The sequence below is a fragment of the Phoca vitulina genome, unplaced genomic scaffold (genome assembly GCF_004348235.1).
Source record: "Phoca vitulina isolate PV1807 unplaced genomic scaffold, GSC_HSeal_1.0 scaffold16, whole genome shotgun sequence".
NCBI classification, from domain to species: domain Eukaryota; kingdom Metazoa; phylum Chordata; class Mammalia; order Carnivora; family Phocidae; genus Phoca; species Phoca vitulina.
The window spans coordinates 23333390-23395183 of NW_022589719.1; the positions used below are offsets into that span (position 1 = coordinate 23333390).

At 53.4% G+C, this 61794-nt stretch overlaps 1 protein-coding gene and 1 long non-coding RNA gene across 2 annotated transcripts in view; both read left to right on the forward strand.

The window, feature by feature from the left end:
• Positions 1 to 8086, forward strand: part of LOC116638758 — a 15962-nt gene extending 7876 nt beyond the window's left edge. The window contains exon 3 of the long non-coding RNA XR_004300716.1: positions 7660 to 8086. This is a non-coding gene — a long non-coding RNA (uncharacterized LOC116638758). The remainder of the gene's footprint in view (positions 1 to 7659) is intronic.
• Positions 8087 to 24245: 16159 nt separating this feature from the next.
• On the forward strand, positions 24246 to 59256 carry CREB3L1 (cAMP responsive element binding protein 3 like 1). Its single transcript, XM_032414390.1, is given in 13 exon segments — positions 24246 to 24419; positions 42987 to 43215; positions 45587 to 45771; positions 49148 to 49226; positions 50926 to 51083; positions 51759 to 51908; positions 52035 to 52093; positions 52296 to 52364; positions 54222 to 54321; positions 55467 to 55593; positions 58104 to 58210; positions 58212 to 58372; positions 58557 to 59256. Coding segments are annotated over 13 exon segments (1563 nt in total). The 5' UTR covers positions 24246 to 24317; the 3' UTR covers positions 58594 to 59256.
• The last annotated feature ends 2538 nt before the right edge of the window (positions 59257 to 61794 follow it).

The window sequence follows — 61794 nt, forward strand, 5'->3', positions numbered from 1 at the left end:
TAAACTTAGGATCATGTTTAGCCATACTTAACCCCCTCCTTGTTCCCGCTCAACCCCCTCAACCACCCAGCTACCAAGTTCTGTTAGTCCTACCCCCAGGCTCCCTGTCATCCCAGCTCCTTGTCTCCTTTCCCAGCACCACAACCCCGATGCAGGCTCTCTTCATTACTCAGCCGAATTTGTGAAATAGCTTCCTAACGAGTCATCCTCCAGTCTCTACCTCAGAGAAAGACAGAGACAAAGCCCACATCTCTGCTGGGTTAAGAAACCCTGCATGGCTTCCAGAGGCCTGTCAGACAGGCTGTTTCCTCCCGTGACTTTCGTGACTTTCGGGCGCTCTTCGTTCCCTGCTCCCAGCATAGCTCCCTCCCACTCTCCAGCCACACCAGGCCACTAGCCACACCCCGTGCGCCCCCACAGCTCTGCGAGTTGGCTGTTCTCTTTGTCAGAATTGTCCTTCCCCAACCAAAATCATTTGGGGAATTCCCACCTATCCTTTGAGACCCAGACAAAATGAACTCATTATACTCTCCTATCCCTTCTTAGCAGCCTTCTCTTAATTCTTCCCTCTGTTTTCATTGGGATTTATATATAGCTGCTAGTTTACCATTTGTCACGTTGACCCATAGTTATCTGTTTAAAGACGTCCCTTCCCTGACCCAGAGTCAGAGGGCCTCCAAGGCAGGTCATGTAGTGTTCCCTGCTGGTTGACTACCCAACACCCATTCTCTCCCTTCCTAAAAGAAGCCAAAGAAATGCAAGGCACGGTGTATTATTTAGCGTACAAGCTAAGCCGCTGAACAAACAGACCCAGAGTCCAAAGGCTCACGCAAGCCCATGTGCCTCAGTGGAAGCTGACCCCATGCCCGGCTCCAGGGGTTGGCCCACTTGCCCTTTCCAAGAATTGGTTCAAGCACTTGGGCCTAAACTAATCAGTGTGCAGTAGAGGCTTTTCTGGTTTCCCAATATCAACAGTCACCTTCTTTAATAATAGAACTCCTGATTTTTGGCCAAGCAGATGGCTGCCTCGTAAAAGCTACATTTCCCAGCCTCCCTTGTAGCTTGATGTGGCCTTGAGTTTAAGGTCTCACCACAGACTGTGGGCAGAATGATTGTACCACTTCTAAGCTGTGCCCTCAGAAGGATTGTGCATGTGCTTCCCCCTGCCTAGAAGATGATAGAAATGAAAGCAGTCTCCCTGGACCCAGGGAGGGACGCCACATGTGGAGGATGGCGGAGCCCTTCTCTCGGTCTTGGATGACTTTTCTCTGAACTCTTATAGGATAGAAAGTGACATAAATTTCTATTTTGCTTACTCTTCTGTATTTGAAGCCCTGCCTCTGCGCCTCCGGTTAGGCGAGCCGACAAATGTCCGTTTTTCTAAGCCAGCTTGGGTTGGTTTTCTGTCACATCTCACCTTACGGGGTCTCACTCCTCTTCCCATCCCTGCTGGGCCTCACACAGGAGTCAATAAACACTTGTGGAATGAATGCTCCATTGTTATTTTTCTTCTCTTACCTGTAATGACTACCCCCATAGAAGCTGTAAGCAATCTTCTTTCTCTCTGCCCCAACCTAAACCCCTAAAGTACTCACATGGACCTCCTGTCTAGCAAATTCTTCTCGGAACCTCCCCCCCCAACTAGCTACTTATACAGGGAGCTGAGGATTCCGCTATAAAGTGAGAGAGTTGAATCAGCTACATTTAGCACATTGTCCCATTCTCATGTCCCATGGCTCTGCCTGAGGCTCATTCTGAAGGAGTCATTCTGTGCTCGGACTGAAGACCCATCTAGCACTAGCCATGTATAGTCTACTGAAGATCCCCCTGGGCTCCTGCCCCAATTCCCTGTGGTCCCACAGGAGGCCCCTTCCAGCACTAACAAGTCTAGGGTTCTGTTCGACGTCTTTTCAAGCTCTGAAGGCCCATGATACTCTAATACTATACTAAGCCTAAAAGATTTTTGATTGGCTACTAGACCTCCGGCCCCAAGCACAAAAGATAAAGGCCTAGGGAGGGCCTGGACCGTCACAGCGTTGTCCTTCCAGATGAGACCAGAAACACTGGCAGGCAGCGGGGAGGGGGCCTTGCAATGCTCAGACATTCAGTAAGTCCTGCGGCAAGGACACTCAGCTTCCTGTGCCCATTGCCCAACCCTCCCACTGCCATTAGTGCTGCTCAGAATGGGAGTGCAAGCCAGTTCCAGGCAAAACATGCAGGCCTCCTTCTAGTCTTGAGAACTTCATGAGACCGGAGAAAGAGCTGTCCCGTTACTCATCCCCCTGGAATGTGGGAGACTTAGATCTCAAGGAAAATGACCAGTAATGGACCCTGGCAGCCAGGACCTTGAGGGTCCAGAGGTGCTTCCTCCCGAGTCTGTGGTGACTCCCAACTGTTCCTTCCCATGCTTTTTGAAGTTGCCATTTATAGGACACTCACTAAGAGCTGAGCCCTGTGCTCAGCACTCTACTTGGATTAGCTTATTTTATCTTCACAGCAGTTCTGCAGGGAGGTATTGTTGCTAGTCCCATTTCGCAGATAAGCAGACTGAGGCTGAGAGGGCGACATTGCGTGCTTGGAGTCAGAAAGCCACAGAGCTGGATCTGACCTCAGGTTCTTAACCAGAGTGTTTGGTGGGAGACTCTTGGCAGCATCTTCTCTGGTCTTCTAAGTTGGGCTGGCAAGGGGGGAAGGGCACGGTAAGACCCCAGCCCTGTGAGGGCAGTGCTGATGGGGAAGAAGTTAGGACCAGAGAGAAAGGCAGTCACTGAAGTGAAGGACAAGGCAAACGAAGACCACTAGGCAGTCCCAGTCAGATATAAGGAGGGTGGCCAGCTCCACTGGACCCAACCAGTAGCGAGCAGAAGTCCTCTTCGTAAGGGGGAGTACGGTCATCAGCATCAGGAGCTTGCCCACCCGCTACCCAGCAGGAGCCCTGGAGCAGCTTGGGGTTGGCCACGGGAGCAGGACATCACCTTGGAAAGGTCTGTGTCCTGCTCGCTTGCTTATCGTTTGCTATCACATCTGTTCCTTACTTTCTCTGTTCTGTTCAACATCTCAGAGGGCAAATGTCATATGACAGACTCCCCTGCTAACTGGCTTCTGACTAGGTTCACCCAGCGAAAGGTGCCGGAGGAAGGGGGGGGCAGGAAGAGGAGAGAAGTCTGGGTGTTTCTCCGGACCCCCAGCTTCAGGCAGCAACTCTGGCCACGGCCTCCTCCTTGGCCCCAGCTCCCAATGGGCAGCTCCAGCCCTGAGCTCTCTACCAACCCCTCCTCCCTGTGAGTTTCCAGCCTCAGAGGTTGTAGCAGTTCTCCACTGCCGCTAACTCACTTGCCTCCCCACTCCCACACCCCCTTTCCGCACTGCCAGCCATTCCTGCTCCTGAGTGGACCTCACCCAGACCGGGTCCTCACCTCCTACCCCAGCCGGGCTGAGCAGCAGTGCCTTGGTCTGCTGGGGCCGCTATGACACAAGACCACAGACTGGGTGGCTCATAAACAAATTTATTTCTCACCGTTCCAGAGGCTCGACTCCCAAAATCAGGGTGCCTATATGGGTTGGGTTCTGGTGAAAGCCCTCTTTCGAGTCACACCTTGCCAACTTCTTGTTGTGTCCACACGTGGTAGGAGGGCAAAACAGCTCCACGGGGTCTCTTGTCTAGGGGCACGAATCCCATTCAAAGGGTTCCACCCTCTTGACCTGAGCATCTCCCAAAGGCCCAACTTCTAACCTCATCACATTGAGCATCAGGATTTCAACATATGAATTTGAGGGGGGACACAAACATTCAGACCATAGCAAGCAGGCAACTCCTGAGCATGAGGGAGAGTCGAAGCCTATCCTATCCTATCCCCTTGAGCACCAGGTTAGCTGACTATGAGCAGAACTGAGCAGCCCCCAGCAGGACCCCATGGATCCCAAACCAGGAGCAACCAATGGGGTCTGAGTGTGCAGAATGTCTTCCTACCCAGCAGGGTCCATTCTGCCACTCACGTCTTCCCAGCCTCAATACAGTCTCAGGTGGGTCACTTTCTCCGTGATGACCGAGTCGCTTGACCCCTTTGGATTTCAGTGTCCTCGTCTGCGCTGTGGGGACACTGAGGTAAGTAACTGGGAGCTACGTTCATCATTGTTGTGAAGAACAGCCTGGGCAGGACTAGAAGAAAGAATCCACGACCTGTGAGGATCTTTGGAGAGCAGGGGCAGAAGAGATACGGTCACAGCCAGTGTGGGGCTGTCAAACGGGGAAGCAGCAGGATTTGGGGTGATGCATCAAGGGGCCACCTGCTGGTCTCCCTGCCCAAAGGACTGGCACCCATTGCTCTGGTACCTCAGACTCAACCACAGTTCTCCCTCCTGCTGGTCCTCAGACGTGGTAGGCAACACGGTCCTGAACAAAGGAATACTCCATGCCTAAGAAGGGGATGGAAGAGGTTTGGGACCTCCCCTGCTACTCCAGACTGAAGACTGGAGCACTAAATGGGGCTGGGGGTGGGAGAGGCCAAGGGCCACGCAAGCATGAGGCGCTGCCACTGGGCGTTTGCTGTACGCCAGGCTCTACGCACAGCACCCCAACACCACCCGTGCGCTCTCGGGCTTACTCCTCACTCCCCCTCCAGCCACTGGAAGAGGAGGTGGTGTCTGTTATCACCACCAACCAACACATCCCCATTCGATAAAGGCATTGAACCTCTCAGAAAGGTTAAGAAAGCCGCCCAGGGTCGGATAGCCAGAATGTGGCAGAGCCAGAATTTCAACCAACTTCATCTGATAGAAGCCTCCAGCCTCCCCAGGATGATTTAATGTGTCTCACTGCCCATGGCTCTGGCATCGAGAGGGCACTGGCCCTGGCATTTGAGTCAAGGAAGTAGGGAAACAGATTGCTTGCCGAGCCCGCCCATGACCCAGCGTGGGCCTCCGGGCCTGTTCCGCCTTCGGGCTGTGTGCCAGATGTTAGAGACAAGGGCAAGGCTGAAAAGGATGGTCCACTAGGAGGCTGCCTCTGCTGATGTTTGTATGGACTCGTGCACACGTGTGTGTGTGTGTGTGTGTACATGCACGTGGACACACCAGTCTAACCTCCACCTTGGCCCAGGAGAGAATCAGGGAGGACTGTGCATTCGGTAAGTGAGGTGTGAACGGCTGGGTGGCTCCACTTTCTTCCCCACCTCAGTTCCCAGGGGGAGACTCTTAATATTTTCCTGGAAAGCTGGCCACGGGCCTGGAGGCCTCGGGTCTCCACAAAGTCAAGAAGAAAGGACACTGGCAAACTCCTCTCCAAAATCAGTTCAGACCTTATCGGCCTCTCTGAGCCCCCCCAAGCCAGAGGGGGCGACTCACGCCAAGTGAGGACAGGCTGTCTCAGAGCACTTCATCCCCAGATCCCACTGCCTCCTGAAAATCAACCTCCACATCCCCCCACGCCTTGCCCCAGACTCTGAGCGACACAGAATGGCTCTCTCATAATTGCCCCATGGGACACAGCCCGGTGTGGTGTGAGGAGCATGAACCTTGGGCTCACCTGAATTTCCGCCTGGACCTCAGTCCAGGAGCCATGAGGCCTGGGGCTGGTGTGACCCAATCCTTCTGAGCCTCTTTCAGAGCTCTTCTGGAAAACGAAGATAATAACTACCCGTGCAGTCAGTGTGAATGCTCCTGCCCCGTCCGTTTTCCCCTGCTTCCTTCTGGATCTCCTTAACCTCCACTGACCACTTTACCACCTAGCTTCAGGCCCCTCATTTCCCAGCATCCTCCCAGCTGCGGCCCGGCTTCTGAGCTTTGCAGGAGACAGTGGTTTTGCCACTCTTTGCTTGTGGCCTGCCATGAGCCAGCTCCCCGGAGAGCAAAGGCCTCAGAGCCCTGCGCCTGGGGCCCCACCCTCTTTGTAAACACCAGTTGGGCACCGACTGACCTCCGGAGGGAAGCGCTTCACCGGAACCCTCCTCTTCCAGCCCTGCCTGCTGCTGAATGTTCCAGAGGAAGTGCCAGGCAAATCTGACACCCTCGCACCCAGGCCACCTCCGTCCTGGAAATAGGCACTTAGAGCCAAACCCTTGGCTGAAGGTGGAAGGAAGTCAAAGTCCCTGAGTGCTGCTTCTCTCCTGCCCTCCCACAGCCCCCCCTCCCCCCCGCCCCAGCCATCCCACCCAGGGCAAGTGCTCTCACATTTAAATGTTTTTTCAGGATCCTGATAGACGTCCGTAAGGAGGGTTTTCCTGTTATTCCTTGTTTCTTAAAAACAAAGACAGAAATTAAGTATAACCAAATATTAATCATTTTTATTGTTCTTTGCAACATCTTTTTCTGTATTGTTAAAATTGCTCTCAATAAAAACATTTTTTTTAAGATTTTATTTTTTTTTTTTTTAAAGATTTTATTTATTCATTTGAGACACAGAGATATAGAGAGAGAGAGAGCATGAGCAGTGGGAGAGGCAGAGGGAGAGGGAGAAGCAGACTCCCGGCTGAGCCAGGAGCCCAATGTGGGGCTCGATCCCAGGACCCTGGGATCATGACCTGAGCTGAAGGCAGACGCTTAACCATCTGAGCCACCCAGGCGCCCCTAAGATTTTATTTTTAAGTAATCTCTACACCCACCGTGGGGCTCGAACTCATAACCCCAAGATTGAGAGTCGCACGCTTTGCTGACTGAGCCAGCCAGGCACCTGTAAATAAAAATACTTTTAAGTCAATAAGATTCATACAGCTTTATTGGGGAGAAATTCAGGAAATGCCAAAAGGTAGAAAGAGAAAAATAAGAATCACCAGAATCTCTCCTCTGGAACCAGACCATTTATCTACTGGCTTATCTCCTTCTGGTCCTTTTTCTAGCATGTATTCATGTCCTTTTATTCTTTTTTTTTTTTTTTAAGATTTTATGTATCTATTTGAGAGAGAGAGAGAGAGCACAAACAGCGGGGTAGGGGCAGAGGGAGAGGGAGAAGTAGATTCCCCGCTGAGCAGCAATCCCAACACGGGGCTCGGCCAAAGGCAGACGCTTAACCGACTGAGCCACCCAGGTGCCCTATTCTTTCTTTTTTTAATTAAAATATAATTGACATATAACATTGTATTTATTTTAGGTTCATTTTATTCTTTTTACCCCCAAAAATGGAATTATACTGTTTAATAACCTTTTTTCCCTTCATAATATATTTTGAACAGTTTCCCATGTCCTTGGATCTTAATCTTTACTTTAGTGCACTTCTTTTCGTTTCAGTTATTTTCCCATGTAATCATGAGTAAGGTATATTTCTTATGATTAGGATCCACATTGATCCCATTAGGATCATACCATTTACACCACTTATTTATTTTTTCTTACCTGAAAAGTAGTACGCTTTCGTTGTGGAAAAGTTAGAAAATACAGACAAGCAAACAAATGAACACATAATATCCTTGCAGCCTCACCCCGCTGAAATAACCCTTGCTAACATTTTCGTGTTTAATCGTGCTGTCCACATTTTTAGGTATGCAGGTAAATATATAGAAACATACATTTTACAATAAAATCAGAATCCTATGATTCATATTATTTTTAACTTACATTTTGTTGTTTACTTAACAATACATCTGACATTGATTAGGATTGTTTCAGCTACAAATGACAGAAAACCCAAAGGAACAGTGGCTTAAACATGTTCATTTCTCTCTCTAGGAACTGATGTCCAGAAGTAAGCAGCCCAGGCTGGTACAGTAGCCCCGGGACCATCAGGGACCCAGGCCCTTTCTACCTGGGGCTCTCCATCATCAGCGCGTGCCTTCCACTAGTGACCCAAGACAGCCAATGGAGGAAGAAGCAGCAAAGAAGAGAGAGCCCTGTCTCCTCGAAGGATGCTTCCTAGAATTCACATGCATCACGCCTGCTTGTACCACACTAGCCAGAACTAAGTCCCATCCCCCCCACCCCAGGAAATAGGATTTATCTGAATAGAGCTTTTATTACTATAGAAAAAGGGAAGAACAGATTTTGGGGGGCTAACTGGCATCTCTGCCACATTTTACAAACATCTTTCCAGGGCACCTAGTTGTATATCCCATTTTTTTCTCTTATTTTTTGGTGAATGTTTGACCACATCATTAAATATCCTTCCATTTTTAATGGCTGCTTCATATTCCATAATACGCAGGTAACATTACTTATAGATCCAATGCCTTCTTACTTGATATTTGGGTGTTTTGCTCTGACAAATAAGGCTCTTCTATGGTTAAAACTTGTCAGAGGAAAAGATCCCAACCTTTCCTCTATACCCTGGGGTTGCCCACCAATGACATTTGACTGAGGAGTCAGGGTAGTATCTGCCTTGAAAGCTGGCTTACGGGTCTGAGTTTATTTCTGCAAAAAAAATGAAGCTTTTTGGCAACAGGTATACCCCTCAGTTCCCCTTGCAGAGGAAGTCCGGGGGAGGGGGGCGGCTGGGGCGGCGGGCAGAACCTGCTGGACAGTTCTGCCCTGGGCAGGAGGAAGATGGGTTGGGGGACGTGGGGGGCTGCGGGCTGGGCGTAGGGAGTGAGTGGGAGGAGACTGGGGACTCTCAGGAGCCAGGGGTGGACCTGGTCCTGGAGAGGCAATGGGGACTTGATGGGCCCAATTCATTTTTTTTTTTAAGATTTTATTTATTTATTTGAGAGAGAGAGATCAGGGGGAGGGGCAGAGAGAGCGGGAAAAGCAGCAGGGAGCCCGATGCAGGGCTTGATCCCAGGATCCTGGGATCATGACCTGAGCCGAAGGCGCCCGCCAATTCATTCTTTATTCAAGTTCAACCAGTGCTTTTTGTGTCCCTACTCAGGGCCATGCCCTGTGCCAGTCCCTGGGGATATCTCAGAGAAGACATGGTCCCTACTCTCCAGGAAGTCTAAATTCTCAGATATTAGAGTTCAGCCTGCAGCGTTGCCTCAAATACAGAATCCTCAGGCCCACACCCAAATACCTGATGCAATTCATGTTGGTGGGCCTAGAATCTGCATTTCTTTCAGTCTCCCCAGGTGACTGATGAGTATGATCAGGAACTTTTTTTTTTTTTTTTTAAGATTTTATTTATTTATTTGACAGAGAGAGACACAGCGAGAGAGGGAATGCAGGCAGGAGGAGTGGGAGAGGGAGAAGCAGGCTTCCTGCTGAGCAGGGAGCCCGATGCGGGGCTCCATCCCAGGACCCTGGGATCATGACCTGAGCTGAAGGCAGACGCTTAACGACTGAGCCACCCAGGCGCCCTGATCAGAAACCATTTTGGTGGAGGACTATCAGTCAAGGCGTTTGGAGGAAGTCTCAAACCAGGCAAACCTGGAGCCTCCATCTGCTCAGTATGTGGCTTAAGGCTTGATTGAGCGTTAAGCTGTAACAAAATAATGAAGACACCTGTCAGACACACCTGAACCCAAATAACAGTTCCATCCTTCCCTAGCTGAGTGACCTCAGGCAAAGTATTTAACCTCCCTAAGACTCGATTTTCCCATTTGTAAAATGGGAAGAATCGTAGTGCTTCCCACGTGGGAAAAAACATCAGTGCTTAGCAGTGTGTCTCTGCACTCAGTAAATAACTAGATATTATTAAATTAATTACAACTGCCTCTAGGTAGGTAATTCCAGCGAAGGACTGGAGACAAGGTATAGAAAGCATCTTATATGCTGCCTGGCCCAGGTGGTAGGCATTCAATACATGGCTATTATTATTGCTATCATCCTTACGTTCATCTCAATTCTAGGCTTATCCTCTCTGCAAGCTGCACCTGCCACACAATCTTATCGTCCCAATAGAAATCATGGATGAAGCTACGGACTCATGGCTCCAAACTGTGGGCTTCCTGTCATACCCCTAGCGCCTGCCCCAGCATGAAAGAGGTTTTCTCAGGGCCTCCCAGAAGGATGTGCAAGCAACAGGCAGGTCAGCAGGAGTGGGGACCTCAACTCCCTGCTTTTCTGGGGAGCCAGGCATAGCCCCGGGCCATTCGCCCAGCACCGAGGATCCGAGAACTGTGCAGCCCAGGGCTGCTAGGAGGCCAGAAGGAAGAGGCAGTGTCGCTGTTGATAACTACATTTTCAAGTGTTTCGTGGATGGAGCGGTTACCATGGTGATGCTCATGGCTCTGAGCAGAGCTGCAGCCTCTCTTGAGTTGTGAGTCAGGTTCAGCTTTATTTATTTAAAAAGAAAACCAACGCCCTGACCTGTGAAGGACAAAGCAACACGCAGGTAGAGGCTGGGGCGTCCACTGAGGGCGGGGGTGATTCAGCACGCTCGCCGGCCGGCCGTGTCCTGACGTCAGTCAGCCCAGCTGGCTACCGGGCCTGGGAAAGTCCACAGAGGTAAGTGGGGGAGGCCGGCATTTCAAACTGGCCCAGGAGAGGAAGCACAAAGGGAAGCCACATGGCCAGGCCAGTCGGAAACCTCTGAATAGGAAGCAGATCCCATTTGCTCAGCTCGGACCCGAGGGCCAGACCCCTTCAGGGGACGCTTCCCCACCCTGGTATGGCAGGCCTCAGGGCCCAAGGAGAGAGGCAAGTGAGGGCCAGGATCTGGCCCCGAGATGACCGTGCTAGCTGACCCACCTCCCCTACCCCCCATGTGTATAGACCAGCAGTGCCCTGGGACAGGGGGTTCTCCCTGGGGCGATGGAGCCCCTTTAACCAGAACCCCTGCAGGGGAGGAGGTAATCATAATAGCACCTACTCACAGGGTGGCTCCGAGGATGAAATGGCGATAATATTTGCAAATGTTTAACGTAGAGCCGGGCTGGCATATAGTCAGCCCTGGATAACTGGGCTATTGTTAACTTTGGTTCAGGCCCTTATATTCCCCCTCCTGGATAGAACCGCAAAAGCCTCCTAACTCCACTGGCTGGTTCTAGTCTTACTCACCTCCGATCTATTGTCCACACCACAGCAGAGCGGTTTATTGAAAATGCATCCCAATCATGCTATTTTTCTCCCCCCAAAATCTGTCAGTGTTTCCATTTACCTTCAGGGTAACTCTTAGAATTCCTTGGAGGGGCCTAGGCCTTGAATGATCTAGCCCTTGGCTGCCCTCTCTAGCCCTGTCGCTCACCACGCCCCGCCAGCCTTGATAAGTTTTGGCCAGTACCCCAGTGTCAGCACTCTCCTAGGGTGCCAGGCTCTGTCGTACCTCCAGGATCTTTGGCATGCTATCCCCTTTGCCCAGAGAGGGCAAACACCTGCTTACCCTCCCAAGACCCACATCAAGGACCCCATGTACCAGGAAATCTCCCTGTCCTCCCCTCGGATGCAGAGCTGGCCACTCCCTCCTCTGAGTAACTTGACGTCGCAATTCTTGCGACCCACGGCTGTGACACTTTTCAGCTTCTTGAGGGCAGCACTGATTCTCAATAATGTCTGTATGCCCAGAACATACGACAGTACCCTAACATTCACAAGGGAGGACTGTGAATGAATGAAGGAATGAATGAAGACAGAAATCTCATTTCTAGAAAAGGAAACTGAGGCCCAGATAGGAGGAGTGACTTGGTTCAAATAGAGTCCCGAAGCCCCCTAGCTCCAGGCCCTTCTGATTCCAGAGACCCGGGACCATCCATCTGTTCATCCATCCATTGCTTACTAAGCACCAATCATCCAGCAGATACCGTGTTGCTCCCTGGAGTAGCCCTGGCCCCCAGGGGCCCACAGACAGGTGGGATAGAATGACAGGTATTCGGACAATTCCCTCACTTTTCACGATGAGCCGGGACAGAGGGTGCAGGAGCTATGGGAATTCCAGGGACCACGATATGGACGGAGGTAGAGGGAGGCCCTCTGTGTCTGTGTCTTCTACTCCCTCTGCCCCAGCTCCGGAGCCCAAGCTCCCACAGACAGCCAGACCAAGGCAGCTGCCCTCCAGGTGCTGTCAACACAGGTAAACAGACGTATATACGTAGGCTCACACATACCTATGTCGGGTGACATGGACATACATGCCTGGCCCCGTGGGCAGGACACACAGTCACAAGGACACATGTGCACCCCTCAGCGATCATGTCAAGAGCCATCAGGGAGCAAGGACTGATGAAATCAGACCGCAGAGCATTTTCGGACACTTCACACCACCCCTCGCCCTTCTGCACACCAGGTCTCCTGGATTCCCCACCCCATGTGGTCCTCTGGGCAGGACAGATATATTGTTCTCTCCCCCATTTCCAGATGGACAAACTGAGACTCAGAGAGATTTAACTGACTTACCCAACCACCACCACCACCACCTACCTGGTCAGTGGAAGTTCTGGAACTGACCCGTCATTCCCCAGGCATTTGCTAGCATTTAGTCTGTGCCAGGCCTTCTGCGGGGCACAGGGGATGCCGAGGGGAATGAGCCACAGCCCCAGCCTCTTGTGGGAGATGATAGCCTTGTCTATCCCCAAGGTTTGAACCTCAGTGTGACCGACTAGCCAGGTGAGCCTGAGCTAGGTGTTAGCCTCCGCGACTCAGTCTGAGTCTCTGATTCAAAATCTAGGGGCGCCTGGGGGGCTCAGTCGGTTAAGCGTCTGCGTTCGGCTTGGGTCATGATCCCAGGGTCCTGGGATCAAGTCCCACATAGGGCTCCCTGCTTAGGGGGAAGTCTGCTTCTCCCTCTCCCTCTGCCTGCCACTTCGCCTGCTTCTGCACTCTCTCTCTCTCTGTCAAATAAATAAATAAAATCGTAAAAAAACAACAACACAAATTAGATCAAACCCTCCCATCACACTCAGCAGTGCCCCGCATGACCCAGCTCCCGCTCCCTTACCCAGCTCTCTTCCTATCACGGTCCACCTCCCGTCCCACTGGCCTCCTGGCTGTGCCCACAGCAAAACAAGGACCTCCGATCTCCAACCTCCAACCTTCGCACCTTCTCTTCCCTCTCCCGGACACGGTTTCCCCCAGATAGTCACAGAGCAAACTCCCTCCTGCCGCCCACGTCTCTGTGTCTTCACACGGGAGGACGCCACTGAGTCCAAAATGATGGCCCTATACTTTTCTTGAAAGTACTGTCTTCATATTATATGACATGATACTATGTGTATTTGACCGTTTGTTTACGACCTACTGGTACAGAGGGGGAGGAATGTGCGCACTGTGTTTACTACTACACCCTCAGGGCCTAGAACAGTGCCTGGCGCATAGTAGGAACTCAGTAAATTTTTATGAACAGGAATGTATCAATCATCCTGTTTCCTCCCCTTTAAAATGATACCTATAGCACATAGCTATAAGGATTAATTATGCTATAAATGGAAGATGCTTAACCTGGTACCTGGCACTTCATTGGCACACCGTAATGCTGTTATTTTTTTGCTATTGCTGTTATCATTGGGGAGTCGATGGGGGAGCAGTGGGGGAGACAGGTGTAAGAATAAATTACACAGTGTGGTAACAACGCTCTTGCTTCTGAGTCCAGTCCTCCAGTTTGGGGCCCAGGTAGCAGCCCCTTCATGTGCCTGAAGATCAAGAACCAAAACTCTTGCCCTCTTGTCTGCAGGGATCACCCTCAGGGTCTCGTGCCGATGGCCAGGAGAGCTCTGGGCCCCGCCTGGGCTGGGGGCAGTGGGCAGAGTCCAGCTCAGGCCTCAGAAACCCTTGATTCCCACCCCCCCTCCCACCCGGAGCAGGCCCCACATCAAAGCCAATCTCAGAGGGGCGAGGCCTCAAGATAAATGGAAGATTAAAGAAGGCAGGCGAGGTCTCCACAGGCCACAGGGAGAGGCAGCAGGCAGGCGACCACAGAGGGGGGGGCCCTGACACAGCCCTGGCAGCAGCCATCTTGGGGGGCAAGAGGCGGGAGGGGGGCCCAAGCCTAGGCAGTGGAGGGGGCGGGGGGGGGGGGGGGGGGGGGGGGTAGCCGGGGCCGGGCCTGGCATTACACTTTGGCCTGTCCCTGCGTGCCTACTTCTTAACCCTTTCCCAGCCAGGCAGCAGCAGGGAGGCGCATCAGAGGAACCCCCGGGCCTCTCTTCAAGAGAGTTTTTTTGGTCATTGGGTTCGGTCATTGGGGTTTGCTCCCTCCAGCAAAGGAGCCTGTAATGAAGACCTCCTGGCCCCAGTCTTCCTCCCCAGGAAGGTCTGTAATTAGTGCAGGAGGCGAGGCTGGGGAAGCTCAGACAATGTCATTTGAACCAGGATGAGACAGGGCTCAATTGCTAGTCTGCACATTTTTTTTTCCTGGTGCCATTTCATATACAAAACTCCAGCAAGCTTAACCCTTTTCTGGCTGGGCCCTGATGCTGGGGTTTCAGCTTGGCATATCACCCATCCCTGTGCCCAAGTGTTCCCATCTCACCTGCCCCCCATGCACACCCCAATGCAGGGGAGCCGTGATTTCCAGCTTCCCTAACAGCCAACACGCCATCTGACAATCCATCATCCAACAAGCCTTTGGAGAGGGGACCCAGAGGAAAGTCTACCATCTTGCCATCGAGGAGATTACAATCCTCTGGGCAGTGGAGGAATGCAAACCAGCAACAGGTGGTAAGTGCTGCAAGACAGGATAGAATGAGATGGTGAGGACCAGCAAGGGGCAGGGAAGGAAGTCGCATGCAGGAAGCATTCTGTAAATATGTACTGAGAGAGCCATCTTCCTGGAGCAGAGCATTTCGGCAATCAGGGTGTGAGGGCCGAACCCACAAGGAGAAGGGAGGCAGGCAAAGCCTTGGCAGCTCTGAGCCAGCCCCAGATGGAGACAAATGTCAGAGTCTACTGGGAGGCAGAGGCTTTTGCTTCCTCTCTCCTTGCCCTGAAGCACTCATTCTGAATCCCTGAACTACAGTTCATCTCACACTGCCGTACAACCTGTCTGATCGCAGATCCGAGACCCCACTGGACTTTGAGCAACCTAAGGGCTTTGTCTCTTCCTCTGGTCTCTGATGCCTAAGCACAGAGCCTAGCACTCAAGAGGTACTCAATAAATGCTCATTGAATAAATGACTGAGTTTGGATGGGAGGGTGGAGGTGTGGGGAAGAATCTACCTCTACAGCCTTTCCCAGAGGGGATGCCAATTGTGGCCTCACTGCCCCTATAAATCATAGCACAATCTCCCTAACATGTAAAGAGCTTCTAAAAATCAATAAGACAAGACCGACCACTAATTTTTAAAAGGTCAAAGAATATGAACAGAGTCTACAGAAAAGGAAACATAAAGTGTTCTAGGGCATCTAAAATGACTCTCAGCCTCACTAAAAGAAGAGAAATGCAAGCTGGAAACCATTCAAAAGTTTACTAATATCCTCTATTTGAAAGACTGTAGAGAAATCAGCACTGTTGTATATTGCTGCTTGGGGTGTAAATTGATATGAACTAGTTGACAATATCTATTGACATTACAAATGCATATTCTCTTTGACCCAGCAATCCCATGCCTGAGAATTTACCCTACAGATATACAGTGCTTGAACAAGGCTATCATTACTGCATTGTTTGTGATAGTACAAACTTGGCAACAACCCAAATGTCCATCATTTGGGTTCAGGTAAATAAATTAAGGTACAGTCATACAATGGGTAGCTATGCAGCTATTAAAAAAAAAAAAGAATGAGGAAGTTCTCTATGTCCTAATATAGGCAGATCTCCAAAACAGATAAAATAGGGGGAAAAAGATATAGAACAATGTATATAATAATCCTCTTTTCAGTTAAAAAAGAGAAAGAGATGGGGCACCTGGGGGCTCTGTTGGTTAAGTGTCCGACTCTTGATTTCAGCTCAGGTTATGATGTCAGGGTCGTGAGATCGAGCCCCACGTCGGGCTCCACACTGAGCATGGAGCGTGCCTAGGATTCTCTGTCTCCCTCTGCCCCTCCCCACCACTCTCTCTCTCTCACTCTCTCTAAAAAATATATAGATACATATGCATACACACACATACACACCCCAAAGAAGATGCCCAAGGAAGTAATCGAATTGATTATATGTTGGTTAAAGAGTGGGAACATAGTGGTGAGGATGGAGGGTATAGGGATGGGAGGATTAACTCTCATTGTATTCCTTTTTTTATGTTTTGAGTCACATGACATATTATCTATTCAACAAATTCAAAAAGACAAAAAAAAAAAACCCCTCAAAAGCCATCTGCCTGAATATTGGGGGTTCTAGGCTTTTTCCCAAGTTGCTAGGTAGAAAGGATCTCACCTCAGCTGGTACCCCCTCCTTCACTTTCCCTCCCCAGGCCCTGCCATATTTTCCTGAGGCCTTGGGTCCCAGTCTGGGGTGGTTGTCATCCCAAGCGGTACTTCTGTAAGCACAGACTATGACATGGGACCAAGTCACTGTGTGAGCCTCAGGAAAACAGGATAATCCTGGTATCTGCCTCCAAGGGGTGTGATAAACGAGGCTTAAATAAGAAAAGGCATAGGAAATGCTTAGCATAGATCCAGAAACGTGATAAATGTTATTGTATAAATGTACCAGACCCACTGTTCATATTTTTTTGCCAATATATTTATCGGATTTTTGGTCTTTATCTTATTGATTTATAGGGGCAATGTATGGATTCAGAAGATTGAGATCCTCATGGCAAATTGGCAGAGCATTGAAGGGCCATGGGACCATAAAGATGGCAGTGTGTGAGAATCATTATTTCTGTGATGATTTCTCCCCTGGGCCATGCATGCGAGTGTCTGCAGGCATCCCACATTAGAGGTCCCAGGGCTCATCTGGACAGGCCCGAGGGACGGAGTCTTTATTCATTGGCTCTATGTCACTGTGTGGCTCTGCCAGCGTCCCCTGGGTTGCCAGAGACTGTCATTCTCCACTTCAGCTCTCAGAACAACATCCCCTTCCACTCTTGATTAGACTTATTCTTTGTGCCTTCCCAGAGGTCCCCAGGTTTGTGGAACACATGTGTGGTGCCCGCTCATGTAAGGACTGAATTCACTAATGGATAAGTTAAGGCCGACCCTGGGAATCCCTAAATCTTCATGCAGGGGCTCCCTAGGGGAGACAGACTCCAGATGGACAGGCCTGAAGGGGTACAGCAAGGGATCAGGGCCCAGAACACACACCATTGGAGCCCCTCACCCTGATCCTTGGATCCTTGGTGCTTGCTTGCCATAGAGCTGAGAAAAAATATGGCTCCCCTGGGTCCACATCCATTCATTTTCTCCAGGGAATTAGTCCGCCCTTCAATTCTGGAGGCTCCAGAAATGTTCCTCAGAGCATCTGGAATATATATTTGCTCTCACTGGTGATTGCCAAGGCCAGCTCTGCTGGTTTTCTGTTTGTTCTGCTCAGCCATGGGAGCTGGGGTTGGTCCGTGAGGATGGGGGATGCCCATGGCCCCCAAAGTCCTCTCTCTCTCTGCATGACATGGGATGGGAGCCCTGATGTGGACCTGCTCTTCAAGCAGAGGAGCCTGGATGAGGGCCACCGAGAGTTAAAGGTTTGAGTCTGCAAAGCCCCCAGGCTCCTTCCAATGCCCCAGAAAGCCCCCAATTACTGGGCAACTTGTCCAGTCCTAGAGTCTGGTACAGTGGAAAGATTAAGTCAAACAGACCCAAGATCAAATTCCCACTCTCTTGCTTAATAGCTCTGTGACCCTGGACAAATAACATAACCTCTCTGAGCCTCACCTTCTTCATCTAAAAAAGTAAAAATATTTTTGTATTTATACCTTATCTCACTTCAGGGTACATTAAAGATATTTGGGAAACCCTGCAGACAATGGAATTAGACAGCTTTTAATAGAGGAAAAAGGATACAGAGAAAGGGGGATAAAGACCTAAGATGAAGCCAGGGCCACAGTCAGTTTGTGAGATGCACCACCCGTGAGATCCTCTTGCAAGAGGTGTGCCCCAGCAAAATCACCTCTGAGCTTCCTGACAGCCCAAATAAAGGAAATTCAATGAGACACAAAATCCAAAGTGGCCATGAGATTCAAAATAGACCCACCGCTCAGAAGCAACCAGCTTTTCTGTGTCCTGAAGTCAACGAAGCTCTCTCCCCTGGACCTTCCAAAGGGGGCAAGTCAGGGAGGAGGAGTGTGTGCACAGTGAAGATGAAGCTATCTTCTAGAGCTTTTGTGTGTTTGAAATAGAATAAAATGCCTGACGGCAACCCTTAGAGTGGCCAGCACATAGTAGGTGCTTAATATGTCCTTCCTTCCTTCCTTCCTGCCTTCCTGCCTTCCTGCCTTCCTTCCTTCCTTCCCCTCCCTTCCCTTCCTTCCTTCCTTCCCCTCCCTTCCCTTCCTTCCTTCCTTCCTTCCTCCTCAGTCCTCTGTCTCCTCCCAGGTAAGGAGTATCTGTGAGATCTTTCGTGCACACAGCCGTCAGCTCTTCAATCCTTCGGCACACGCTAATTAAATACTTACTATGTACCAGGCTCTGGGGAAGGCCAATGCGGGAACTGCCCTAAACCTCACTAGATTCTTTCCTGCTGTTCTCAGATCCTTGGTCTCAGAAGTTCTCTCCCTCCCCCCACCACCCACCCTTTTGGGTCTCAGGGCTCTGCCTCCCCTGGAACAGGCCTATAAACCCCAGGGAACCCCACTCTTGTGGCTTGCCCCTCATTCCCCACATAGCTTCAGGCTGCTCCCTCCTACCACCACATTCATGGAGCTCAGCCATGTACAAAAGCACAATTAATATTCCACTCAGTCTCCCCCAGCCCTGCTGCCTATTGGAAGAAGATGGAAACCAGATTGGCGGCCGCACGCGCTGGCATGGATGTGCACGGAGGGGTGGGCCCACCCCTAGGTGTGAGCTGGCGCTTTCTCCCCTGAGGCTCGAACGTGGGCACGAATGGCAGAAGCCCCCCCCCCCCCACCAGGTCGGTCCGCACCTCCAGACACAGGATCAGCCGCCCGAGCGGCGTGAGCAGGCATGGTCACACGGCCGCGGACTGCACACTCAGCTCCTGGCCAATCGATGCCCAGAGAACACAGGGGCACCTCACATACAAAGCCCACATTTGCTTTCTGGACAGAGGGAGACAGAGTCATAGCAACTCAGGGCTGGTAGGATGGAATCTGAGCGATCATCCCGTCCCAGACCCTCATTTTACAGAAAAGAATCTGAAGGCCTGGCTTAACCTGGAGTGTTACCAGTCCCCGCTAGCCTGAACACTGCCTGGGTGCATTTTAGCAAAGCTTTGGATTTAAATGCCCGATGCTGCCTCTGTGCTTTCCTGCTGATGGGCCACTTCGGCCTCGCCAGCCTTGGAGGTTGGGAAAACTGAGGCATAGGGGCAGGCTGGGGGTGAACTTGGCAAGTGCGGCAGATAATGGGCAGGGTCCAGCCTCTGAACTTTCCTCCCTCTCAGGCCCCTATTTCCAGCTCTGCCAGGCCTAGGTGGGGCAGGATTTGCAGGAGAGTGTCCCCGACAACATGAGGGCTCACGGAGGCAAGAGGAAAGCCTGGCGTGGTTGATTTTTCTCCCCTGACTTCTGACTTAGAAAGCAAAGGGGCTGGAGGCTGGATACCTGAGAGTACGTATGTCTCTGGGGTTGGAGCCGGTGGCCTGAGTTACAGAGGCGTCTAGAAGCAGAGTTGTTACAGGTGATTCGAGGTAGAGGAAAGAAGGGTGAGTTCAGAGCAGGACTGAGCAAAGCAGGAAGCGGGTGGAGCTGTTCCCCAGGCGGCAGGCAGACCGAGGGCCAAGGGGCGGGCCTGCCTCCAGTCCAAAGATGGGACAGTAGAACAGAAATTCAGGGAAAGTGAAGCTAAGATAATTACCAGGAAAAGTCGCTGGAAGAGAGGCAAGTGTTTTCTTAGTCCTTAAGGAACTTCAGTCTTCAGAGAATTTGGAGAGGGAAAAAAATCTATCTTCAAGGTCCTTTTCCAAGGAAGGGTGGCTGGTGATTCACTAGCTGCTGAGGAAGGCCCTGGAAGGCCCTCCCCTCAGCTCCTGCCTCTCCCTAGTGAGCAAACCCAGTTCATCTGGGGTGAGTGGAAAGGGCCCTGGGTAAGAAGCCTGGAGGCCCAGATTTCAGCCCTATCTCTGCCTCATTGAAGCTGGTGACCTAAGGCAAGCCTCCTATGCCCTAGGCCTTGATTTCCTGCAAAATAAAGGAGTGGTAAGTCATGAACTCTCTGAGCCTCGGTTTTCTCATCTGAGGATTGGGGATGATAATAAATCATGTTTCATCAAATCTAAGAATCGATATCATCAATTATATGATGCACCACTATATTATGTACATTAACAAGGAAAAAACTACCTAACTACCACATACCATCGATTATAAGACACATTCTGATTTCAGCGATGCTAAAATGTGCATCCCAGAATCAGTGAATATGATACTCATTTCACAAGCTTCTTCCAAGAATTAAACGCAATAATATAAGTATTTAGTGCCTGGCACAACGCAAGTACTCAATAGATTTCAGGTATTTTTATGGTTCAGGGTGGAGCAGGGAAGGAACCACAGGCCAAGGGGATGGGGAAGAGTGAGAGCCTGGGTCTGAAGCCCACCCCCACCCACCTGACAGGGGGCTACCCCAGGGACTCCACATCTAGCCCCAGCAGGGGACACAGGGAGAAGAGCTGTGCAGCCCATTTTAGGGAGCCACAAGAGAACAAAGGGCCCCATCTGTGCCCCGGAAGTCAGCCTAATCTCCAGGATGAATATGTTTTCATTTCTCAGAAGTTCCTGTTAGAGTATGCCAAAGTGTTTTTCCCTTTACAATCCAGGCAAACAAGGCAGGTTTACTTTGGGTGACCTTCTCACCACCACCCAGGGCCTGCCTGCCAAGTGTAAATACCCAGCCTTGCACCCTTTTGGAGGCTCCGGGCGGGAGCCTGGAACATAGGAGTGCCAGGCTTCCTGAGGAGGCAGGCCCTTCACCCCTTCCCACCTGCACTCTCCAACAAGACCTGTCCTGGTGTAGGCACATTTAGAAGGTCCTTGGAGAGGATGGGACCCTATGCGTCATTAACACGTCTCCCATTGTATAGATGTGAAAACTGAGACCCCAGAGAAGGACAGTGACTCTCCAGGGGTATCAAAGTGTGGCAGTCCCCATCCAAGCTCCCCCACCCTCAGATACACACACACCATCCCTACTCACAGCTCAGCCAGACAAGGAGCCCCTCTCTCCACCTGACCTTTAGGGTCCGGGACAGGCAGGAAGCTTATCTCTGTCCTTTCTCTCCTGTGGGTCACTGCCGGGTTGGGATGCCTTTATGCCTTTCACTTCACATCTGAAGCAGCAGCAGGAAAGCAACAACCAGATCTTGCTAAGCCCATAATAGAAGGGGCTACAATCTGTGCTTTTCTTGACCTGGATTGTGGGTGTTTGCAGAGCCAATTTTGGTCTCCTTCCCCTGACCCTTCAGATGTAGAGAAGGGGCCTGAGAGGGGCTGGGTTGTGGAACCAGGTCCAGGGACTGGTGGGGAGGGAGCAGACCCTCCCTGTTAGGAGAGAACCCAAACTTCAGACCCAGGGAGCTGTCTAACTTCCTCTCCCTGAAAATCGAAAATCGGTAAGAGAAGATACAGAAGGGATGCACTGCTCCAGAAGGCTTCAGGTGGGCCCTCTAATCTGAACTAGCTCCACTCTTTTCAGTACTTGAATAGATCAGAGCCTCGAGCCTCTGTATGATCCTAAGTATCAGGTTGGTAGAGGGCACCAGAGTTTCCCATTCATCCTCTAGCTCCCACATCAATGCCTGCCCCTCCCACTCTTTCTCTCCTACTTACTGTTCCCTCTGTCTGGAATGCTTTTCCCTCCATTTTGCTCCCTTTTGCCATTCAGTTCAAGCTTCCGTTCTCAGCTCACACATCCCCTCTTCAGAGAGGGCTTCATTCCCCCATTCAGTTGTATCATACTACTTTATTTCCTTCGTGGTCTTCCCACTATCTGAAATCATCTTCTTAAATTTTTTCTACCCATTCTTCCCTCCTTGACTATGGAAACATTCTTAATCACCACTGTATCCCCAGTGCCTGGTCTAGGGACTGTTCATCATGCTCAATAAAACTTGCAGAATGTGTGACTAAATCCCCTGCCATTCTCATCTTTGCTGGACTTCGTCATCCCCTTCATCCCAGAAAAAAAATGATCATGCTCCTACTACGTGCCAGGCTCTGCACGGCCCATTCTCTCTTCTCTCCTCCTCCCCACTCCCCCCACCCCCAGGATTTTTCCTGGGAGATCCTGCCTCTCAGATTCCACAGGAGGTGCCGGAACCAGAATGTCTCCCCAGGATTATTTTCAATGGTTTCCTGGGGTGTTCACCTGGGTAAGAATCAGGAAAGAGAGGACACTCTAATCCTATTTATCTAAAACTATATAATCTTCCCCAATCACTTAAATGGTGCCTCTGTCTCTAATTACAGAGCCGGCTGGGAGGAACACAGGCACAATTTCCAGCCAACCTCAGGCAGAGGGACACTTTTGTTCCTCCTGGGGGCCTACAAGGACTCCAGCTTGGGGAGCTGGACCCCAGACACCTGCTACCTCGAGCTCACCCATCCCAGACTGGTGTGTTGGCCCAGCCGGACACTGCACCCCCCACACCTTCCTGGAAAAGGATCAGCCACATTCTCGGTGTTGGAAGGTTCCGCAGTTGGCCAGATGTGAGGCATGTGGGAACACGCCCATGGTCTCAGCACCCTAATTCTACCTGTCACTGTTTTGAGAGTCAACTGATTGCTTTTTGGCCCACCCTAAGGGCTCAGAGTTGCACTGCTGGGTGAACCCTAGAGCACAGGCTATATTCTCAGCTTCTCAGAAACAAACTCTCCAGGAGGCCTGGAAGCTAATAGTCATGTGACAGCCTGGGGGTCAGAACCTTATTCTCCAGAACTCTGTCAACCGGGTCACGAGATGGAGGGAAAGCACGTGCCTGCCTCCCTGCCCCAGGCAAGCAAACAGCTTCTATCTCTGCCTCACGATGTGTGCCCACCTTGGCACTGAGAGCAATTTCGGTGACATTCTGGCTTAACTGCAATGACATCTGTGCTTCTTAAAGCCTTTTTGGTTCCCGAGCTAATTAAAAGCCCCAGACCTAAAGGACACACTTAATCCTATTAATGACTTCCGGGCAGGAACCCGGTGTGCTCAGCCCTCTGAGGGAGTGCCTTTCTCACTCCCTCCATTTGTTCAGGTGCCTGGTGATTGTTTATCAGCCCTTTCAAGAGATTAAGCTGAACTCCTGAGCAGGCCACTTAGGTAAGGGATCCTGGGGAACTGGGAGTGTTCGGTGACCCTGGGTGTGCAGCCAGCCACACCTAGCAAGCTCCATGGCCACTGTTCTTCAATGTCTTGCTCTTCTGAGCCATTACAGGGACTGGACAACTGATGAGAAGAGGGGTCCTCGCCTCATTTCTGCTGTTCACTGGGCCCTTTCAACACACAAGAAAGCTGGATACACTCCTTGCCCTGAAGGATCTCAGAGTCCAGTGGGGTCAAAGACACGTGAGCAAACAATGACAATAACACATTAGACAGGCCACAATGGAGGTAAGAGCACCGTGTCTCTCGAGTGTCTAGGATGCTCACTGCTCCAGCCTGCAAACCAAGGAAGTCTCCCTGGAGAAGGAGACATGTGAAAAATCTCCCCACTGAGAGATCTGTTGAGGGGCCCATGAGATGGAATTGCCCCACTTTGGATTTGGTTCAGGCTCTAGCATAAGGCTGGAAGAATGGAAATAACTCAGCTCCCACCTGAACTTATGGGAGAGTGGTTGGCAAAGCCTCAACAAGATGCTGAGGTTCCAGGAACACAGTTATTGGCTCCAGGATAATTTTGCTTCAAGCCCCTACGTTGATCTTCCAGAGAACAGAGACTTTGGCAAGGAAGATTAGCTTGCAGATGTCTCTTTAAAAGAGGAGGGCCCATTCCTCAGGCCACTCCCTCTTCTCATTAATATGAAATTTATCGTGAATATTGACGTGGGGGCGTGGCGCCTCGGCCAGCTGGGCTAACCAGCCAGGGGTTCCCGGTTTCACAGAGAGGAAAGTGACAGAAGCCGTGCAGAGGGAGACGCAGAGAGAGCAGAGCCCCGGGCAGCCACCCAGTCTCGGGGGAGCGCTTAGCTCCCCCACCCCCGGCTCCCACCCTGTCCGGGGGGCTCCTGAAGCCCTCAGCCCCACTCCCAGGCTCCCCATGGAAGCCAGCTGTGCCCCGGGAGGAGCCGGAGGAGGAGGAGTCGGCTAAATGCTCGCGGTGCGCCCGGGGCCCCTGAGCCCAGCCAGCTCCGCGCCGCTGCCCTAAGGCCCCCGCGCCCCCGGCGCCCCCTACCCGGGGCCGCGCCGCCTCCGCCCGCCCCTCCCCGGGGCTTTGCCCCGGACCTGCCCCCGCCCGCTAGCCGGCGCTCAGGCAGGAGCTCTGGGCCGGGCGCGCCGCCGCCCTGGAGTGAGGGAATCCCAAGCGAGGGGGGTCTCCGGAGCCGGCCGCGATGGACGCGGTCTTGGAGCCCTTCCCGGCCGACAGGCTGTTCCCCGGATCCAGCTTCCTGGACTTGGGGGACCTGAACGAGTCGGATTTCCTCAACAATGCGGTAAGACGAAGGATCTACGTCCCCCTTCCACCACTCCGCACCCCTCTTCGCGGCGCGCCTGCCTCACCCCCCCCCCCCGAAGGACCGGGTAGAAGCGGGGGAGGGGGGCTCGGTGCAGGGTCCCCGAGAGACACGTGTTGAGAGCTCTGAGATTCGGAGACTAGATCCCTCGACACCCCCCTAGACCTCGAACCCGGACCGGAGCCTCTGAGCTTGCCCTAGTGCGCACCCCTCCTGGGGGCTCCGTCCGCGGATACATTGACCTCGGCTTTCTAGGGGAAGGGGACGTCGAGGCGTCGGGGCCAGCCGATCCCTCGATATGAGCCCGAGAGACACCAATCCTGCCCCTTCCCACGTCTTCTAGCCGTCGTCCACCCACCCCCGGGGTTCCCAGACCAGATTGGGCGCAAAGTGGCGGCGCCCCTTCCTGCGCCCCCTTTAGGACCTCCGTGGCTCCGCGACTGGTTCTCCGCTGGGGGGCGCACAGGGAAGTGTTCCGAAGGCCAGGGACCCGACGCCCCTTGGGGGGCCAGAGCAGTACCCGGGTTCTGAGCCAGTCCTGGAAACTTAGGGGTGCTGCCGCGGCCGCTCCGTGAGCTCCCCAAAGACGGACCTGACGCTCACGCTCAGATGGTCAGGGCAGCACAGGGTGATCGTTCAGGAGGGGGGAGATCTATCGCCCCATCTCTGTGTCTCTAGGTGTGTTCCTCTGTCCCTCATGTCTCCCTGACCTTGTCTCTCTCCCTGTGTCTTCGTGACTGTCTCTGAGCTTGTCCTTCTCTTTCTCTCTCTTCCCCTCCCTCCCTAAGGAAACGTGGCTTCTCTCTCTTCTTCCCTCCCTTCCTCCCTCTCTCAGGCTCAGCCCTAAAGCCCTGCTGGGGGGAGGGGCATGGGCTCCGAAACGCAAGAAAATATTTGGGTTCAGAAGGGCCTGCAGGGTTGAAATGTGGACAGTTTGGGGAATCTGGTGGGATTCCCCACACACACACCCCGTGCAGTAAACTGCCCATCTCTCTCTCTCTCTCTCTCTCCACACACACACACACACACACACACACACACACACACACACACACACCACCTAACGGGTCTCTGCTGGCTGGCCTCTGGCTCCTGGGACCACGATAAACTTGGCCAGATAAGAGCCAAATGCACAGAGACTTTCAAGGATTGGGCATCTTGGACTTCCACTTCAGTTGTCCCAGGCTTCTAGACTGATGGTGGGGAAACAAGCCAAGGGACAGGAACCTGACCGGGAGGCATGGCGTGTGAGGTCTCCCAGCCCTCCATTAGGGAGATCTGGGTCACCCTGCTTTCTGAGGATGGCCCCTGGTCCCAGTCAAAGGGAGCACACTTCTGCACACAGGCCAAGTGGAGGAGGCGAGAGGACTTGGGCTGGTAGTGGGGAGAGCAGGGTTCTAGTCCTGCCTCTGCTTGGGCATCCCACTGTGAGCCTGGGCCTCTGCTTCTTCGTCTATAAAGTGGGGAGAGGTTGGGTCAAGTCTTTCTAAGGATGGTCTGGCACAGATCCTAGGAATAAAGTGGCAGGGATTGGGTCCGTACACCCCTCCTGGAGTTGGTAACAGATACTGGTCAGAGGGAGAGGTGTTTGTTGGAGCGTGTAGCCTTGCAGCCAAGGTGGGTGGTAGAGCCCTCCCCACCACCACAGTGAGGTGCCCTCAGCAGCTGAGTGGGGCTTTCTTCTGAATGAACTCTGCCGCCTACAGCCTCTTCCTGCTCCTCCATTCAGCCTTGTGTCCCCAGCTGCTCAGCTGGGCCTTGGTCCAGCACAGGAAAGGAGGCAGGATTGGACAGTGGTATCCAGCACTGGGACTGGGGAGGGAAAGCCCTGCTGGGGGCTGACCTTGAACTAGGCAGGGCCAGGCCAGGCAGGTAGAGAGGAAAGGATTTCTAAGAGGAGAGACCAAGAACTCCCAGGAGATTTGGTTCTTGGCTGTTCTGCTACCAGCCAGCTGGGCAGTTCAGACAGGTGACTTTTCTTCCTCTGGGCCTTGGTTCCCTCATTTGAAAAATGGAGGTATAGATCCTTCCCCATAGTGGTGAGAAAATTAATTAAAAATTAATGGAGGAAAATGCCTGGCAGGTAAGTTTCTATAGTTAACTTGTTCCAGAAACTAGATGGGGTGGTGGTAAGAACTATGCAGCAACAAGTTGCTGTGTGACCTTGAGCAAGTCACTTTCCTTCTCTGGTGCCTCCACTTAGATGTCTAAGATCCCTTACAGCTGGGACCACATAACCAACCCTACCCCCAGCTCCCTCTTCATTCTGCATGAGGGTAGGGAAATGTTTCCAAGGTAAGGATGGGAAGGGATAGGGTCTGTGTGTTTCTCAGTCTAGAAGATGGAGAACAGGGTATTCACTATCCTGCTTAAAAATCCAGATAAAGACCATAACGTCATGTGGAAAATGTGTGTGGTCTGTTGCTCCATGCAAAAAGCAAGAACCCCAAATTCTGATGCTCACCCTGGACACAGCTCTGTAAGAAACACCCATTCGCTTGGGCAGAGACAGAATGAGTATGCAATTCAAGTCAAGTGTGCTTGGAGGGGTCAGGGATGCTTTCCTTTTACCTTCTATGAAGATACCTTCATGCTGTTCCCAGCTTATCCGTGTGATTCTCGGAGACACCCCTCAGAAGGGGCTGTGCTTCCTGCCAGATGTGCGGGACTTCTACTCCCTCTCCCTCCCCCACCCTCCCACAGTTCCTGATGTGACCACAGGAGAGCCCTTGTCCCCTGTATCCTGTGATCCTTCAGCCCCTGGGCAGGTATGAGAGAGGGTCTGGTGCTCAGGAAACTGGGATAAAGGACCAGAGGGAGAACAGGTTGTGTCTCCAGATAGAGATATTGGGTCTATGTGCCTCTTGCCTTCTTCTGGCTAAGGAGAGGGGATGACTCTAGTTTCTCTAGAGAGAAATGGCTTTGGATCCCAGAGACGCCCCAGCTGGGAGGGTGTGGGGAGGAGGAGGAGGAGGAAGGGGGGTGCTGTTTTCTCAGATGGGAGCAGCAGGAAGCTGCAAGGATGTTTGCCCAGTATATTCATTTACCTCCCAGCAGTTGGGGAGGCCAGGTGTGGGAATGACTAGGACCCAGGGACCAGCCCAGGGGAAGGGAGGTGTGGGGGCTAAACCAGGCCCATAGCCCAGCTTCTCCGGAGCTAAATAGGGAAACAGAGAACCACCACCACCACCACCACCACCACCCCAGCCTTGGGGGATTAGGGAGATTAGAGAAGTATGTGCATTTGGGTGTTCCTATGTCTGTGTGTGGGCCTTTAACAGCCCCTAAAAGGGGAGGGGTGTGTGTGTGTGTGTGTGTGTGTGTGTGTGTGTGTGTCTTTAAATTCTCACCAACAGGGAAGAGGACCTAAGGGCCAAGGCACTCTGGTCTCAGAGTAGAATCCCCTAGAAAAGGATCAGTGGGGAAGCCAAAATCTCAGGGCTCCAACTCAGGAAGGGAGATCTCCCCAGACACCTAGTCCTCCTCCAAAACATTGAGTTTGTTTGGGGCAGGGGTATTTTGTTTTGTTTTTGCCTCCCCCACTGGGATACAAGCTCCTTGAGACAGGGGTTTATCTGTCTTGTTCGCCGCGATATCCCCAGGGCCCAACACAGTGCTTGACACAGAGTGGGTTTCAACCAAGGATGGCTAAATGGGCCCAGCCCAGACCACATATTTTTAGGGAGGAGGAAAAAGGGTGCTTTAGCCCCCAGCCATCAGGATCCTGCAACCCATACTGTCTCTGAGATTCAGGAAGGGATCGCCATGATTTCCAGTGAGTTGTCATTGCCTTGAGCCATCCGCCTCCTATGCACAGAACCCCGGGGCCCCTGCACGAGGATAATGTATAATTAGTTGACCCACAGCAGATCTGAATTTGTGGCTTAGGCCTCATCTTTGAACATTGGCTCTAGGGCTTCCATCTTCCCCAGTCTTCTCTTGTTCAGGTTGCTCTGGGACTCCTGGATCCACACTCACCCAGCTTCAAACGAAGTCTCTTCTAGTCCTGCCTCAGGGCCTTTGCATGTACTGTTCCTGACATCTAGAATGCTTTCCCTCCAGTTCTCTCCATCCCATTCTCTTTAGTCCAAATGCCACCTCTTGAGAGCAGGCTCCTGACCACCTCAAGTGGGGCCCCCTCTCATTTTCTGTTTCAGCCCTCTGATGTCTTCATAGCGCTCATTCCAGTGTAGAGCTCTGTTATTGGCTTATTGTCCATCTCCTCCACTGAGAAAGCAAGTTCCATGAGAACAGAGGCCCTGTCGGTTCTGTTCATTGCCATAAACCTAGCCCAGTGCTGTGGTACAAAATAGGTGCTTAATATAGTAAAACTCCGTCATAAGAGACAAGAAGCCACGTCCAAAATTTTCAGTCCCGTAAAATGTGGAGTTATGTTATTTCAGGAGCAATGAAAAGCAGCGTTTTTCTGTTGGTCCATACTATCGCAAAAAGCCCCAAAGTAGAGCTCGTGGGACCTTACCACATGCAGCAGACCAACTTGAGAAAGCTCCAGAGAAGCACAACTGCATCACTTCTTTACCAACTGTCCCGCCCCGAGATAGGAGTTTTGCCCACCTTTATTTGAGGTGGGCCCCAGGCAGAGGACAGAGCCAAGTTTGGGTTGCCTTGTAGTGGACTTTGCTCCATTTCAAGGATTTACTGTATTTGTCGAGAAAATTACTTCAGACTAGAGTAGTCCCTGGAAGGGAAGGGGAGAATGTTTTTTAAAAGACAGGCCTGAGCGTTCGAGAAGTGTATTGCTCATTCCAGAAGGGGCCCCGGGGTTCTCAGGGTCCTGGCCTGGCCAGCCCTGAGGGTGATGGGGATGCTGGATCCCACAAAAATGCTGTCTGTACCCCAAACTACGATGGGGTCCCTCCGGCTTCCCTGGACCAGCTGGGGCTTCGCTTGGTCGTTCTTCAGTACATGCATCCAGGCCTTTGACAAATGGGCACGGAAGGAGCCCCTTGCTGGTCACTATGCATAGCGACCTCAGCCACTGCCATGAGAGAGAGTCGAAGGTGCAGCACCACGGGGCAACGGATGGAGCAGAGCAGGGCGGGCGCCCGAGGAGGAGCGTCCAGCCAAGATGGAGGTCACGGAGGGTTTCTTAGAGGAGGTGACCTGGCACACGCCCTCCCTCATGGCCCCATCCCTATTGGCAAAGGAGTTGCTGGAAGGCACTGTCTCTTTTGAGCATATAGAGGTATCAGTGTCCCCTGTGCAGATAAGAAAGCAGAGTTTGGAATGGAGGCAGGGGTCCCATGGAGAGAGTCTAGTTGGGGAGATAACCATCTTCTCTCTCTCTCTCTCTTGTTCTGGTTTGCACTTTGCTCTCTAGGGCGAGGAAAGTTTGGGCTCTCTGATATCAGAGGGGCCCCGCCTTCACTCTCACCCACTGCCACCGTCAGGTACCATGGATGCCCGGAGCATTAGAAGCAGAGCCAGTGGGTTGCGTGGCCTGTGAGAGCTGAGCAGAGGCCCCCCCCCCGCCCATCCCGTGCCCTGTCCTCAGACTCACTTTGGGATGCTGCTCCCCAGCCCACCTGGGAACTTGGACCTCCGCTCTCTGTAGCTCCCAGGACTCCCCAGGAGAGTCTATATATGCCTGGCCTGGCTACTGTGGCAGGAGAGGAGAGGACCAAGGACACCCCCACCTTGTGTCTTCCCCTCCCCATACCATGTGCCTCCTGCAAATCCCAGTACAGAGGCCCTCCCGGAGCATCCCTCTCTGGGACCTAGCTTGCCCCCGAACCTCCCTCAAGAAATCAGCTCCAGATGCTGGAGAACAAGCTGTTCTTCTGGAAGTCTCTGCGCTCCAGGGGGCAGGATAGAGGAGGAAGATTTGGGTGGAGTTAAGTCAAGACCATGAGCATTGCTTTGGCTGGGACTCTGTGTAACCCCCTCAAGCAGACGAGGGGAAGTCAGAATAAGTGGCAGGACCCTTGACCAGGATGGGGGAGAAGGTAAGGGTGGGGGCGTCTGGTTCAGGAGAGGCTGGGAGGTGCAAGAGATGGTCCAGAACTCTGACTGTCACAGAAAATAGGTCAAAGGGATCGATTTCCTTGGAATGTCAAAGTCTGATCTCCATGACCTAGACATACCATATCACCAACAAGGTCAACTTGAGCACTGGGGCAATAATGGGCTTCCCTGCTGCCAGCTTTGCTGTGCGTCCTCTCCCAACTCTCCCGGGACTGAGCCCTCACTGCAGCTTCCTTGGCCCTTGGTTCTTGGCCCAGGCGCCATTTCACCCATCCCAGAGAGGCTGACACATCTGGGCTGTGGACAGCAGCAGCTGTCCCCCTTTTCCCCTTCCAAAAGGAAAACAAAAATGAAAGCAGCAGAGGAGTAAGGCAGGCTCTTCAGGCCCTCACGGAGAGCCAGGAGGCAGTTTTAAAGCAGCCACTGAGGGGACCTGCTTCAGAGGCAGGCAGGCCCGAGCCTTTGCCCACTGTGTGCCCCTCTGCCTGGACCGTGCTCACCTCTCCTCACCCCATTTCCCCAAACTCACTGTGTGACCTCGGACAAATCACTTCCCCTCTCTGGGCCTTGGCTTCCTCACTGCTGAACTAGACAGAGAATTCTTTGAGAGCAGGAACGTCAGACAATTACTTTTATCTGTTGTCTAGTTATAGCTATAGGGACTGAGTGCTGAGGAAATGCTTATTTATTGGATGGATGGGTGGACGGACGGATGGATGGATGGACGGACGGATGGACGGACGGGATGGGATGGATGGACGGACAGATGGATGGATGGACGGATGGATGGATGGGTGGATGGACGGACAGGATGGGATGGATGGACGGATAGACGGATGGATGGATGGATGGACGGATGGATGGATAGAAGGAAAGGAAAACAAGGAAGGAATGGGGAGGGGTGATGGATGGATAGACGGGTAGATGAACAGATAGTGGAAGAAAGGACACTTCCACACTTCCAACTTTAATGATACTTTTTTTTAAAGTGGATTTTATTTTTTATTGAAATAGTGAATTTTAACCTAAATTCCACATCTACCTTTCAAATTACCATACTAGCCTTTTGTATCGTAAAAGAATATATATGGTGCATGCATATGAATTATAAAGGATAATAAAATAGATACATGTGTACTCACTAGCACCATTGAAGATCTAGGCCCAGCTCTGAATATCTGGGTCTCTCAAAGCCGCATGAGTACGGGGGAGAGGTGTGCTAGGGACCCTGAATCCACTCCACTCTGGGCAGATTCTGAACAGGAATGTCCTGAGACCTGGTGCCTACTCCCAGACCCAACCTGACCAGACAGCGAGTCCACAGGTCAGATAGCTAATACCTCAAAAACATACCAGAGGTGGGGTGTGGTGGCCATTAGTGGTCTCCTTTAACGGCTCAGACCTGGGAGCAAATCTTGGCTCTCACCATTTGTCATCTGTGTGAACTTGGACAGGTGCCTGAACCTCTCGCAGCTGATTTTCCTCATCCATAAAGTATGACCATAGAACATAGGGTTCTTATGAGGATTCAGTTAGATAAGGCCTAGCACAGTGCCTGTCACCTAGTGAGGCCTCCATAAATCATAGTTGTTGCCACTAGTTTTATTCTGATTATTGTTGTCATGGCCTGAAAGGAAGGTCCCCAGCATTGGCCAGTCCTTGGAGGAAGATCCCACCTTCTCCATCCCTTTCATGAGCCCTGGTTGTAGAGATTTTATTTCCCTGTCTGTCTGACCTCTTGGGAGCTGGAAGGCTCTTTTGAGTAAAGACAAAAGATGCCAGACCCCCTTCTTAAGGCTCTTTCTGGGCTTCAGGAAGGGGATGGCCAGGGATGAGCTACATTGGGGCCCCAAGTGGGGACCCATTTGCATGGAATTTGAAGCCATAGTTTGTACCTGGCTCTGTACTGGGTGTTGAGAATGGGGCAGCAGAAAATCAACCATTCCTTCAACAACCAGTTTGCTTAAGAGCATGAGCTCTGCATTCAGAGCTTGGGTTCAAATCCTGATTCAACCTCTTGCTAAATGAATGAACCTGGGGAAGCTGCTTAACTTCTCTGTGCCTCAGTTTCCTCAACTTTAAATGAGGGTACTACCTTATCTTCTGAAAGTTAAATGAGATACTACATGGAAGGAGCTACAACAGTGCCTGGGACATAAACATTAGCTGTTATTATTATTATTTTCATTATTAGGCATACTATATGCTAGGCCCTGTGTAAGGCCCAGCAGAGGGTTCAAGGATGAACTCCAGCCTGCATCCTACCCTCAAGGAGATAAAAGTTCAGAAGGAGAGATGGGTCCCACTGTGCCTACTTAGAGTTCAAGGCGTGCTACTGACCAGTAACCCAACAATCTATAAGTGCTATAGCAGTTCAAGAGGGACATCAGGTGGTATAGGTGGGCAACCAAGGAAGGCTTCCTGGTGGAAGTGGCATTTTAATTGGGCCTTAAGGGATGATAGGAGTTGGAATGAAGAGATAAAGGGCAAAGGCATTCCAGACACAAGGAATGGTATAAGCAAAGGCCCTGGCGCAATGGAGCTCACAGCAGTTTTGAGGAGCTGGGAGTGGTCATCCAACTAGGATGGAGGGAAGAGAAAGATGAGGGTCTCCAACTACAGTGGTAAGTTGAGATGCATGTACAACAGATCTTGAATGTCATGCTTAGGAGCTGGGAGTTTTTTCATCAGGCAGGAGGGAGCCAGTGATAGTTCTGAGCTGGACAAAGTTGTGGTCCCCACAACTCTGAACTGTCTCAGTGCTAGGAGGTCTAGGGTTCATTAGGAATCTGCTGTCAGCCTGCCTGGATGCTGAGGGACCCTGCCCAAAGGGAGAGAGGACTGTGGGCCCTCCCTGAGTCCGGAGCAGCCTGAGGCAGTAGCTAAGCCCAGGTCCCTTCTCTTCTCTGACTTCCACCCTGTGCCCTGATGTGACTCTCACACTGGGCCAGGAGTACCAGTTCCCATCAGGCTCTTTCATCCCCAGCCCTCGGGCCAGGCTGACCTGGAGAGGCCCAAGGCACTCCACCCTCGCAAAGGAACAGGCTTCCCTCTTCAGGGCTGAGAGCTCCAGCCTGAACTGAGTCCTTCCTCCTGGCCCAACCCCAGGGCCCTAATGGGGTTCCCCCACCCCTCCTGCAGCTCCGGACCCTCCACTCTCAGGCAAGGTATGTCCCTGTAGGGCCCAGGGCCCTCTAGAAGGATCTGAGCCCTCCTTCTGAGGCCAGCCCAGCCTGGCACCCTCACCTCCCTGGCCCTCACACCCAGCTAGCTGGGACGAGATGCCCAGAGCCCCTTTCATCATCCTCCCGGAGAAAAGGCCCAGCCCTGCCCTCCGCTGCCCCAAGGCCTTCACCCCTTCCTCTCCCAGAGCTGCAAATCAGTTCCACATTTGGGATCTGGCATGTACTGTCTGCTCAGAACTTTCCCCTCCCAGTTAGCTCAGGCTCCCATCTCCCCCCACCCCACATGGTCAGCCCATGGGGTCTGCAGAAGGGGAAGGGCTCCTGCCTTCAATGACCTCTGAAGAGGTCTGAGAGGGAGCCAGACTGCGGCCAGGTACCAGAGGGACCATGGACAGGAGGCCCTCCCGGGGAGAGATGAAAGAGGAAGGGTAGAGGGGGTGGGGCGAAGGCAGAGCTTGAGCAAGCATATGAGGGGATGAGGGGTTGGGGGTGGTGAGGGAAGGAGCGAGGTAGTTCCCAGCTCAGCACATTCCTGAGACATCTGGACGTGCTGGAAGGGCCCCAGCTGGCCTGCACAGCTGCAGCTCCAGCTTCTCTACTCTGTGATGTCAGGACCCAGCACTCCCCCTCCTCGCAGAGTCCCGCTGGCCTGAGGTCCACCTTGGGGCTGAGTGCGGGGGTCTCCTCCCCAGACCCTTCATCCCCAGTGAGCAGGAACGAGGCCGCTGAGGCCCTGGAGGAAACGCCTGCCCTGGAGGAGGGCCTGGGCATGGCGGTAGGAGGCCCACACCAAAGACCCAGGGGTTTGTCCATGCGGCTGACTCAAGGAGATTCCTCTTTGAGGCTGATGCCAGTCCCTCCCTTCTCCTTGGAAGGGAGATCGAGACAGAGGAAAGACTCTGGAAATGGCCGCTTCCCTCAAGCTGTGTGATCCTGAGCAAGTCCCCTCCCTTCCCTGGCTCTCCGTTTTCCTCTCTGTAATAAAAATAATAGTAATAATACCAGCTCCAGGTCAGTGAGACCCTTCCACGCGTCCTGCGTTGTGTCAGGCACTTTACAAATGTCATCCTTTATTGAAACCTCACAGCCAAGCTAGTAGGTAGAGATCAGTACCCCTATTTTAGAGCTGAGACTGGGGCTCAGAGAGGTTAAGAGTGTTGCCCAAGGCTACACAGTAGGTGGCCCAGCCAGGATTAGAACTGGATCATCAGTCTGCCTCCCTCGCTCTTAACCATTGAAGTACATTGCCTCTGTCGACAAAAGGGGACGGACCCAGTGATGCCAGAATTCTTTTCAGCTCGAAAATGGTGATGATTTTTTTGGCTGTCGTGGGGCTCTTCAAGAAGGGCAGGGGCAGGCATTAGTCACACACTGGGTGGGGGGAGGAGAACAGAGGCAGCTGGCTTTGAAGCATCTGATGGGTCAGGAGTCTTTGGAGGTCCCCTCCCTTGGAGTCCCAGTGAGGTCCAAACCCCTGAGGCTGGAGCCACAGCCTGATCCCCAGCCGAACCCAGGGGTCCCACACCTTCCCTGAAGGAAAGGAGTAAATAAGGAGAGAGAATGCAGCTTCTTCCAAAAATAAAACCTGAGGACAACTCAGACAGGCCGGGACAGCTGAGGAAGCCAGAGGCCGAACGCTGAGTGCACTGGAGAGAGGGAAGAGGCCAAGGGAATTCCAGCCAGAGCCGGGTGGCAGGCTCCAGCTGAGGAGGGCCTTCCAGCTGGCCAGGGTCCGGGAGCGCGGCTTGGCTGGGTGGCCACGGGGCTCTGCTGCTACTCTTGGGCCTAGTCAAAGCCTGGGGGCAGCTGCTACGGCACTGAGGGGGGTGGGGGGACTGTGGTCCCCAGGAACTGGTCTGTCTGGGGCTTAAGAACAAAAAAGCCTTGGGAAACAACAACCTGGATACAATAGGCCCCACTAGGGAGGAGCTGAGGGAAGGAGGCCAGGAGCTTGCAAGCTGGCATGGAAGCAGAATTCAGGGCCGTCATTCCTGGAGGCTCAGCTGCAGAAGAAAGGCCTCAGTCCATTAGCTCACTGGCACATTCCTTCATTTACCCACTCATTCAGTCCATCAGGCAGTCACTCGGCAAACACCTGAGCACCTACCACGTGCTGGGACCAATGCTAGGCTTTGGAGATACACCTGAGAACTGGACACAGCAAGACATAGAGGCAGTATGGCTGGAGCATCTCAAGCTATACTAAGGGACCTGGAAACTATCCTAAGGGCAGTAGGGAGTCATCGATAGATACTGAGGAGGAGAGTCACATAGTCATATTGTGCTAGAAGATTCCTCTTAACGGAAGGTGGAGAATGCTCCGGAGACCGATCAGAGTTCACGCCTTAGACTTACCTTCACCAATGGGGTATTTCACACCGCTAGTCAGAAAGCCTTTTGTGAGCAGGAATTGGGCTTTGTTCATCTCTATATCCACAGGCCTGGGCACGTAGTAGGTGCTTAGTAAATACTGAACGAATACATAAGTGATGAATAAATGGCTGTGATTAGATGCCCTTATTCTCCAGAGGTCCCCAGTGCCAGCCCTGGCACTTAGTCTTCAGTGTCCTGAGCTGTCCCACAGGGATCCTCTGGCCACCGTGTACGGACCGACATCTCTAGCAGCCAGACTGTGGGCTGCTGGGCCCTCAGTGGTGCCAGTCACAGCTAATCCCAGCCCTGGGCGACGGCATTCACTGCCACCGCTCCCTCCTGCCCAGACAGTACCTGGCACTAACCCCAGGGTTGGGCCACAGTACATGGGCCGCCTGGTTGGAAGATGCCAGGGGCTGGCCAGGAACCTGCAGGCCAGCTCTCCACTTTCCTGAGGGATCTGCGGCCTGGCTAGGGAAGGGTTACCAGTGTCAGGAGAGGGAAGTGGAGAGCCAGACCAACAGGGCTGGGGGCTATGGAGAACGTGCGTGCCCTCCCCAGGCCCTGCAGCGCACACGGAAGCAGCCTGTGGTGGGTGCCAGCCTGCGTGTTCCGCTCTCCCTTCCTTTCTCCAGCACACGCATGGAAAAGCTCAGTCCCCGTGTCATCCCCTCCTCCAGTCCCAGCCCTCACTGTCCCAGCCCCCGGCGAGCCTGGGACTCCCAAAGCTCCCTCGCTGGGGGTCATATGACTCAGGCATGTGGGTTGGCGCAGTCAGCACTTAGTTCTGTGGTGGTGTGACATGTTGTGTGTGTTCAAGTGAGAGGGTGCAGGGCCGTGTCTACCCATCTCTGGGGTGGCTGCACGTTTGTGTGTGTGTGTCCAGGAGAATGTGTGTCCATCTGATCACACCTGAGGAGGGTGTCCTTGTTGGGGCTGTGTTTAGTGCCTACCGGTGTCAGCCTAGGGGAGCCCGAGTGGGTGTGTGCCAGGCTGTATGTGGAATGTGTCCGTGGATGTGGATCTCACGTTGTGTGGTATCAGAAAAGTGGTGTTTCCCCATGTAAGAAGGAACCTCACAGCCCATGTCTGTGTAGCGCACGCACACGTATGCACACACATACACACAGAGAGAAGCATTTCTGCTTATTTGGACTTGGGCTCTGTGGTGAATAGTTCGGTACAGGGAAAATATGAAACCTCAGCAGCCGCCTTCCGTGGGCCTGTGGGGAATGGGGGATGAGAGTGAGGTTGGAGGTTGGAACAATGTGCCCCCCTTAACCCCCATGCCCTTGCCAGGAAGGCTCAGGGACTGGCTCCAGGGACCGGAGAACTGGCTCCATCCCTTCCCAGTCCCCAGGGAGGCCAGGACAGAGGAAAAGAGCCCACTCTCTGAAGACTAGTTCACTTCACCCTGTCCCTGCCTGCCACCCCTGCCTCAGGAACATGGTCTATAACAGATGGGGTAACTGAGACCTGGCCAGGAGACACCACCTGCCCCTGCCCAGGTCTGCCCCAGAGCACAGCTGGATCTTGAACTGGGGCCTCCAGAGTCTGAGTCCAGGGCCTTTTTCCCTTCACAGGACAACCTCTGATTCTGGCTCTAGGAAGGGGGCCCCCAAATGCCTGGATGGTGATGCTTAAGAACAGGGAGGGCCTGACAACTGGATACCCAGGGGCCCACCTCCCCTCCCCTAAGTCCCTCCTTGTCTCCCTTGAGCCTACCCCTCCCCCCCCCCCACACACACATATCCACACACTCAGGGCACAGCACTGACTCAGACTCGTGGCCCTTCAGCTTGAAATGGGGTCGATTTTCTAGTGACCACGAGGCAAGTAACCGTCCCGGAATGTATGGGTCAGTATGGGGGGGAAGGGGGCATGTGGCCCAGTCTGTGGGGGAGGGAAGGAAATGTGAGAGGACTCTCCTCCCATCTCTCCCCAGAGCTCACTCTCGGAAGGAATGTCCGGGCTCAGGATTCCCCCCTCCCACTCCTTATCCCACAGCTCAGCCTGGACCCACTCTGGTCTCCTCCCTCCTTTCCCCAAGCACAGACTGAATCAGCGCGGGCGAGGGGAGAGGCAGAAGTCAGGGCCCGGGGTGCACGCGCCGTGGGGCTAGGGGCGGAGGGAAGGGGGCGCTCTGAGGCTGCCCCAGGTCTGGGGAGAACTTTCTCCCGCACACCCTCTCAGACAGCTGCACTCCCAGAGCTTTTCCCTCTCTCTGCATTGATCCCAGTGGAGAAATTACGGGAGGGGAACTGAGAGGAGCTTCAGATGGTCCTGTTACCGCCCCAGGAGCGTTCCCACTCCCCGCACGACCAAGGACCCGCTGCCCCGTCACTGCGCCCTGTGGTAGGACTGTTCGCAGAGGGACGGAAGGAGCTGAGCTGGAAGAGCCGCCAAGGGACCTAAGAATTGCGGCTCGGCCTCCCCTGCGAGCCGGGGACTTCCGAAGAGACCCTCCCTCTCCACTTCCCCCCGCTTGCTCGGGGGCCGTGCAACTCATAAGGGTCTGGGACTGCGTGGGGCTGCCGGCCCCCTGGAAGCTCCAAGAGGCCGTCCGTGCCTGTGCCGCAGAAAAGGACACACAGCCGGACCTAGCGCTCCGGGCCCTTCCCACGCCCCCGCGGTGCGCGAAGCGGAGAAAGCTGCTCGCTCGCGCCCCGCCGCCGCCGGCTGCCCGCAGCCTCCTCCCATTGGTCAGGAGCTCCGCGGGTCCCACCAATGAGCAGGCCTGACTCCGGCGCGGGGCCGCCCCGGTGCGCAGGCGTTAACCTCTGGCGGGCCGCGAGCGGCTCGTGGGACTGCTCCTTCTTTACATTTAAAGGGCTGGCGGCTGAGCCCGGGCTCCGGGAGCGGGCGCCGCTAGGAGAGGTGTGCGCGGGACGGGGGCCTGCGAGCAGCAGAGTCCGAGACCTCTCGGAATGAGAGAGAGAGAGAGAGAGAGAGATAGAGAAGCCGGGGCTAACCGCGCGTGGCCTCCGAGAAGGAGCTTATGTTGGCATGACTGTAGGAAAAAGTCTTTAACGAGGAGGGAAACAAATCATAATATTTCCTTCTCTGGCTTCCCATCCCGGTTGCCTGGAAAGGCACCCCAGAAGGGTTCACCAGCCCCATGGAACCCTATCCCCCTCTGAACGTTGACCCACGACCCCCTGCTGTTTATAGATTTGATAAGGGAAATCTGTGTTCTAAGGTGGCCGACCAAGCCAGCTAGGGAATCCCAGTCCCGGGCCGTTCGGGGTTTTCCCTCCTGCCCCGCCTGCCCGGCGCGGGAAAGTGCCACATACACGGAAGTAAAAGTGTATAAATTACCCCGTTTGTGCTGCGGGCACAGACGTTTGGAGATCATTCTCCTCTGAGCCCGCCAGCGTTAAATAAACCTCCTATCCTCCAAGATCTCCGAGTGCCGCTTGGTTCTTCCGTCAGACGATCCAGTCCAGGTTCTGTAACAGATTAAGACCCCCCTTCCTCCCCCAGGGCAATAATTTCCTTCCGATAGTAGTGAAACCTCAGCTTTTAGCGTGTGAACTGGAGGTAGAGCTGGGTGTGGTTGGGGGGGAACGTGGGCATGCTGGAGCTGAGGAGGCCTGAGATCCCCAGAGTGGGCTTTCCAAAGTTGGGGGAGGGTGGGTACCGTGGAAGAAGTGAGAGGACAAGAAGGTGACCCCCATTCCTGTGCAGCCTCAGAGCTTCAGAGGACCCCCTCCCTCAACATCACCAACTCACTGTGTGACCCTGGGTAGGCCGCTTTCCCTCTCTGGACCTTGGTTTCTTCATTAGGAAATGGGGTGAGAGGAACAAGAGTGAGGACCATGGGCTTTCTCAGGTCCCTTCTGTCTCTAATGTGATGATATCAACCAACCACAACTGAGCTGCCTTGAGAAGCCAGGCACTAGATAGAAATCAGGCTACAAAACTCTCTGAAGGGAGTCCCTTCTGGCCTGCTTCCATGAGCAGGAGGTTAGCCTGGAGGTGATGAGACATGCCCACCATTGCCAACGGGGGGTCCGACCAGCACACAAGGAAGCCCTGAGCAAAGAGGACCGGGTTTTCTGAGTGTCCTCCACTCCCACCCTGCCTGCCCCTTGGCCGCCCTCCCCTTCCACTTGGCTCCCATCCTCTGGAAGCTCCATCCTGCTGGGCCTTGGCTGCCATTTCCAGCAGGTGGGGGCTGCTCACAAAAGGGGGCCAGCTGAGCTCCCTGAGCAGGTTTCTGTGGACACCCCGAAAGGGGTCTCTTAGAAGGACCTGGCTCATCTGCCTGGAGTTAAGGCCTTCAGGGACCCCAGCCCAGACTGGAGGAAGCATTTCTCCTCTCCCAGGCCCCAGGAAAGGGCTTGGCAAACCCTTATCGCCTGAGAAGCAGCTGCTGGAGGAATACCTTAGCGGCTGACTCACTGCCCTCCTTCCTCACAACACCCTCCCACTGGGCCCCACACCAGGCCTCCGAGAGACCCTGAGAGAGAGAGCAGGGGCAAAGCGCCCCCAGCTGGGCTGGCCCAGGCCCTGCAGAGGGTGTAGCTAGCACAATCCTGCCTGGGGCTGGCTGGATGATGGGGGGGGGGGGTACCGTGCAAATGGCCTTAGTGTGGGATCACACTTATTCTTAGAGATGTGTTTAGTACTAGTATCTCCTGGTACTGCCTCAGCCCAGGCCCTGATGAACAACTGACATGCTGATGGCATTGCCCTCTGGGGTACAAGGCCATGTCCCTGCAACAATAGTTATCATGGGCCAGGTGCTGGGATTCAGCAGGTGAACAAGATATACATCCTGCCTCAGGGCGTTTTCAGCCTGGCCAACAGGCAGTTCTTGAACAGAGGAATGTCTGCTACAGTTGGGGAAGGACTGGGCAATGAGGGGTTGTGGACACTTCCCTGTTGTACTTGGCTTTCCTGGGCCTCAGTTTCCCTATATGTCAAATGCAGATATGCAACTTCCTTATCTCATTGGGTAATCGTGAGGATTAACTAAAGTCGTGCATATGAAAGCACTCTGGAAGGTTAAAATCACAGTAAGGGCGCCTGGGTGGCTCAGTTGGCTAAGCGACTGCCTTCGGCTCAGGTCATGATCATGGAGTCCCAGGATCGAGTCCCGCATCGGGCTCCCTGCTCAGCGGGGGGTCTGCTTCTCCCTCTGACTCTCTTCCCTCTCGTGCTCTCTGTCTCTCATTCTCTCTCTCAAATAAATAAATAAAATCTTTAAAATATAAAATAAAATAAAATCACAGTAAAAATGTAGGGTAGATGATAAGTTCTGGCAAACTGGGGAAAGGGGAGAGAGTACCTGAGTCAATGGGTTTCTGCACTTATTTTGTCCTTGATTCTTTGATCATTCTTCAGCTCAACTCAGCTTAAGCCCAGAGTTTGGCTTTGAGTAGCTGCAGTTTTCATACTAATAATGGCTAACAACTATTGAGTACTCACTACATGCTAGGCACCATTCTGCTACGTGCATTAATGTGTGTGTGTGATCTATGTGTAAGTGGTATATGTACTTCACTCATTTTACCCTCATAATCCTATAAGGTGAGTATTAAGCACCTAACAAATATTTGATCTTCACGACAACAATCTTCATGATCTTCATGACAGTTCCTATGAAGTAGGAACTATTATTTCCCCTTTGCAGATAGGGAAACTGAGGCACGGAGAAGTGAAATATTCTGAAGCTTGTTCTCAGAGGGCTTTTCTGTTCACCCCTTCAGGACTGGGGCAGGCTTTGAGTATTCCATGCGAGAAAGGGCCACCAGCTCTGACCCTGAACCAATCAATCCCCCAGAAGCCGGTCATCAACCATTCACCAGGTTGGACTCCAGGACCTGAAGCAACCCCCTCTCCCACCATCCCTTCCAACCCACCAGCAAATGCATTCAGTCGGCACGTTTATAATTCTATAGAGAGAAAAAAATAAGCACCTACTATGTACCAGCCACCGGGTGCTTTATTAATAATAAGACGCAATGTTTGTTGAGTATTATGTACCCAGGGCCATCCTCATAACAATCCTGACAGAAACTATTATCATCCTCACTGTACAAAGGAGGAAATGAAGCAGAGAGAGGTTAATTAACTTTCCCAAGATCTCAGAGATGAATATTCTTCAGACTTTTTTGTTTCTAAGAAATGTATTTTACTTCATTACTGAGTCCACACACACACACAACTGGGACGAAAACCTCACCAGGTATTTAATTTCCCTATGTGAAGTGCAGTCTGGTATTTTCTACTCTTATTTTTTTCTGTTTTACTTTTTCTTAAATCCCGGTTGTGACCTACTAGATTGATTTCACAACCCATTAATGAGTCACCACCCACAGTCTCATCAGCACTGAGTCATAGCTAGAAGTATCAAGGTCAGGATTTGAACCCAAGTAACATGGCTTCAGAGCCTAATCTCTTGGCATAAAGAAAGTCTTGGAAAGCGGAGAGTCTGGAAGCATGAGGACAGGTGAGGACTGTGCTAATGAGGGGAGGAGCAGCCTTGATAATCCCACCACCTTGCACTCGAGCAAAAGATATGAAAGTCACCAATATTGCCTTTGGGATGTGAACTTGCTGGCGTAGACACACACTCTTTCCTTAGTCTTCCCATGAAGTAGGGCAGACGGAGAAACAGACTCAGGCGGTCTGAGCGATTGAACCAAGGTCACAGAGCCAGAATGAGAGCCTGGTAGTCTGTCGCCTGGTCTGGGGATGCTCTTGCGCCCTCCGCAGCTCACCCTTGAGGATAATGACAGTGAGGCTGGAGATGGCAGCGGGGGTTGGAGGGAGAGGCGGGGGTGACAGCAGTGCCGGCCGTGATAGAAATGATAATAGTTGGTCCTGGGGATATGGGTAGTGGGGACGGTGGTGGCCTTAATGATGGCGGGAGGAATAATGGAGAGGATGTGGTGACGGTGGTGGTGGTGGCAGGCCTGGGGGCCCCACCACAGCAGCATCTGCGCCCCCTTCCCAGTCTCCGCTGACCGCCCCCATGCCCCTCCTCCTTCCCTAGCACTTCCCGGAGCACCTGGACCACTTTGCGGAGAACATGGAGGACTTCTCCAACGATCTGTTCAGCAGTTTCTTTGATGACCCTGTGCTGGACGAGAAGAGCCCTCTACTGGACATGGAACTGGACTCCCCCACACCAGGCATCCAGGCTGAGCACAGCTACTCCCTGAGCGGTGACTCGGCGCCTCAGAGCCCCCTTGTGCCCATCAAGATGGAGGACACCACCCAAGGTAAGAAAGGGTAGAAGGACCCTGGGCCAGCCCAGACCCAGAAGGCCCAGGAAGGTGTGATATGAGAGAGAACAAAAAGGCAGGAGGTAGCACTCCTCCAAGAGGTGTTTGGGGTGACTCCTCTGGGAGCCCCTGGGCATCTCAGCCTGCAGTGCCCCCCTGCCCCGGTCCCTCAAAAGCTTCTTCCCCTCCTCAGAAAAACGAGGCTTCAGGAAAGCCGAGTGGTTTAGGTCACACACATGGTAAAATGCTTGGTAAGGACTTGGGAGCAAGCGAGCCCCTTGCTGCTAAACCGCACACCCTTGCCGCCACCACATTCGCCCCCCTCGAGGGCCGGCAGGGTACGGGCTGTGGACCCAAACGGGCTTTGCTGTGCATCGTGAGGCGTCACCTCCACGTGCTGCCGTGTGGTCTTGAGCAAGTTGCTTAATCTCCCTGGCCCTTGTTTCCGCAATTATAAAATGAAGGTAATATATGTGTCATAGGAATTCTGGCCAGGGTTTTTAAATCTATACATAAAGTACCCAGTTCAGTGCCCAGCACATAATATATAAGAAGAATTAGTGGCTATTTTCATTGTACGTATAAAAGTCCTGGTAATACTCGAGTGGCTAGCACAATGAACAGCATTTTTAATTCCTCTTTCTCTTCAGAGGACAGTGGTCTTGAATGAGTTTCTTGATATTCTCATCTATTAAATGGGGAGAATAATAGTGCCTGCCCCATAGGATTATTGGGAGGGATAAAAGAAGTCGTATGTAGCAAGGGCTGAGAGCCTCACTCAGCTCAACAACTGTGTGCTGCTTCTGAGGGTCTTTGAGATTCCCCGGGGCAGAGCTGGGACTCTGCACCCCACCCCGCTCACCCCTGTGAGGGCAGGGACTCTGTCTGGGGTTTAAATGGCTTCAGGGCTGGGGCTGCTGAGGTCTTAGCTTCCCTGCGTGCCCTGGCCTCTCAGCCAAGCTTCTGGAAGTCATGTCCGCGTGTCCTCAGGCCTCACCCTGGGGAGGGGCAGGCAGCATGTGGGGTGGACCTCCTCCCGTGGTAGGTTCTCCATCCACCCCCGCTGGGCCAGCCCAGCAGCTCCTCGGCCACCCCAAGTCTATTTTTAGAGCAATTTGTCTCTGGGCCCTTTGCAGGGGCAGCTTCCCGGAGGCTGGACAGCTGGCCCTGTAATTTGGGAAGATTGTGGGTGTTCCTGGAGTCCTGGGGCAGCCTGTGGCCCAGAGCTGGGGTGCTCAGGCTCCCAGCAGGGTGGGGCCTCGTCTCTGAGGTGGGACCAGGCACCACTGACCCCCTCTCTCTACCCACAGTGGGCCCCAAAGGCCAGAGCGCCCTGGCCCTTCCCTTGCATATTGGCTCCCCAGACCCCCGCCTCACCTCACCACTGCCTGGGGCTTGCAGGGCTGACTTGGAGTGCAGGACTGTAGGCACCCATCAGGAAAAGGGGTGATGCCTGCCAGCCCTGTGGCCCAGGTGGGGCCAGGAGCCTCACTAAGAAGGCAGGAAGTGGACACTACCCTGGGAAACCTAATCATCACATCTCACCACCCACATGCCCTCCCCACCCCCACCTCCTCACACACACACCCCGCACCCCATCACCAGGTCCTGTGGATTCTCCCTTCTGAATTTGTCTCCAGCATGTCCCTTCCTCTCCATCCCCACTGTCACTTCCTTTGCTCAGGCTTCATCTTCTCTCGCTGGACTGTCACCAGCCTCCTGCGAGTCTCCCAACCTCCACCTTGCCTGCAGTCAGGCCTGTCTCCACATAAACACAACATGATTTTTTTCGACATTACAAATCTGAGCGTGCTTAAAACCCTTCAGTGCTTCCCTCATTACCTTTAGGACAAAGTCACAGCTGTGAGCCCAGTCTTCAAGGCCACACTACCCCTGCTGGCCTCTCTGGGCCCACCTTCCCCTTCCCTCTGCATTTCAGCAGCACTAAAACTGCTTGCGACTCTCACCAGGTCCCCACCGCCTAGCACAGTGCTCAGCAAATGTTCACTGACTAGCAGTCATTGTGTTAACAATAGCTAGCATTTATTGAGCATTTACTTCTCGTCAGGCACTTTTACAGATGAAGAAGCTAAGGCTCAGAGAGGTTAAGCAACTTACCTAAGGTCACACAGCCAGTCAGGAGGGGTCCAGATCTGTTGTCCACGCCTGCTCTGTGAGCTGCAGAGTAAAGAAGATGCCCCACCTCTTCTGGCCCCAGCCTACCTCACCCAGTGCCCCTCTCTGCCCTTGCCTGCCTGTACCCTAGCATCTCTCCTCAGCCCAGTCTAGAGCAGCTCCCGGCGGGAGGAGGGCGGCAGAGCCCTCTGCTCGGGGAGTCCCCTGAGCCTGGTCCTGCCCCCTTCCCCAGACGTGGAACATGGAGCATGGGTGCTGGGACACAAACTGTGCTCCGTCATGGTGAAGCAGGAGCAGAGCCCGGAGCTGCCCGTGGACCCTCTGGCCGCCTCCTCGGCCATGGCCGCCGCTGCCGCCATGGCCACCACCCCGCTGCTGGGCCTCAGCCCCCTGTCCAGGCTGCCCGTCCCCCACCAGGTGAGCCTGGGGACTGTTCCCAGGGGCTGAGGGAGGGAGGCCAGGGGAGGGGGGGTCTCTGTGGGAAGAGGCCTTCAAAGCCCTGTGTAGCCCAGGGCTATGTGGACTGGGAACAATGTGACCCTGGGGGCTGAGGGTCAGAACTCCTGGACCAGGCCTCTGCCTAGCCCTTGGGCTGCCCCTTGGCCGTCCTAGAATGGGAACAATCCGTAGCACCCTCGAAGTAAGCTGGGCCCCTCACTGCATGCCGAAGGAAGCTTATAGGGACCCTGGCAGAGCTGGGCATCAGGGGCCCGGTCCAGGGTCTCAGAGATGGAGAGAGCGCAGGTCAGATAGCTGTCTCAAAGTGTCAGGATTTTTAAAAAGAATGACCAAAATGAGAATACAACCGTTGTCAATATTTCAATTGTATATGTTCGTGAGATCGATATTTTTTACCTCATACGCTCAGGTCAGCCCCCCATCACCCCCCATGATACATAGATAACAGCATTCAACTCTAGATCCAAGGTCGACATCTGAAGAGCCTCCTGGGAATGTGAGGCCCAGACTCCAGGCCCTGCCTGGGTCCCAGTTTAGCTCTCATTTGTGCTCTGGGCGTGTTACCTTCTCTTTCTTCCTCAGCTTTCTTATCTGTAAAATGGGAGCATGAGCTGCCTCTAAGGGGCTTCAAGCCCTGAGTCTACAATAAAAGGGCCGTCTTAAAAATCCCTAGATTGGGGGTTTGACTGGCTCTGCCCCCTGCTGGCCACACGTCTCACCTGATCAAAATGCATGCGGCCAAAGGCCAAGATCAGCCCCTCCCCACCCCTGCACTGACCTAGGGGACCAAGGGTCACCTGTAAAGGTGGAAGATCTTTTGTGACCATCTCCAAGACTGGCTCAGCGACTCCTTGGGCCTTGCCAAAGCAGGAAGGGAAGGTGCAGCGATAGCAGCAACAACTGCCAGAGTCCTGGGAGGTTGGGCCCATGCCTCAGAGAGGGAAAATGAGGCTCAGGGAGCTAAGCGACTTGCCCAGAATCACACCGTCAGAAATAATGAGCTGCAGGGCACCTGGGTGGCTCAGTTGGTTTAGCATCCAACTGTCGGTTTCGGCTCAGGTCATGATCTCGGGGATGTGAGATCAAGCCTGCTTAAGATTCTCTCTCTCCCTCTCTCTGCCCCTCCCCCACCTCTCTCCCCCTCTCTAAAACAAAACAAAAAATCCCACACACAGAAATAATGAACTGCATTCCAAACTTGGCCTACAAGACCTGGAAGCCCACACTTCCCACTCTAGGGAGATCACGATGCTCTTGTGGGAGGCACAGGAACCAGAAGTTGGCATTGTCAGTAATGGGCTGGGTGACCCACCCTTCTGCGTCACAGTGACCTCCCTGTCACTTTGAGGGCTGAGCTGGGATGTAGACCAGAGAATCTCCAAGGTCCCTGCCAACTTGGACCTTCTGTGATTCTTACTCATCTGCCTACATTGGAGATTCTGTGTCCCAACCACAATATCATGGCCTCTCTCTGCTGGCTGTGGACCCAGAGGGGAGACTTGGTCCTGAAATCCAGCACCCAACAACACAGTGCCTTCCGCAAAGAGAACACCACCTAGATGCGTGCTGATAATCATGTGCAGGAAGCCATGCATGTTCTTTTTTTTATTTTTATTCAATTAATTAACATATAATGTAGTATTGGGCTCCTGGGTGGCTCAGTTGGTTAAGCGACTGCCTTTGGCTCAGGTCATGATCCTGGAGTCCCTGGATCGAGTCCCACATCGGGCTCCCTGCTCGGCGGGGAGTCTGCTTCTCTCTCTGACCCTCCCCCCTCTCATGTGCTCTCTCTCTCTCTCATTCTCTCTCTCTCAAATAAATAAATAAATCTTAAAAAAAAAAAAACATATAATGTAGTATTAGTTTCAGAGGTAGAGTTCAGTGATTCATCAGTTGCATATAACACCCAGTGCTAATTACATCACATGCCCTCCTTAATGCCCGTCACTCAGTGACCCCATCCCCCATCCCCCCCTCCAGTAACCTGCAGTTTGTTTCCTATGGTTAAGAGTCTCTTATGGTTTGTCTCGCTCTCTGATTTCCTCTTGTTTTATTTTTCCCTCCCTTCCCCTATGCTCCTCTGTTTTGTTTCTTAAATTCTGCATATGAGTGAAATCATACGGTAATTGTCTTTCTCTGATTGACTTATTTTGCTTAGCATAATACCCTCTAGTTCCATCCGCGTCATTGCAAATGGCAAGATTTCCCTTTTTGATGGCTGAGTAATATTCCACTGTAGATATATACCACATCTTCTTTATCCATTCATCTGTTGATGGACATCTGGGCTCTTTCCATAGTTTGGCTATGGTGGACATTGGTGCTATAAACATTGGGGTGCACGTACCCCTTCGGATCACTACACTTGTATCTTTGGGGTAAATCCCTAGTAGGCCATACATGTTCTTGATGTCCTTTCTGGAACAGCAAGTGGGAATATAAAGAAATAGGAATGCATTGTTTGTTTATTTATTTTTTTTTTTTTAAGATTTTTTTTTTTTTAGGAATGCATTGTTTGTTTAAAACATAAATCTAGTTCTGTCAGTCCCTTGTGATACAACCCATCAGGGACTCCTTATTGTTTCAAACTTCCTTGTCTGGTCCCTTTCTACCCTCTGTGAATCCTACCACCACCCCCGCCCCACCCTCTAGCCAGGCCTTCTGGTCTTGTTTCCTACCACTCCCTCCTGACATACACCCCTATACTCTGGACACCCTGAATACTTGCAGCTTCCAGATCTGGCCATGCGCTCTATCCTCTGTGCCTTCGCAGATGCTTTTCCCTCTGCTTGGAATTCTTTTCCTTTCACTTACCACCTGCCCTGTCCTTTATCTGGAACATTCCTATTTATACTTCAGGACTCCTTTCCAAGTTCAGCTGCTTAGAGAGCTCACCCTGATCCCCCAGCCAGTTAAGGCCTTCTTCATCGGTGCTACTGTTACCATTCACTGAACAGCTACAATGCACCAGACATTACTTCTCTCCTCTTGGCAACCCACATACCAAGGCCTATGCGGCCTTCACAGTCAGCACAGAGCAGCCTCCATCAAAAAGATGGCCTTGGCCTTGGAGGCCACAAGAAGCCCTCCTTCTCCAAGCTTAAGGTCTAAACTACACTAACTACTTAGCCACCATTCTCTTCTCCTAGGTCTTACTTGGCTTCTCCGAGCCTGAGAACTTGCCTTTTCTCCCTCTGGGCTGTACCCAGAACCCTGAGTCCAGCCACCTCCTTAATTGTGCAGAGCAGACCGCCAGCCTCAGGGAGGGTAGGAGGTTGAATGGTGGGGACAGCCTCAAGGGCAGCTGATGGAGCTGGGCCTGTCTCTTCCTCAGGCCCCAGGAGAGATGACTCAGCTGCCAGTGATCAAAGCAGAGCCCCAGGAGGTGAATCAGTTCCTCAAAGTGACACCAGGTAAGTGTGTCCAGAGGGACTATTCCTCTCCAGTCTTGGGCAGACAGCATTCCCTACCCCCTTGGCCCAGCCCACCCATCTCCCTCAACAGCCCCCATCTCTCCCCAGAATATCCTTTCCTCCCTGTTCTGCACACTTTCCATCCATCCAGCTCCCTTTTGACCCAGTCTACAACTGTCATCTCTGTTATTGACACGCTCACCCTGTTTGCTAATCCCCCTCCTGTCATTCACTAATGGTAGCCCACTCTATAGCCGCCCATCCATCCATCCATCCATCCACCCATCCATCCATCCATCCATCCAGTGAGAGTTCATTGGACATGTCTGGGAAAGCAGAGGGAGAAGACAGTCCTGTGCCCAAGTAGATCACAGAGTAGTGAGGGCCCGTTTCCTAGCAGCCATATGGGTTAAAGATGGCAGATTCCCCAGGAGGCCTTGGAGGCACATCCCCAGACCTGACAGGGGGGAAGGGAACACAGAGGAAGCTTCTTGGATTGGCCAGAAAGAGAATAGGCTAACTGAATCTTTCCAACCCTACCTCATTAATTCATCAAACATTCATTGAGCATCTACTATGTATCAGGCCCTGGGCTGAGTAGCACAAGGTTTAGAAAGATGAGTAAGACCCAAGCTTCGCCCTCACACTGTTCACTCCCTCGGAGAGAAGATTCACAGAAGGTAGAAAGGGGCCATTGTGAAAACACATCATCTTGTAGAGTGCCCTTCAATCCGTAAAGCATCTTCATATACATGAGCTCATTGCGTCCTCAAGGCTCCCTGCAGTCAGTTTGCTCCCTTTCAACAAGGAAGTGAGGCCGGGAGGGGTTAATAAATATGACTATAGGTCACACACTTGGGGCGGGTGACAGCAGAACTTGAACTCAGGCTTCCTGACTCCACGTTCCGGGCTCTTCACATTATGGCACCCTTAAGAGGCAAATCAAAGTGCAGGGAGGGAGAGAGGACTCGTGCAGGGGGCAGTTGGGGCGGAGTCTGGAAGGATGCAGCTGTTCCTCTGGAGCTTCAGCCCGCTCTGCAATGATCCAGGCATTCTGTGCTGTCCTGGGAGCTCTCCCTGCAGCTGGGCTCTCGGTCCTCGTGGCTCTGCCCAGGATCTTCCCTGACCACCGCAGTGTGCCAGTCTTCCTGATGCTGCAGCCACAGAGCAGCAGCGGGGAGGGGGAGGCTGGGGACCGCAGGGCTCCTGGCTGGTCTGCTGAAAGCCTGCTGTCCTATCACGCTCAAGTTGGAAGTGGAAACCCTGGGATTGCTTGGGCTAGATGTTTGGCAGTGGGAAAAAGGAAGTGACAGAGCCTGTTGCTTGCCCAGCCCGATCCCATGGGTCTGGCTATGGGCAAACTCCAGTCACCTCTGGGGTTACCAGTGGAGGCTCCAAGGGCCTGGACCCTGTGAAGTCAGGGATGGGGGAGGGACTTCGAGAATCCGGCCTCCATGACAGCCACACCGAGGAGCCAGGCCTCTGTGGCATTGGAGATGGGGTGGCATTCAGAAATGAACTTCTGGATGTCAGCTCATCTTTCTGACATGGCAGAGGGGATGGGACAGCTGATGGGACAGCTGGTCAAGGCCCCAGTATTCCGTCGCCCACAGTGTCAGGGCTGGCTGACCTCTGATGTCCAAGCAGAGGTGGGATGCAACCCTGCTAACCTGGATTCCCCTCCCCCCGCTCTTCCCAGAGGACCTGGTGCAGATGCCTCTGACGCCCCCCAGCAGCCACGGCAGCGACAGTGACGGCTCCCAGAGTCCCCGCTCTCTGCCCCCCTCCAGCCCTGTCCGGCCCATGGCCCGCTCCTCCACGGCCATCTCCACCTCCCCCCTTCTCACCGCCCCTCACGTAAGCAGCTGGGGGTGGGCTGAGCCTAGAGGCAAGGGATTGAGTTAGTCCACCCTGCACATGACCAGCGAGGAAGGGTCTGGGAGCCCCAAGCCTGATCCCCATCCCCATCAGCACTCAGAGCAGATGGGAGTGCAAATCTCCTAATCCTGTTCTGGGGTAAAGAGGAAACAGGTAGAGAGGTCCAAGAGGCCTGTCACACCCCCACTGTTGCAGAACCAGGACTAGAACTTGACATTCCTGACCTCCAGGGGATGGCCCAGGCTGGCTCCAAGGAGCACTGCTTGGGAACAGGACTCAGGAGGCCCCAAATCGCCTGGGAAACATGGAGCTGAGTCCTGCGTGGAGCCTCCCAAGTGAAGACTGTAGGGGTCTGAGGGGGTTGCTGTTTAGGGGCTCTGGACAAGTCAGCTTTGAGGCTGTGGATTCCAGAATGGGATCTAGGGGACCCCCCTACCCCGACCCTGCAATAATATACTGAATGCCTAACATGCTGGGCTCCCAGCACTGTTGATACATGTTAGTGGATTTCATTCAGATCCACCCTTTTTCAAATTAGGAAACCGAGGCTAGGAGAGTGGAGTGCCTTCCCTCAGTCACACAAAGTCAATGGCAGAGCTTGGGTTTGAACCCATGGCTGTCTGGTTCCTAACCATCATGTCCTACCTCCCACAGAAATTACAGGGGACATCAGGGCCACTGCTCCTGACAGAGGAGGAGAAACGCACCCTGATTGCTGAGGGCTACCCCATCCCCACGAAACTCCCCCTCACCAAAGCCGAAGAAAAGGCCTTAAAGAGGGTCCGGAGAAAAATCAAGAATAAGGTAAAGCATGAGCTGGACCCTGGCCCTGCCCCAGGGCTCCCCTGGTGACACCAGCCCTAAAATTGAGGGCCCCCCAGAAATGGTTATGTGGCTGTGGTAACCCCTTTTCTGGGGCCTCCCCCCTAGATCTCGGCCCAGGAGAGCCGCCGTAAGAAGAAGGAGTACGTGGAATGTCTAGAAAAGAAGTAAGTATCCTGGGCAGGGCGGTGGGGCCTGGGCCCCACTCCCCCGCCTGCCCCGCTGTCCCCAGTGCTCTCTCAAAGGGCACCGGAGCAGGGGGCTTGGGGCTCGGGGCCTGGGATGCCTCAGGGAGCGGTGGACAGGGCAGAGAGGGCAGCAGTGAGTCTGGGGCCTGGCCCTGAGCCTGTGTCTGCTTGGCCCCCTCAGGGTGGAGACATTTACGTCAGAGAACAACGAACTGTGGAAGAAGGTAGAGACCCTGGAGAATGCCAACAGGTGGGTGGTTCCACCTGCATCCTCCCCGGCCCCCTGCCCTCCTGCAGCCAGGGCCCGGCTCTGGCATAGCTCTGGGAGGCAGGAGGCAGGAGAGGTGACTGAGTTCAGGATGACAGGAACCCCAGAAACAGGAACCCTGCAGCCTGGGACCCCTGGCTTCCCATCTTTCTTCAACCGCGCATAGCTCTAAACACCTGACAGGGCAGCTGAGCCGCGTAAGTGAGTTGGTGTAGGGCAGTGGCTTTCAAAGCGGTATTCCCCAGACCAGCAGCAGCCGCCCCTGGACAGTTTTGGAAATGCTGATTTTCAGACCTCAAGCCAGGCCTGCTGAATCAGGAACTCCCCGGGGAGGGCTCAGCAATCTGTGTTTTAATAAGCCCTCCAGGTGATTTTGAAGTACCCTAACGTTAGAACCGCTGGGGTGGGTGGGTGCTTGCAACTCAGAGCTCTTCTCACCAGCAAATAGCATCAGCACCACCTGGGAGCTTGTAAGAACCGCAGGATCTCGGGACTCTCCCCCGACTTACAGAATCAGAATCTGCATTTCAACACGATCCTTCAGTGATTCGAATGCACAATTCCCTTTGCGAAACCTCAGTATGGGGCCAGCACAGGTCGCAGCTACCTAAAGTCACAGCCTGGGTTTCTTAATCCCACTCTGCCATTTTTGTGATTCTGGGAAAACTGTTAAACCTCTCTGGTCCCCAGTTGTTTTGTCTACATGGGGGTGATAGAAGCTCTATCTCCGGGATTCTTGTGAAGATTCAATGAGACGGCGCCGGTAAAGGGCCCAGCACTGTGCTTGGCATTTAAGAATGCTCAATTCGTGTTAGCTTTTCTTCTCCTCTTTTTTTTTTATGGTTATTCTGAATTCTTGATAGTGCCTAGCCAGGAGCCCACAGTAGGTCTCTAATAATTATTCGCTGGGGTAAATGAAAATGACAAGAGACAACAGCTGGTATGTAGCAGGTGCTCAACAGAAGGCTTTTTCCTTCTTTCCTTCCTTCTCCCCCAGCTTCTCCAGCAGGATCCAGCCACTCCCCAGATTGACCTGGAGAATGCCGCCCACTCAGGGAAGGGGGGCGGGGCCGCACTCCTCACCCCTGTACCTCTGGCCCAGATTCCTCTCTGGCCCAAAATAGGGCCAGGCCCTTGGAGCTCTTTCGCCACCTGCTGTACATTCTGGTAACTGCAACCCCAGTGCCCGGCTAGGCGGAGCAGAGACCGTTAAACTGTGGTTGGCCAAGCGTGGGCTGAGTAGACCCTGTGTGTGCCCGGAGGACAGCACGTCGTTGGGTGGGACCCGGTCCTCGCCCTCAGGGAGCCCACGGTTAGTGAAGGAGACTGACATGGAAATCCATGAACAGAAACGAGATGTTACAGGTGCCTTGGTACAAGCAACAGTGACAAAATTAACCAAAGTGGTAGCTATATTTCCTGGACCTTCACTACACACCAGACAGCCGCTGGACATGGCCTTCTTATCAGCTCTGGGAATCGTGGGGTACAAAGGAAGGAAGGTCACTGTAGCTGTGGCTGGCGTAGGTGAAGAAAAGGGTGACCTCAGCCCAGGTGGGGCAGACCTTCCTCCCCACCCCGCTTTGGCCAGGAGCATCACAGGGCACCCCTGAGCTCCCATAGGGTGACCCAGCTATTCATCACGAGACAGGCCCCAGGTTCCCCAAGCCACACCACAGAGGAGCCAAGCGGGAGGTGACCTTTTCTGTCTTGACTGAAACGGGCACCTGGTGTGGAAGCCAAGTGTGGAGCCAGCCCAGGTGCTCCCTGGGAGAGCTCCAGGAGGCAGAGATGCCTGCTGGGGCAGAGCCTGCCAAGTGACCACTGTGCCCTCCTCAGGACCCTGCTCCAGCAGCTGCAGAAACTCCAGACTCTGGTCACCAACAAGATCTCAAGACCTTACAAGATGGCTGCCACCCAGACTGGGACCTGCCTCATGGTAGGTGCTATTCCCTCACTACAGGGCCACATGAGGACGAGTCTTCCCCAGGCTGGCCTTCTAGGAAGGCAGGCAGAGCTTTGATGATTGGCAACATCACCAGGGTACACCATCCTAGTGCCTGGTGAGCTGGCTCCTGAAGACCCCAGCCTCTTTCACCAAGCCCATGGAGCCTTCCAGAACATGACCTTCCCTGACCAGTTCTAACACAATGTGGATGTGTAGTGACTCACATGAACCCAGCTAGGGGATAGCAGGGCAAGTCCCTTGAGGAGGCAGTTTCTATACCCTGGGGGGGAAAGGGCTTAGGGAGACACAAGGTTGGGAGGCACTTGGTTCTTTCCTTCTGGAATGAATAGCGAGGAGAAGGCTGAGCAAATCTCTAGAAGCCCAAAAGAATGTGCAGGGTGGGGGTGCCTGGGTGGCTCAGTCGTTAAGCCTCTGCCCTTGGCTCGGGTCATGATCCCAGGGTCCTGGGATCGAGCCCTGCATTGGGCTCCCTGCTCAGCGGGAAGCCTGCTTCTCCCTCTCCCCCTCCCCCTGCTTGTGTTCCCTCTCTCACTGTGTCTCTCTCTGCTAAATAAATAAAATCTTCAAAAAAAAAAAAAATGTGCAGGGTGTGGTTCAGACATCTGCAAATCCGTCTTCCACGCTGTCCTGGAAATGGCAGCCTGCTGCCTCCTGGCTAATCGCTCCCCAGGCCCTCTGAGATCCTCATGCTCTCAGGTGGCAGGCATGATGTGGGGCGGGCTTAGTTCGGGCTGTGTGACTCTTAGCTCCTCCTGCTGAGAATCTGGTGTGATGCTCTGTCCCCTCCCTTGTCCCCCCCCCCCACGCCCAAGTACTCCTTTCTCACTATCCTGATTCCCCCACCTTATAGGTGATAACCGTGTTGACCACTTCCCTCTTTTTCTAACACTGCCTGTGGGTGCCCCCCTACCAAGGGCTGACGTGGCCTGAGCAGCCTCCTCCACCTTCTCCAAAAAGGGTGGAAGACCGCACATCTAGGGGGTGGCTGGCTCTGGGCGCTGCTTTCTTGGAAAAATACGGAGCTTTTTATACCTATTGGTTTGCGGGGAGGATTGGGGATGGCCAGGGTTGCACCACCCCCAACCTGCTCTGACCACCACTCTCTCCACTACCAGGTGGCAGCCTTGTGCTTCGTTCTGGTGCTGGGCTCCCTTGTGCCCTGCCTCCCTGAGTTCTCCTCCAGCTCCCAGACTGTGAAGGAAGACCCCATGGCCGCTGACAGCGTCTACACAGCCAGTCAGAGTGAGTGCCCTGAGCCAGGCTACCTTCCCTGGGTCCCAACTTCTGGGCATAAGCCAGATACAAGGGAGGAGCCGGGTTCTGGGTTGGCGACATCTCATTCTACCTCCTCATTTTACAGATGGAGAAACTGAGGCCCCCCCCCAAAGGTTCTATGATTTATTCGATGTTAGTTGTGGAATTGGGACTACACTGCAGGCTACCTGATCCCAGCCCACCCAAGAGGGGCCTGCGGGGGTGGGGGGTGGTTTAGGGGACAGCAGGAATGTTCCCACCCTACCCGCCCCCACCCCAGCCCCCAGGAATTATGGTACCAGTGGTTACGGGACATCTGCTAGGAACAGTTAGTATTTCAGGACTGGGATAGCATGTGAGTTTCGGTTCAAGGGCGCTTTCCCATCAGACAGTGGTGGCTGAAGCACTGTGTTAAGGAGGGCCAGGATGCACCGGTAAGGTCAAGCACGGGCAGAGGAGGGGTGGTGGGGATGTGGGCTCAGATAGTCACCAGCCCATGGGGGACTGACTGCAAGATACGGTGCTTAAGAGCATGGGGCTTCAGAGTCAGTCATGCCTGCCATTGCCCTTGCTAACTGTGTCACATTGGGCACGTGTCTTGACATCCCTAAGCTGTCATGTCTTCATCTGAAAAACAGAAGTTACAGTTCTGCACTCCCCGAGCATGGGTGTTGTCACAACTAAATGGCACGGGGCACGCACACTCTTGGCACAGGGTCTGGCATACAGCAGGCGCTTAATCAGTGAGTGCATCCCCCTCCCTTTTTGAAGACCTCACCAGAGGAGAGAAAAGATACAATAGGCAGGTGGCAAGGGGAGAAACTGGTAGAAGGTGCAGCAAAGAATAGTATGGATTTCCAGAAGCAGAAGGTACTTCAGGTAGACCTACAGAGGAACTTCCTAACTGTTTATCGTCTACCAGGAATGAATTATCTGGCAGGGCAGGAGGAGGAAGAGGAAGCAGATGGGGGGGTCAGAGAGGGAGGAGACGGGGAGGAGTAGGATTCAAGAAGGAGAGATAGGCAGGGAGAAGGAGCTAGACCAGCAGGGCCTTGACAGGAGGAAGGGGTGGGGAGGGCTAGGGGAAGAGGAAATGGAGGTGGCGAGCGAAAACCACTCCCTGGACAAGCGTGGCCTGAGAAGAGACAGGACAGTCGCAGAGGGAGGTGGGCCGCGGGGGTGTGAGGGCCGAGAGTCCCATATCCATTTTCCAAGGCCAGGGGGGCCCTGGGGTCTTCGGAGGTAGAGGAAGCCGGCGGAGAGGAAGGGAGGGAAGTGGGGGGTGGGGCCAGTGTGGATGAACAAAGCCCCTTGGAGTGAATGCAGTGGGTTGCAGGCCCTGTGCGTATCTGTGGTAGGAAGTGGCCTCTGGAGCTGGCGGGCTTTCAGGGCTGCTGCATTGCTCAATGGCAGGGAGTGCCTTTCACACACACTCTTAGGTCAGGGTCTGAGGGCCCGGAAGGTGCTGGGGGATCCTGGAGCCAGGCAGCCCTGGGTTTGCCTCTCGCTTCCAGCATAGGCCAAAGTACCTGATAAGCTGGAACCTCACCTGTTCTGTGAAACCGGGCTAAAAATAGCTCCTTCCCAGGAATTTCTGTGAGATGCTCGTGATTTGATATGCAGGTCAAAGGGCTCTGCACAATGCCTGGCACAGAGTAGATATCCAACAAACGTGTTTTCTTTTCCTTCACTTTCCTGAAGGGCACCCTAGGGCCTAGAATGGGGAAGAGGGCACCTGGGTGGCTCAGGGGGTTAAGCCTCTGCCTAGCCCCCCTCCCCCCCAGCCAGGCCCCCCGCCCAGGGGGGAACTTGCTTCCTCGGCCCCCCCCCCCCCACTAGTGCTCTCACTCTCTCAAAGAAGTAAATAAAATCTTCTAAAAATAGAGAAGGGGGAAGAGATTGATTCCAGGTCTCAGAGAAAGTGAGTAGTAGAGGTAGGATTAGAACCCAGCTCTCAGGGGCGCCTGGGTGGCTCAGTTGGTTAAGCGACTGCCTTCGGCTCAGGTCATGATCCTGGAGTCCCGGGATCGAGTCCCACATCGGGCTCCCTGCTCAGCAGGGAGTCTGCTTCTCCCTCTGACCCTCCCCCCTCTCATGCTCTCTGTATCTCATTCTCTCTCTCAAATAAATAAATAAAATCTTTAAAAAAAAAAAAAAAAAGAACCCAGCTCTCAGATGCCCCGCCCTGGTACCCTCTGCTTAGGAAGAACTACTGTCTCGGAGTGCATACTAAACACAGTTTCAATCACTTTGCCCCTATGGTCTCATCAAACCACATCTACATCTACATGAGGTTCGGCCCTAGTATCCCTATTTTACGGATGAGCAAACAGGCTCAGAAAGGCTAAAGCAAAGGCCTGGCTCGCCAGAGGTCATACCAATGGGCAGTGTTAGAGCTGGGGTTCAGACTCAGGCCCTCGTCCTTCACTACTGGGCCAGGAATGTGGCTGGGAGTGGGGAGCCTTGGCACGGAGGCTCACCATGAGCTCTCTGTCCAGTGCCCTCCCGGAGCCTCCTGTTCTACGACGAGGGGGCAGGCTCGTGGGAGGAGGGCCGCAGTGCCCTCCTGCCTGTGGAGCCCCCAGACAGCTGGGAAATCAAGCCGGGGGGGGCCGGCTGAGCAGCGGCCCCAGGACCGCCTGCAGCATGACCACCTGGACAGCACCCACGAGACCACCAAGTACCTGAGTGAGGCCTGGCCAAAAGACGTTGGTGGAAACGGCACCAGCCCCGACTTCTCTCACCCCAAGGAGTGGTTCCGTGAGAGGTAGGTGGGTGGCCCCTTCCCTTCCCGGGGCCCCAGGCTCCACCCACGCTCTGCGGGGGGGGGGGTCCCCATGTCAGCCACGCCTCCCCAAGGCCCCCTCCCACCCACATTCTGATCCAGTGCACAGAGGGGTGAGAGGATCCTCACTGGACACACTCACCCCGGACTTCTGTTCTCTCTCCAGGGATCTGGGCCCCAATACCACCATCAAACTCTCCTAGGCCGCGCCAAGACCCAGGACACAGGACGTACCCTCTGGCACCCAGAAGAGGGGTTGTCTTGCTCTCTAACCCGGATCCAGCTTGTCCCCCTGCCCCCTGGGCTCCCGTCCCAGGAGAAAGGGTTCCACTTCTCCCCAGCCCTTCTTTACCCCACTCTTTCCCAGGACCTCTCCTTTCCCCACCACATTTGGACTGTTCCCTTGGGCCGACCACTCTGTTCTCACCCCTCCCTCCCACAGCCATCCGTCCTTCTCAGATAAACCACTCACTGGGCCAACTCCCTCCTTTCTCATAATGACCAACACGACCACTGCCTCCCTGCTCCCCCCACAGACACACCCATCCACACACCGACACACAACCCCCTCCCCGCCCCGCCCCACTGTACAGAGACCAAGAACAGAAATTGTTTGTAAATAATGAACCTTATTTTTTATTATTGCCAATCCCCTAAGATATTGTATTTTACAAGTCTCCATCCTCCCTTCACCCCTCCCTTGTTTTTATATTTTATGAAGTTAGTGCGGGCTTTGCTGTTCCCTGGCCCTCACCTGGCCTCCCCCTGCCGCAGCCCAAGCCGCTGGGCCTTTTTAATTGCCAGACTGCTTCCTCCATGAGCTGAGCACATGCTTTAAGAAGGCAAAAGTAAAGAAAAAAAAAAAGATGCAGCATCAATTCCTGACTTTGTGCCTTCCTTCATGGGGGGGGAGGGAGGGCACTCTCTTCGTGGGGGGAAGGGGACCAGGACCGAGAGAGGGGGAGTGAGAAGAGGAAGTTTATCTTACATTCCGCCAGGGGCTCATTGAGGGCGTGCTCATGTGAGAGGGCGTTTCTCCCTCTTCCAGCCAGGCGCAGGATTCAGGCTAGATGGCCAGAGGACTGCTGTAATCCCCCTACCCCAAGGCTCCTCCTCCAACCGCTGACCGTGGAGGCAGAGAGGCGTATCAGCCACAGTCTTGGCCTTTGGGGATGCGAACCGCTAGGATCAAGCATCTACTGTGGACCAGATACTGTGCCAGACACTTTCCATGCTGTACCCAATTAGGTCCTCCTGAGACCCGCCAGCATTTCAGCTCTTGTGTCCTCTGCCTCAGCTGGGTCAAAGGTGCAGACCCCACAGTAAGAAGAGCTGTGTTTAACTCCTGGGGCTGCCACTCACTGGCTGGGTGCGGTAGGCAGAATCCTAACATGGCCCCCAAGCTTCCTGCCCCCCACTCTCCCTCCCCTCCGAATCCCCCCATACAGACCTATTTAATCCCCTCCCCTAGGGTATGCAGGAGACCTGTAAATATAAGGGGATGTCACTCCCATAATTAGGTGACCTTTTACGGCAAAAGTAAAGAGATTTTGCAGGTGTAATTAAGGTCCCAAATCAACTGATTCTGGGTTCCTCAACAGGGAGATGGTCCTTGGTGGGCCTGGCTTAATCAGGTGAAAGCCATTTTAAAAAGGGACTGGGCTTTTCCTGAAGAGAAACAGTCTCCTGCTGGCCTTGAAGCGAACAGCCCTGTGTGAACTGCGTGGAGGGGGGGACCTCCAGGAGCTGAGGGCCTCGGGGCCGGAGTGGCAAGGCACTGAATTCCACCAACAACTTCAACATGCCTCATCTCGGCTCCAGATGAGACCCCCCACAGGGCCAACTGGACTGTGCTGACTGTGAGCCATGGAATCTGAGATTATCTGTATGTCATCTTAAGCTGCCATGCTCGTGGTGATTTGTCACACAGCATAGGAAAGTAAGATACTGTGTAACCCAAGTCTTTCTGAGCCTCCATTTTCGTTTGTAAAAGGAGGACATAACACCCAAGGAAGGCAGGAGGTGGTTGTGGGGATTCAATGAGGTAAATTATATAAGGGGCTTAGAACAGGGCCCGGCCCGTGGTGACTCCAAGAAAGACGAGCTGTGCAATATCAATCGGTGTGCTAAGGTCATGGCACGGAGGAGGGCTTCCTGGAGGAGGCAACATGGACTGTTGGAAGTAGGCAGGAAAGAGGAAAGGGGCATTCCAGAAAGAAGGGGAGCAGCCCGAGCAAAGGCCTCCAAGATGGGAGAGAGCAGGAAAACTTCGAGGAAATTCAAATCGTTTAGAACAGCCCGGTGGTAGAGAGCAAGGATGCAGAGAGTTGAGGCCAGATGGTGATCAGGGGCCAGATTCCAAGGGGCCTTGAATGCCTTCCTAAGGCATTTGGACTTCATCATGCGGGCATGATACTTTCCTACCCAGAAGCAGGGCATGGGGGTGGGATGGTGCCTATACCAGCTGCCCACCAGAGGGAAAGCTGGACAAGAGCAGACAGAGTTATGGAACCTCAGAACTGGCCATCGGGACCCATCCTCTATCCCTCTTCCTTCACAGCCTCATCTTGACCACTGGATAGGGACTTCACTGCCTGCTGTTGGGCATCAGTTTTATTTATTTATTTTTTTTTTTTTAAAGATTTTATTTATTTATTCATGAGAGACAGCGAGAGAGAGAGGCAGAGGGAGAAGCAGGCTCCCAAGGAGCAGAGAGCCCGATGCGGGACTCGATCCCAGAACTCTGGGATCATGACCTGAGCCGAAGGCAGACGCTTAACCATCTGAGCCACCCAGGCGCCCTGGGCATCGGTTTTAGCTGCTAGAACACGCAGGCCTCTACAGCAAGGCCATGAAAGGCTGGGCTCTCTGCCCTAAACTTTTAGTATCATTAACAATGACTTTTAGCAGACGTCTTTCCTGAGATGCATCCGTTCCCTCCGTTAGTCACCCAACAAACTGTCCCCAAAGGCGCTAGGCTGGTGGTGGAGGCTGGGGAGGAAACCAGCCATCAGGGCTGGTGTGATGGAGGGGGGAACGGAAGAGTGTCATGGATTTCAGACTGGGTGGGTCAGGGAGGGCAACTCAGAGGAGGTGGCCCTTGAACAGAGTCTTAAAGGATGGGTAGGAGTTGGTAAGGTAGAGAGGGGTAAGGGTGTTGGGGGTGGAGAGAATGGCCAAGGGCAAAGGCACGGAGCCATGAGAAACAGGGCCGGGACTGAAGTGAGGCAAGGGGACAGTTAGGGTGCCACATGCATAGAGGTGCTTGTACAAACAAGCCTGAGAATGAGCCCCTCCTTAAATTGTACACCCAGGTGCTCAGCTAGCCTCACCTCAGTCCTGGCCCTTTTGGGGATGTAAACCAAGAACATTTCATTCTGAAGGTGATGGGGAGCTACTGAATA